Source organism: Watersipora subatra, chromosome 9 (genome assembly GCF_963576615.1).
Source record: "Watersipora subatra chromosome 9, tzWatSuba1.1, whole genome shotgun sequence".
Lineage (NCBI taxonomy): Eukaryota > Metazoa > Bryozoa > Gymnolaemata > Cheilostomatida > Watersiporidae > Watersipora > Watersipora subatra.
The window spans coordinates 21,803,837-21,875,925 of NC_088716.1; the positions used below are offsets into that span (position 1 = coordinate 21,803,837).

General features: G+C 36.7%; 1 protein-coding gene across 1 annotated transcript; it reads right to left on the reverse strand.

Annotated features, from left to right (window-relative positions):
• Positions 1-18,885: 18,885 nt before the first annotated feature.
• LOC137404895 (fibroleukin-like) lies at positions 18,886-39,780 on the reverse strand. The gene is made up of 5 exons (XM_068091121.1): positions 39,498-39,780; positions 32,990-33,223; positions 30,621-30,757; positions 28,441-28,567; positions 18,886-19,116 (listed from the first exon to the last, which is right to left on the reverse strand). The coding sequence occupies exons 1-5, from the start codon at positions 39,778-39,780 to the stop codon at positions 19,004-19,006; spliced, it is 894 nt and encodes a 297-aa protein (XP_067947222.1). The 3' UTR covers positions 18,886-19,003.
• Between the last annotated feature and the right edge of the window lie 32,309 nt (positions 39,781-72,089).

The window sequence follows — 72,089 nt, forward strand, 5'->3', positions numbered from 1 at the left end:
ATTTTCCTCATTCTTCTTCTACCAGGCTACTAGCTTGAAAGGTACAGTTGTTTGACAAAGTTTTAAAACCTTTACAGTTGTTTTTATTTTTTTCCTAATTTATTTCAACTACGCGACACATTCCTTCCATGATATATAGTTTGAAAGTTAAAATGGCAAATGTTGTTATATGTTAAATACAACTCCGTTTTTTGTCCAAAGACTCTTCTATTACACGGGCAATGCCGGGTGGAACAGCTATTGTTTGTATATTTGACACATATTTGGCCAAGACATTGGAGAAGGGGAGAAGAGGGGAAAGGGTGAGAGAGGGAAAGAAAGGAGTGACGGGGAGACAGAGAGAGAGAAAGAGAGGAGAAGAGTAGGGAGAGCGAAAGGGAGGGGAAGGAAAGAGAGAAAACGAGAAATAAGATGAAGGCAGAGAGAGTGAGAGAATGTGTGAACAAGGTTGAAGAGAGTGAGAGAGAAAGTGAGGGAAAGAGCGCGCACGAGAGAAAGAGGGAGGGAGAAAAGGAGAGAGTGAGAGAGAGAGAGGAGGAAGAGAGAAATAGGGAAGGGGAGGATACAGAGCACTAGCTTAAAGCTATCCCAGGTGTCCTCGTGACCTTTCGCGACCTTCAGCTGTCAGTGTCCAGTAGGCATGAGTTATGATTGGCAGCTGCAGTAAGGTCTCTCAATTGCTCCCATGACCTTTATGAATGTGAAAGTGAACCCACGTCTGCGGAGTATCAAACTTCAAACATATTCTCGAATAAGTTATATTTTGGAGCTATTCTGAAAAGGAGTTTTCATTATTAAACACATCTGTGAATGATTTTCTCTGTACTGGCTCAGAGACTTGACAGCAGAATTTTCTTGAAAATGATGATACGGTAGCACTATCTGAAATCTGTCAAATTTCAGTTGGCATCCGTTACAACTCACCAATTTAAGATTTGAAAATAAGTCTAATAAAATGGACAATTTTAAAAGGAAGCAAATCAAGAATGTTTAGCTTTAGTTTATATCAAGCAATAAAACAACCACAACATCTCTCTCCCAATATTACAACCCTCCTTCTCACTATCCCAACACCTCTATCCCAACATAACAACCCTCCTTCTCACTATCCCAACACCTCTCTCCCAACATAACAACCCTCCTTCTCACTATCTCCACACCTCTCTCCCAACATAACAACCCTTTTTCTCACTACCCCAACATCTCTCTCCCAACATACCAACTCTTATCTCACTATCCCAACATCTCTCTCCCAACATAACAACCCTCTTTCTCACTACCCCAACATCTCTCTCCCAATATAACAACCCTCCTTCTCACTATCCCAACACCTCTCTCCCAACATAACAACCCTCCTTCTCACTATCCCAACACCTCTCTCCCAACATAAGAACCCTCCTTCTTACTATCCCAACACCTCTCTCCCAACATAACAACCCTCCTTCTCACTATCCCAACACCTCTCTCCCAACATAACCACCCTCCTTCTCACTATCCCAACACCTCTCTCCCAACATAACAACCCTCCTTCTCACTATCCCAACACCTCTCTCCCAACATAACAACCCTCCTTCTCACTATCCCAACACCTCTCTCCCAATATAACAACCCTCCTTCTCACTATCCCAACACCTCTCTCCCAACATAACAACCCTTTTTCTCACTACCCCAACATCTCTCTCCCAACATACCAACTCTTATCTCACTATCCCAACATCTCTCTCCCAACATAACAGCCCTCTTTCTCACTACCCCAACATCTCTCTACCAACATAACAATCCTCCTTCTCACTATTCCCACACCTCTTTCCCAACATAACAATCCTCCTTCTCACTATCCCCACACCTCTCTCCCAACATAAGAACCCTCCTTCTCACTATCTCAACATCTCTCTCCCAACATAACAACTCTCCTTCTCACTATCTCCACACCTCTCTCCCAACATAACAACCCTCCTTCGCACTACCTCAACATCTCTCTCCCAATATAACAACCCTCCTTTTCACTATCCCAACACCTCTCTCTCAACATAACAACCCTCCTTCTCACTATCCCCACACCTCTCTCCTAACATAACAACCCTCCTTCTCACTACCTCAACATCTCTCTCCCAATATAACAACCCTCCTTCTCACTATCCCAACATCTCTCTCCCAACATAACAACCCTCCTTTTCACTATCCCAACACCTCTCTCCCAACATAACAACCCTCCTTTTCACTATCCCAACACCTCTCTCTCAACATAACAACCCTCCTTCTCACTATCCCCACACCTCTCTCCTAACATAACAACCCTCCTTCTCACTACCTCAACATCTCTCTCCCAATATAACAACCCTCCTTTTCACTATCCCAACACCTCTCTCTCAACATAACAACCCTCCTTCTCACTATCCCCACACCTCTCTCCTAACATAACAACCCTCCTTCTCACTACCTCAACATCTCTCTCCCAATATAACAACCCTCCTTCTCACTATCCCAACACCTCTCTCCCAACATAACAACCCTTTTTCTCACTACCCCAACATCTCTCTACCAACATAACAACCCTCCTTCTCACTATCCCCACACCTCTCTCCTAACATAACAACCCTCCTTCTCACTACCTCAACATCTCTCTCCCAATATAACAACCCTCCTTCTCACTATCCCAACACCTCTCTCCCAACATAACAACCCTTTTTCTCACTACCCCAACATCTCTCTCCCAACATACCAACCCTCTTATCTCACTATCCCAACACCTCTCTCCCAACATAACAACCCTCTTTCTCACTACCCCAACATCTCTCTACCAACATAACAATCCTCCTTCTCACTATCTCAACACCTATATATATATATATATATATATATATGTATATATATATATATATATATATATATATATATATATATATATATATATATATATATATATATATATATATATAGATACACCCATACGGGGTATCGGGGTGAGGAAACAATTTATATATATACATATATTTATAAATATATATATATAAATATATATACATATATATATACATATATATATATATAAATTGTTTCCTCACCCCGATACCCCGTATGGGTGGTAAATTCTGCTCTAACTCAGGTCTCCTATACCAGAGACCTGAGAGTTTGAGCACTCGCCTCAAGATCTTAGCTGTTCCCAGTAGCGCACTTTTCGGCAACTCACCTGAGTTGATTGCTGTTGGTATTTGGGCAAGCCACATTTTATGCGCCGGTGTTATTGCGCCCAGTGCCCCAATGACTACTGGGATTACAGTTGTTCTTACATTCTAGCATTTTTCAATTTCTTCTTTAAGAGGGAGATATTTCTCTACCTTTTCTTTTTCTTTGCTGGCTATATTGTAGTCATTGGGTACTGCTATATCTATTATAGTAGCCCTCTTGTTCTCCTTGTCTACCACCACTATATCTGGTTGGTTTGCTAGGACATGCTTGTCAGTTCGGATGTAGAAGTCCCAGAGGATCTTAGCCCGGTCATTTTCATTCTTCTTACCAAGAGCTTCCCACCAGTGTTGTGGTTTATTAAGGCCATACTCATCACATAGACTTCTATACACAACACCTGCGACATGATTATGCCGCTCAGTGTATGCGTTCCCTGCTAGCTGCCTGCATCCACTGATGATGTGTTGGATGGTCTCAGGTGCATCTTTGCACAGTCTGCATCTAGGATCGTCTCTAGTGTGATAGATTTTCGTTTGGAGTTGCCTTGTTGGGAGCACTTGCTCCTGGGCTGCCATGATTAGCGACTCTGTATTGGCCGTTAGGTTTCCTTTGTTCAGCTACATATATGTCTGGTGAAGATCGCCAACCTTAGATATTTGTTGGTGGTAAGCACCATGAAGAGGTTTCGTGAGCCAGTCAATTTCCTCATCATCAGGGCGTAGGTCCGTTGTAAGAGCAGCGATTGAAATTCAGCTAGCAACTTATCTGAGATGGCCATGGAGGCTGCATATGCTTTAATGCTTTGCTCCTCTTTCACTGTCTGCTGTACACTTTTGAGTCCCCTACCGCCATCTTTCCTATCAAGATACAATCTAGTAGTATCAGATTTTGGGTGGAGTGCTCCATGCATGGTCAGCAGTTTACGAGTTGCTATATCTGTTTCTTTGATGGCTTCCTCAGTCCACTTTATTATGCCTGCTGGATATCTTATTACTGGCAGTGCATAGGTATTTATTGCCATGACTTGGTTCTTGGCATTGAGCTGGCTCCGTAAGACCTGCCGAAGGCGTTTCTTGTATTCGGTAATCGCTTTGTGACGCACCTCGGCTTCGTGGTTGATGTTGCTTTGCATAATCCCCAAGTACTTGTACCCTTCTTCTATATCTTTGATGGTACCATTTGGCATTCTTAGGCCATCTGTGAGCATAGAATGGCTTTTCTTAAGAATTAGCCTTCCACATTTCTCAATACCGAAGGTCATTCCGATGTCCTTGCTGTATACCTGAGTGAGGTGTATTAGCGAATCAATGTCCCTTTCTTTGTTAGAAGTGGTGGTCCCACCTCTTGTGTACCCACCAATGTCCCACCTCTTTGTAGAAGAGGTGGTTTATCTTGGTGGCACTCTTAAACTGGTACCCATATTGAGTCTCCTCCAGCATATTGCTTAGAGGGTTTAGGCATATGCAGAAGAGCAGCGGTGATAAGGAGTCACCTTGATAGATGCCTTGCTTAATTTGTACACTCACCAGCTTTTTGCCATTAGCCTCCAGTTCTGTCTTCCATTTGGTCATTGACATCTTGATGAATGCCACAAGAGCAGGGTGAACATTGTACATACTGAGGCACTCAAGTATCCAACTATGGGGAATTGAGTCATAGGCCTTTTTGTAGTCAATCCAATCCATGGCAAGATTGGTTTGCCTTCTCCTGCTGTCTTGACAGACCGTCTGATCCACCAGTAACTGATGTTTAGCTCCTCAGGTGTTGCGCCCAATTCCTTTCTGAGCACTGGTCATATAGTGACTCATGTGCTCTTCCAGTTTGTCTGCAACTATTCCTGAGAGCAGTTTCCAAGTGGTGGGCAAGCACGCTATTGGTCGATAGTTTTTGGGAATCGGCCCCTGCTTTGGATCTTTTATTAGAAGTACAGTTCGTCCTTTGGTTAGCCATTCTGGATGGTCACCTTGTTCTATTAGGCATTCCATCTGCTTAGCCATTCTAGTGTGAAGTGATGTCAATTTCTTTAACCAGAAGCCTTGAATCATGTCATGGCCAGGTGCTGCCCAGTTCTTCATGCGCTGCACTCTGCACTTGATGTCCTCTTCGCTGATGGTGAGTCCTTGCTGAGCCACAGTGTGTTGATGGCTCTCTTTAAGCTTCTTCAGCCAATTTGCAGTGGTGTTATGAGTAGTCTCTTTCTCCCAGATGTCTTTCCAGAACTTTGAAGTGCTAGATCGAGGAGGCTCAGACATTGGCCTCTGCAGTTCACCTTTGAACTGGGAATACACTCTAGATGGATTATTGATGAACAGTTTGTTCATTCTCTTGTTGTCCCGCTCTTTGGTGTACCGCTTCAGTCGTGCTGAGAGTGCTACTAGCTGCTGTTTGGCGGATTATAGAGCTTCTATTGTGGCTTCCCTTTTTGGATGCTCCAAACTGTGGTTAGATCTCTCACTGAGCCTACTAACTTTCTTGCGCAAGTCCTTGATCTTATTTTGTAGCCTCAGCTGCCAGGATAGAATGGCTTGAAGCCTTGTTAGCATTTGCTTAATATCCATCTCCTCCAAGACGACGGTTGCTGTACTGTAGATTAAGGCATTAGTCTCACTGATTGATCCAGTTGAGATCGACTCCAGTGCCATGTTAATGTCTTCTAACAGCTTCTTAGGTATGGCATTGCTAACTCTTCGTAGTGGTACCCTGCTTCCATAATCATTAGCAGCTGACATCTTGTTGATGATATTTTCCGCAAGCTCTCTCACCCTTGGGTCAAGGTCCAAGTGCATGTCTTCTTCAACCCGTGAGTCAACACATGATCGTGTATGCGTGACAGTGTGATATGCGCTCCTCGTTGGTTGAGGTTACTTGGGTGAACTGTTCCCTAATTTTATCTACCTCAAGTTCCGATATGAGGTGCCGCTTGATTATGTTACTCCTCTGAGCAACAAGTTGATTAGCGGTTAGTGGCAATTCAGGGTGCATGTTTATTCACAGTTGCCGCATCCTTCCCATATAGCCCCACTTTTGAGGTTCACTCATAAAGTAGCAATGCATGAGGTCCGTGTTATCAGTCCGAGTCCATTTCATCCGTTTTGAACCTATATATATATATATATATATATATATAGACAGATATAGCAACTCGTAAACTGCTGACCATGCATGGAGCACTTCACCCAAAATCTGATACTACTAGATTGTATCTTGATAGGAAAGATGGCGGTAGGGGACTCAAACGTGTACATCAGACAGTGAAAGAGGAGGAGCAAAGCATCAAAGCATACGCAGCCTCCATGGCCATATCAGATAAGTTGCTAGCTGAATTTCAATCGGCTGCTCTTACAACGGACCTACGCCCTGATGATGAGGAAATTGACTGGCACACGAAACCTCTTCATGGTGCTTACCACCAACAAATATCTAAGGTTGGCGATCTTCACCGGACATATATGTGGCTGAACAAAGGAAACCTAACGGCTAATACAGAGTCGCTAATCAGGGCAGCCCAGGAGCAAGTGCTCCCAACAAGGCAACTCCAAACGAAAATCTATCACACTAGAGACGATCCTAGATGCAGACTGTGCAAAGATGCACCTGAGACCATCCAACACATCATCAGTGGATGCAGGCAGCTAGCAGGGAACGCATACACTGAGCGACATAATCATGTCGCAGGTGTTGTGTATAGAAGTCTATGTGATGAGTATGGCCTTAATAAACCACAACACTGGTGGGAAGCTCCTGGTAAGGTGAATGAAAATGACCGCGCTAAGATCCTCTGGGACTTCTACATCCGAACTGACAAGCATGTCCTAGCAAACCAACCAGATATAGTGGTGGTAGACAAGGAGAACAAGAGGGCTACTATAATAGATATAGCAGTACCCAATGACTACAATATAGCCAGCAAAGAAAAAGAAAAGGTAGAGAAATATCTTCCTCTTGGAGAAGAAATTGAAAAATGCTAGAATGTAAGAACAACTGTAATCCCAGTAGTCATTGGGGCACTGGGCGCAATAACACCGGCGCATAAAATGTGGCTTGTCCAAATACCAACAACAATCAACTCAGGTGAGTTGCAGAAAAGTGCGCTATTGGGAACAGCTAAGATCTTGAGGCGAGTGCTCAAACTCCCAGGTCTCTGGTAGGAGACCCAAGTTAGAGCAGAATTTACCACCCATACGGGGTATCGGGGTGAGGAAACAATTTATATATATATATATATATATATATATTTATATATATATTTATATATATATATATATATTATACTGTATATAATAAGAGTGGATGTAATAAAGATGGCTGAGCCTTGTGGTTACGCTCGCTTGTTTGCAAGCTTGCAGTTGCAATCTTCGTGAGTTCAAATTTTCGCCATAGCTGGACAGATGAACGACAGACAAACTTTGTGAGTTATATATATATATATATATATATATATATATATATATATATATATATATATATATATATATATATATATACAGTCAAACATGGATAACTCGAACTTCAAGGGACCGAGCAAAAGTGTTCGAATTATCAGAGCGTTCAAGTTATCAGAGCACTGTCACAAGTCCATATATTTACTTATTTATTAGTAGATACATGTACATATACAAACTATAATATAAATCAAAAGCACAAATGGCTTGTTTCAAATTAAATGCTTCTAATGTAAAGTTTAAAACGTTTTCATGAAAAAGTATAGAGATTTTTCTATCACTTGAGATTGGTTTGTTGTTTGAGGTGATGTTATTGCCAGGACGTTTTTCAGATTGACATTGGTAAAACTTGATCGTTGTTGAAATGCTCAAAAGAAAAGACATTCTTTTCTTTTGGGGTTTTACCCACGATCAATTTTGCCGTTTTTTCTTGAAATTTATGCAGATTAACTTACTTTACCTGGGATTCGTTAAGAGCAACACTCCGAGGCAGTTCAATTAGAAGTTTTACGGTACATTCTATATCACTCACGCTTTTTTAATAGATACTTATTGAATGTACACACGTATTCTGTGTTTAGGTCAAACAATGAATAGTTTTTTTGTAGCTCAGACAACGTATACGTTTAATTACACCAATTTTAAGACGTTTTAAACATTCAACATTCCGACGTTGATTCAACACGGAATCAACGTCGGAAAACTATTCATCACGGGCTAGCCGGGTCACGCACTCAAGGATTTTTGCCACGCACATACAAAACAACATGCGATTTTTGTTTTGTATGTGCGTGGCGAAAATCCTTGCGCGCGTTACCCTGCTAGCCCGTGCTATTCATCGTATCGCAGTATAAATCAATTGTCACCAAACTTTTAGAAAAGTCGTTGACAAAAATATTTTGCCGATGGTGGTAATAACGACGCTTATGAATTACGAAAAGATGAAGTTTACCTCTATGGCTTTGAATAAAGTGATTTTCTAAAGCGATTTTCGGTAGCCGTTGGGCAAAAAAACAGTTCGAATTAACAGTGTTGAGTTCGAGTTATCTATAGCAATTTATCATTACGTGGGAACGGACCAAAGGAAATGTTCGAATTAACCATTAATTGCTTGACTATATATATATATACATGTATATATATATATATATATATATATATATATATATATATATATATATATATATATATATATATATATATATATATATATATATATATATATATATATATATATATATACATGTATATATATATATACATGTATATATATATATATATATATATATATATATATATATATATATATATATGGAATGATTTCCTCATCATACACTGTTTAAACAATGTGCGTATATGCTTGAATGCACCAGTAATGCTGTCAGTGCTATTTCTATAAGCAATGTATTATAAATTTTGTATTATTTATTAAAAATGAAATGCTAGCATTTTAATGTTTTCCAAATAATATTTTTCTGGCAAGTGATGGGCATGCCAAACATTTATGTTGTCTGTCTTATGCTTGATGGCATGTAAGCCTAAATTTAAAACCTCAGTTTATCTTCATTTAATATTTTTAATAGAGCATAAATATAATAAATAATAAAAAAAATGATATATTAAATCTTGAAGCATGATAATAGAATAATGGAAAGTTCTTGACTATCTTTAAAGGACAAAAGACTTGCTTGTTCTTGACAAGAAATATGACACCTGAGAATCATAATGACTTGCAGAACTTGATCATCCAATCTTTACTATAATAAAAGCTGTCTGTCTGTCCAAACCTGCGTTTGGAACGTTATGAAAAAATATTGCTGTGTAATGGAATTGAACTTGAAAGTACTAGCAATGCAGACAGGCACTCTGACCACTAAGTCACGCAATCAACATGCCTTACAATGGAATTGTAGTGCACCTACTTATTACACATGACAATTTCACTTGGCACACAAAACTGGCAGCATACTAACCATCAATAACTCATAACACTGGCAGACTAGTGCATCGGGAGAGATGAGTAGTTGTGTCCATAAAGTGCAGAGAATAAGAATGCGCAGAATTATTCTGATATGCTAGAAGGTACATGATTAGCCAAGTGTAGGAATGTCATGCCGCTAAACCTACTGTAGGAGCTCAAACCCTCTACGATGGAAACACTTTTCCCAACCCTCTAACTGTGGCTTCAGGCACACAGACAGAACTCTTGTTATTGCAAAATTATTATTAAATATACCAAATGACATTTAGACAAAATTATAGCAAATTAAGAATTGTGGTTCTGCAAGAAAATAGTTTGTATTTTAAAGAGTTTTATAAAACCATGCAGGGCTTGCACTAGCTGATTACATCTGACAAACTGAAAACTGTGAGGGCTATATAATATATATATATAATATATATATTATATATATATTATATATATTAGACTATAAATAGACTTTTTTAAACATGAACTTCCACAAATCGTTAATAGATTTGATCAGAAAGTATTTTCCATGTTCTATCATTTGCTGTAGAAGCCTCTTGCAGGAAGTTAAAATCCTGTAAAACGGAAACCTTTTTCTCAACCCTCTAACCATGGCTTCAGGTGCACAGACACGGCTTTTGTTATTGTAAAAATATTTATTAAATATACCAAATGACATTTAGACAAAAATTATAGCAATTAAGTGTTGTAGTTCTGCAATGTAATAGTTTGTATTTCAAATAGTTTTATAAAATCATGCAGGGCTTGTACTAGCTGATCACATCTGACAAACTGAAAGCTGTGAGGGCTACATTAGACTATAAATAGACTTTTTTAAAGATGAAAATGTACAGAGCTTTAGTAGATTTTATCAGAAAATTTTCTATCATCGGCGATTGTTGTTTGTTTGAGGAGATCTGACTGCAAAGATGCTCTAAGATTGAAATCGAAAAAACTTTATACTGGTTAAAACGCTCGGAAGAAAAATATGTGTGGAAAGATGTCACTAGTTGCTATCATAGCTATAATCGATATCAGCTATTACGTTTAAGTTGCAGCATTACGCTTCTCTATTCTGTTCGTCTCTTTGCAACTATAGATGTCATAATCACACTTTCACTCGATCTGAACATTTTAATCACGATCAAGTTTGGTCAATTTTAATCTTGACACATCCTGACAGTCAAATCACCTCAAACATCAAAATCAATTGTAAATAATAAAAATACCGACACTTTCTGATAAAATCTACTAAATCTTTGTGTAAGTTCATCATACAGACCTTAGATATTGAGTTCATGATTTAACTTTATAGGAGAGCAGAATATTCTACATTACTCTATATATTACATGATTTGTCATGATTTACATCTATGGGTTGTGCAGCAGAGCAGAATATCCTGTGTTACTCTATATATTACTTTCAATTATTAAATAGCGACAAACATTGCACCATTGTATATCTTGAGGTAGCGTGAAACATTGTAAATTGTGTATGCACTGTGGAGCATGTGAGGACAACTTCCTTTAGACTTTAATTCTGCTTGGCCAACCATCTTTGATGAAGTCGTTTTATGTTCAGTTAATCACGCCTGCCAGATTACCTAGACTGGAAGGCCGTAAAATCTTAATTAAACAATCAATAAATAGTCTATTGTCAGGATTTGAAACATTGATGACAGACACGTTGAAAAAACAGCAAATTGTGAGATCATAAAATACCACAACTGCTCCAAAACAGCTTAGCAAACAATAAAATACATTAACACGCAGCCATGGAAAGCTAGGGCAATTGTTATGCTATTGAAAATATTAAGCACGAGAGTTGTCCAACCATCGCAGCTGATAAGATGTGAATTTATCCTTAATTTATAATTATACAGCGATAGGATTGGGAGTTGTCTCACCATTACAATGAAGAATATAAATTTAAAACAGCATAAAATCTAACTAAATCATATGGAGTGCCATTTGTAAAACTTTGTGATATCCACAATATAAAAACTTTTTTAGTATATAAGTTCACATGTTTAATATGTGAAGATTCATGTTTAGTATGCTAACTTACATATTTAGTATGCCAACTTACATGTTTAGTACAGTCAAACATGGATAACTCGAACTTCACGGGACCGAGCAAAAGTGTTCGAATTATCAGAGCGTTCAAGTTATCAGAGCACTGTCACAAGTCCATGTATTTACTTATTTATTAGTAGATACATGTACATATGCAAACTATAATATAAATCAAAAGCACAAATGGCTTGTTTCAAATTAAATGCTTCTAATGTAAAGTTTAAAATGTTTTTATCAAAAAGTATAGAGATTTTTCTATCACTTGAGATTGGTTTGTTGTTTGAGGTGATGTTATTGCCAGGACGTTTTTTAGATTGACATTGGCAAAACTTGATCGTTGTTGAAATGCTCAAAAGAAAAGACATCTGTTTCTTTTGAGCGTTTTACCCACGATCAATTTTGCCGATTTTTCTTGAAGTTTATGCAACTTCAAGAAAAAGTTACCAAAGAAAAATCCCTTACTTTACCTGGGATTCGTTAAGAGCAACACTCCGAGGCAGTTCAATTAAACGTTTTACGAGGTTTAACGGTACATTGTATATCACTCACGCTTTTTGAATGGATACTTATTGAATGTACACACGTATTCTGTGTTTAGGTCAAACGATGAATAGTTTTTTTTAGCTAAGACAACGTATACGTTTAATAAAAACAATTCTTAAGACGTTTTAAACATTCAACATTCCGACGTTGATTCAACACGGAATCAACGTCGGAAAACTATTCGTCACGGGCTAGCTGGGTCACGCACTCAAGCATTTTCGCCAGGCACATACAAAACAACATGCTGTTTTTGTTTTGTATGTGCGTGGCGAAAATCCTTGCGCGCGTGACCCGGCAAGCCCGTGCTATTAATCGTATAGCAGTATAAATCAAATTTGACCAAACCTTTAGAAAAGTCGTTGACAAAATTATTTTGCCGATGGTGGTAATAACAACGCTCATGAATTACGAAAAGATGAGGTTTACCTCTATGGCTTTGAATAAAGTGATTTTCTAAAGCGATAACAACCGTTTCGGTAGCCGTTGGGCAAAAAAACAGTTCGAATTAACAGTGTTGAGTTCGAGTTATCTATAGCAATTTATCATTACGTGGGAACGGACCAAAGAAACCGTTCGAATTAACCATGTGTTCGAGCTATCCGTGGACGAGTTATCCATGTTTGACTGTATGTGAAAATTCGTGTTTAGTATGTCAGTTCACATGTTTTATATGGCAAGATTCATGTTTAGTATGCTAATTTTCATGTTTAGTATGTGAAGATTGGTGTTTAGTATGTCAAAATTCATGTTTGGTATGCTAACTTTAATGTTTTGTATTGCGAAACGCGCATGTTCGCTATTCCGCTGCGATCCTGTTTGATATGCCAATACGCATTTTTGTTATTCAACTTTTATTTTATATGCGATCTCCTTTTTATTACATTTCAAAGAAATGCTCCTAAGTCAATCGCGCCCTGTTTTACACGTAGCCCGCGGCCCATCGATAAATAGTTGGCAAACGTGGAGAATTTCGATCAATAACCCTGGGGAGCGAAGACACTATAGCGAAATTTCCTCACTTGCGTACATCCGAAGCTAGCTTTGCCACACTCGTTCAATAGAAAATTCTTTCAAATTCAAAAGTTGCTTGACTTTGAAAAAAGGTAAGAGTCAAGATTCTATTAAGACTCAACTTTCTATATGTGATTTTTTATCACAGCAAGTGAGTATTGTAGGTTACTGTTCTGTTTTGTAGTAACAACGACGTAGATTTCTTCAACGACCTTTTTTATAATATATTGAGGAAGTTAGTTATTAGATGTTATTAAAAGTTAGATAGTTATTGAGGAATTCTCTAAGTTTGCCAACTATTTGTCGATGGGCCACAGGCTACATGTAAAAAGGGGCGCGATTGACTTAGGAACATTTCTTCGAAATGTAATAAAAAGGAGATCGCAAATAAAATAAAAGTTGAATAACAAACATGCGTATTGACATATCAAACAGGATCGCAGCGGAATAGCGAACATGCGCGTTTCGCAATACAAAACATTAAAGTTAGCATACCAAACATGAATTTTGACACACTAAACACCAATCTTCACATACTAAACATGTAAATTAGCATACTAAACATGAACCTTGCCATATAAAACATGTGAACTGACACACTAAACACGAATATTCACATACTAAACATGTAAGTTGGCATACTAAATATGTAAGTTAGCATACTAAACATGAATCTTCACATATTAAACATGTAAACTGATATACTAAAAATGTTTTTATAGTGTGGATATCACAAAATTTTACAAATGGCACTCCATAAAATCATGATTATAATTGATCATCAATATTTCATGAGAAAGAGAATAACACACTACAGCAAGTACCAATGAATGTTCAGCAAAGCGAAATTCTGTACAAAGTGACACAAGCAGAGGCACAAATGTTAAATATCACCATGTGAGAAGCTAGCCAAATTTACATTTTGTTGAAGTACTGTAACAGTTGCATACGCTAGATCAGCAACTAGTCATCATCAAGAGAAGTATTTACAAAACTTTATACAGTATATTATAGATATAGCTTACAACATCGTTTCGTTATTGACAAGATTGTATTCTATTTTGCGGCAGTAAGATAAAACATAATTATTCATGCACTCAGATATTGTATTTCACGTGAAGAAATTGATGAAATGGCTGTGAAAAAAATGGCATGGAGTAAAAATATTTTACTCGCTTTATGTAAGTTAGCTAACTCGTTGCTGCTTAGAATGAAGATTACTGCAAAATTATCTCCACAGTTTTACTAGTAATCGTGAAAACGGTGTGCGTGTACAGTGAACAACATGCAGAGAAACTTTCCCGGAAACAGGTCTTTCCCTACCTATTCTTTCCTCTTTTTATATGCACGCCAATTATCAGGCACTCCCCAATATCATATTAGTACGTCGGCTCTTTGTTGGCTCTACGTGGCTCTTTGTTGGCTCTACGTGGCTCTTTGTTGGCTGGACTCGGTAGGCAGAGTCTCCTCACCTATGACCAAGTCTCCTGCTGTGCCTAGACTCGGCCCAATTGTAATGTCAGTCGCGAGGTCGGCTGAGCAGCCAGCCCTGTTCTTGGCTTTCTGCTGCCACACTTTCCCCTCCATTGAAGGCTCCAAGGGCTGTCCACTCAGCACTGTGAGGCATAAGTAGCTAAGACCAGAACCGGTGCTGTTGCACCCTAACTCCAGATACCGTACGTCTGACGCGCCGAAGACTAGGTCGTCTCCTCTCAGTCTCCGGATTCATACCAGGCTGGCAGTGCGGAAAATCAGAGCCTGATAGTGACAACTGTTGGTTGGTTGCAAGCAGTGTGCAATCAAGTGTGACTCAACAGGAGCGCATCCGTGTAAAACAGATTTGTCCATGGAGACAGAATGGCCAGAGCACTCTCCTTCTCGATCCATGGGAGGTCTCACTGACTCGTTCGAGCTAGTTGAGCCCGTGTTCCTACACACAGATGCGAACTCTTCGTCAACGCCACCTCTGTCTCCATAGACTCAGTGTGTGAGTGAGAGAGTTAACTGTCTCATCTGGTTGAGCCATGTTGACAGGTTCATTACTGTATTTAGGAGTCTACTGTATTTAGACCTCTAAATACAGTAGACCCTCGTATTGAGTAAATCTCTAAGTTTGTTGGAAGGTATATCAGTAGCTGTGGCTGTAATGCCGAAATTGCTGGGTCTCCGGAAGAGAACTTGCTCGAACTTAAAGAAGCAAATGGCACTGACTCATTAATCTCTGGAAATTGCCACTTCCTCGGCCATCTTCTCGGCCCCTGCACCTTTCCACCACCTTTCCACATCTAGGAATAATTGTGCACGTACTTACTACATTTGACAATCTCTTACAGCGCTTGGGAATGCAAGCGTAATAATGTTACTAATTTTGTTTAGAGTAACATATCACCATGAAAGTTATAAAACAAAACACGCATACTCGAGCGTATTTTAGGCTATGGGTCGAGCAGGCAAAAGAGCTCTAGAAATGATATTCCGTGAGCACCTTCTTTCAGTGGCAATTTCTGCAGTGATTCAGACTAATTTTGGTATGGAGAATTCAAAAATGAAAAGTTGTTGCAGCTGCCATTCTATGAGAAATTTGATAAAAAGGATATTTTAGGATTTATTTCCACTGTAAATAAGGTTCCTTCCATAAAAGCATCAGATTTGCAACTTTTTATCATAATTATTATGCAGTGATTTAGGATGTCAGTGGTGAAGTCAAAATTCATCTTCTACCTATTTTCGAACTTTCCACATCCTACGATTGTTACACGCACATGTAAACTATATACAGTGGAACGTCGGTTCTCGAACACAATCCGTTCCAGAGGTTTGTTCGAAAAACGAATTATTCAAGATCCAAAACAATTATTCCCATTAGAATTAATGTATGTATATTTTAATCCGCTCCAAGTTGAGAAAACAACTCCGGTAAAGTATTATTTTAACATTTTATACCATAAACTGTACTGTATACTACACACTATAAATAAAAACGGGTAGATATACATCGTGTTTAATTTTAATAAAACATTTTCTACCTTTGAAAATAAAAATGAAAATAACAAGTAAACATTTTGTATGCTTTGCTCTCAAAACATCAAAAACATTAAAGGTTAAGATACAATACCAAAAATTGCAGAAACTTATAATGAAACAGCAAAAAGTGAAACAGATCAGTTACATCAAAAATCGTCTGAAAAAGGAAATATAAACAGCAATGGCACGTTTACTTCACATATTCGAAGGAGAATCCTCCTCCAAAACAATTTAGGGTAACTCAACCAGAGGAGTTGTCTTCCTGGTTCTAACCAGGGAAAAGCTTAGTCAATGTTTGATAAATATTGACTAAGCACACGTCAAACACTTAGTCACTGTTTAGAAAGCTAGCAAAACACTTTTTAAAGAGCCGGAAAGGTCTGTTTCTTATGGCATACATGCCTTCAATTCATCTGCAAGGGCTTCAAAATTCATGGAACATGCTATCAGAGTCTGACTAACTACAGCAAAATTGATCCTACCAAGAGAAAATACTGAGGTGAGTGAGTATTTTTTTAGACTTGTAATACTTTACCACTCAAACATTTAAGGTGAGATAACGGGATGTATAATTATTCTATAAAAAAATTATTATGGTATTTAATTACGCAATTAATAATTATTATTAAGATGGAAGAAATGCTGACATTGTAGTCTGTACAAACCAGTGGTGGTGGCTACTGATCAAGATGTTTGTATTCAGTTTGAAAAAATAACTAAATTTCAATCCAGCAAAGCATTAATCATTAGTCTTGCCCTTGTTTCATAACAAGTGTTATGACTAGTATATCTGCGCAATGCTTGAGCACAAATGCGTAAGTGGTGAAAATGTTGATCAATCTTGCTTCAACAGACTCAATTAAGATTGGTCACTACTTACCTATGTTATCTTGGAACTTTTTATGTAAAGGAACAAGCAGAGAGCTGTGCCTCTAACTGCAGTTCGTGGATATTACAGCCCAGATTCTCAGAGGGCAACTGAATTAGAAACACAGAGGACTAGCTCATATCTATAGCAGACATGATCAAACTACCATGAATGCAGTGACTCCAAGCTATTGATGATGTGGGCCATCCTTGTGAATGCCATGGCATTTATCCAAGCCCTGCCTGCCAGTTCCATTCCTTCAACATTCCGTCAACTTGCCGATACCATTCCCGATGTGCTTATTGCTCATGCTAAGAAGTAGAAGACTGCTTGTGTGGATTTTGTGATCGAAAGCTACTGCAAGAATAGAGCTACTAAGGCTACTAAGCTCGGAGATAAACTTCCAATGTGAAAATCTCAAAGGCTTGCACGGTTTCTCTGGCTGTGATGCAGTTTCATCCTTGGCAAGCAAAACGAAAAAGATTCATAGGAAACTCATCAAAACAGAAGCCAACTTTCAGCAGGCAATGAAAAGACACTGAGAATCATTTAAGTTGCGGGGCAACTTTATTCTCTCTGTGAGACATACACATGCAGAGTCTATGGCCAAGAAGATAGCACCCAGGAAAATTGCACAGACTTCAACTGACTAAGGAAGGCTTTTTGTGTCTAGGTCTAGGCCAGTCAGTTCCTCCCTTCAATAGCTGAGAAACATGTACTTTGTGTCAATTATGTAGCAGCTACCTATATACATGTATATGTACATGAAAAGAGGCAACAACAAAACTTGCCAATGCACCATTTTCTTGTTTACATCGGTGGATACTGGGTAAGAAAAATGATGAGTATGCAGTAAAGTGTCATACCAGAACCAACGCCCCACCTGATATTTTACAAGAAGTTCTATGAAAGTGTCAAAAATCCAGGTGCCGAGGGAACTGATGTGCCAGTATCATGGCAGAGCTGCCTTACACAGAGCTTTGCACATGCGTGCACTAAAACAAAACTGAAGCAAGAGTAGCAGAGGATGACGATGGTGAGGAAAATGGCTAAGAACTCAACATATTGTTAGGATATGCGATATTTGGAAATATCCCAGCTCGTTTCGTAAGATGGTTGATATTAGCTACTAGTAATACTACTAATAATAATGCTAATAATAATCACCATGTTCACACTGCTTGCAGCGTTCTAATTATTTTCTATGATTCATCAGTGTCAGGTTATAAAACATAATTATAGTGTTTTGAATTCTTTGTAAAATTAAGCTATTAAACCATACAATTATATATCCATGTACATATTCGTAATACATGTATAATGTTTACATGTAGATTTTCAAAAATAGATAGAAGACAAATTTTGACTTCACCACTGACAACCTAAATTACTGCAAAATGATTATGATAACAAGTTACAAATCTGATGCTTCTATGGAAGGAATCTTATTTACAGGGGAGATAAGTCGTAAAATATCATTTTCATCAAATTTCTTATAGAAGTGGGAATGGCAGCTGTGGCAACTCTTCAGTTTTTAATTTTCTATACCAAAATACATCTGATTAATCTGAATCGCTGCAGAAATTGCCACTGAAAATAGGTGCCAATGGAAATGCAAAAAAAACTGCCTTGACCACGGCCCATTTCTGAGATAACCTCAAACTATTGTCTACAAGTGTAGGCTGGAACACATGTATCAACCAAAGAAAACAAGACTTGTTGACTTTAGCAATTTATTTAAGCAAATTCAAAGTGGTTGCGTTAATAGGTTTGACCAACATATTCTCTTTCCCTCATAGCCCATGTTTATTATAACTGCGACAAATGTACTTTTCATAGCAAAACTTTCCCGTGATGCAGTCTCATCCGTCCGTTTGTCTCCTAATTTCTTGTCACCCTCATGACAGATGAAGTTATGCTAAAAGAGTACTTAGCCCAAGTTCTTCCTGATGCAGTAGGGTGGGCGTATCCACAATCCTCATACCACCAACCTCCTGAAACATGTATCTTTTTACAGAAACATCATTCTACTAAAATACAAAGGAACTATTGATGAAAATCATTGCATAAAAATTGAATCAGTTTGTAGCCAAGTACATAGATGGTTTACCATTGAATACAGTAGACCCTCCTATTGCAATACAGTAGACCCTCCTATTGCAATACAGTAGACCCTCCTATTGCAATACAGTAGACCCTCCTATTGCAAAACAGTAGACCCTCCTATTGCAAAACAGTAGACCTCCTATCGCAATACAGTAGACCCTCTTATTGCAATACAGTAGTCCTCCCTATTGCAATACAGTAGACCCTCCTATTGCAATACAGTAGACCCTCCTATTGCAATACAGTAAACCCTCCTATTGCAATACAGTAGACCCTCTTATTGCAATACAGTAGACCTTCCTATTGCAATACAGTAGACCCTCCTATTGCAATACAGTAGACCCTCCTATTGCAATACAGTAGACCCTCCTATTGCAATACAGTAGACCCTCTTATTGCAATACAGTAGTCCTTCCTATTGCAATACACTAGACCTTCCTATTGCAATACAGTAGACCCTCCTATTGCAATACAGTAGACCCTCTTATTGCAATACAGTAGACCCTCCTATTGCAATACAGTAGACCCTCCTATTGCAATACAGTAGTCCTTCCTATTGCAATACAGTAGTCCTTCCTATTGCAATACAGTAGACCTTCCTATTGCAATACAGTAGAACCTCCTATTGCAATACAGTAGACCCTCTTATTGCAATACAGTAGACCCTCCTATTGCAATACAGTAGACCCTCTGATTGCAATACAGTAGTCCTTCCTATTGCAATACAGTAGACCTTCCTATTGCAATACAGTAGAACCTCCTATTGCAATACAGTAGACCCTCTTTTTGCAATACAGTAGACCCTCCTATTGCAATACAGTAGACCCTCTTATTGCAATACAGTAGACCCTCCTATTGCAATACAGTAGACCCTCCTATTGCAATACAGTAGTCCTTCCTATTGCAATACAGTAGTCCTTCCTATTGCAATACAGTAGACCTTCCTATTGCAATACAGTAGGCCCTCCTATTGCAATACAGTAGACCCTCCTATTGCAATACAGTAGACCCTCCTATTGCAATACAGTAGACCCTCCTATTGCAATACAGTAGACCCTCCTATTGCAATACAGTAGACCCTCCTATCGCAATACAGTAGACCCTCCTATTGCAATACAGTAGACCTTCCTATTGCAATACAGTAGACCAGTTGTTCCCAACCTGGAGGGAGTCCCCCCTAGGGGGGAATTTGGCATTTTAAAGGGTGGAATTTTAGTTTTTATAATTTCTCATTTTGTGAAAGCGCTTTTAAGCCTTAATAAAATCCTAGATGTGTTTTCTGCTCTCATTCCTCTTCTATTACATGTATATTCTGGCTGGGGTAGTAGACCAAGTACCTTTTACTGTACATTCATTGTAATACAGCCTGCATGTAGCTACTGTAAATGTAATAATCTTTGCCAACAATTTGCAAAATTTCCAATAAGCCAACTTAATCTTAATTAGTGACCTTAGTAACTAAGGTCAAACTAAGGCTTGGTTTGACATTGTGCTGCTCACAGTGCACATGTACTTGACACAAGGACACACTCACTTGTCAGCTAATGCATCAAATGTAAAAGAAAAAAATCTGTAAGATTCTTTGTACAAGTATAATTACATCTATGCTCACATTATTGTTTCTTATTATCACTTATGTTGTCTTACTTGCTTTTCTGCAAAGAAGTCACATAATCATGTATCTATTATAGTAGTAAATTAAATAAAAAAGTTTAATACAGTCCAGATGATTATTATTGTACAAACAGATACTAGGTCGTTTATAATAATTTTTAGCCGCCGCTTTATTTTTACGACTACTAATTAGTGCAAGATGTCAAAGGCAAAAAAACGAACCTACACTGAGAGTTACTTGGATTATGGGTTTTCGTATCTTCCGAAAAACAGTCGTCGGCCTCCGCAATGTGTGATATGCCTGAAAACTTTCTCAAATGACTCCATGAAACTCTTTCAGTTGAAGCAAAACTCGCAAAAAATTTACCCCACACTAGCTGAGAACGACCGGAATTACTTTTAGTCCAAAAAGCTGCAAGTAAAGAGAAGTCGACTTGCTGCAAGTGGAGATCTCTATGCTCATAGTAATGCACTTATTACAGCTTCATACGCTGTTTCCTACCGTATTGCTCAGTGTAAAGAGGCACATACAATAGGAGAGACCTTGATAAAGCCATGTCTGTTAGACTGTGCATCAATAGTACTTTGAAAACTAGCTGGGCAAAAATTTCAAGACATCCCACCATCCAACAACACGGTGAAGCGATGCATTGATGATATTGCAGCAAGTATTGAATAGAAATTAGTTGCTAAGATTAAAGCATCCCTATTTTGAGCCATACAACTTGATGAGTCATCTGATGTTGCCAGTCTTTCCCAGCTACTGGTGGATGGTAGATAAGTGCATGACACATCCATTGAAGAGGAGTTTCTGTTTTGTCAGCCCTTGCTTCGAACAGCTTCCAAGAGATGTGTTAAAAATAGTTGAAAATTTCCTTTAAAAGGCCAAGTTAGGTTGGGAGAACTTAATCAGTGTATGCGCTGATGGAGCACCTGCTATGTTAGGATGTAGATCAGGCTTGGTAAAACAAATCAAGCAGAAGAACCCTGATATAGAAAAGGAGTGCATTGCTTCATTCACCGTGAAGCATTGGCATCAAAAACTCTTCCACAAGCGTTGAAATCAAACTTGGATGTGAACATAACAGTTGTGAATTACATCAAAGCATCAGCAGTAAATACCAGATTGTTTTCAGCGCTACGTTCTGAAAGTGATGTCGTGTTTACAACTTTGTTATTTCATACTGAAGTGAGGTGGTTGTCCAAGGGAAACATGTTAGGCAGGCTCTTTGAGCTACATACGGTATGTCCGAGGTTATGAAATTTCTTGAAAATAAAGGCCAGCATGAACTTTTAGCAGCCATGAAAGCTGATAACTATGTATTTGAGACTGCATACCTGGTTGATACATTTGCCTAGCTAAACAAGTTGAACTTGAAGTTACAAGGGAGCAATCATCATTTCTTTGCCTTTCATGACAGCATTGATGCTTTCAAAGCAAAGCTGGTACTGTGGCATACACGAACCTGCATTGGAGACACGGTATCCTTTCCCACACTCACTGAACTATTGGAACACAAAACCTGCTCCTGGTAGTCTAGTGGCAACCATTACTGAACATCTGTTCGATCTCATAACAGAATTTGGATGCTACTTCCCTGAGCTACCTTCGGAAAAAAAGATGCTCAACATCACACGAAATCCATTTCAACGCACTGTTGAAGAAATTCTAGAGGAGCTACAATAGGAGTTTGTTGAGTTGGATAACATTTCTGCAATGAAAGATGATCTCAGATCAATGTCTATCGACCAGTTTTGGCTCTCAGCGAGAAAAAATTCTCTACTCATTGCTTAAAAAGCACTAATGATTCTGATGCCATTTAGCTGCACGTAGAAATCCTTCAGCATTGATGAAAATCCTACACGTAGTAGGATTTTCATCAATGCTGCACCTTAAAAATGAGAAAAGAGATCGACTTGACCTTGAGAGGGACTTGAGATGTGCATTATAAAAACAAAGCCTGATTTGTGAAAACTTGCACAGAGGCATCAGCAGGAGCGGTTTGGTTAAAACTCATAATCTCACCCCACACCCGTTGAGTGTACCGGAATAACAATAATGTTGACGTGATTTATTACTATATATGCTACTCTCAGTTATTTAACAAATAAATATATGTATATATGCTGCTGACCTACATGTATGTACCTGTGTAGCCCTTTCAGTGAATACAATATATAGTAGGCCTATAGGTTCACACTTCACTTTTTCCAGGGGGTAATTTGTATTTGAAAATTTTGCAAAGGGGTAAAAGCAAAAAAAAGGTTGGGAACCACTGCAGTAGACCCTCCTATTGCAATACAGTAGACCCTCCTATTGCAAAAAAGTAGACCTTCTATCGCAATACAGTAGACCCTCTTAGTGCAATACAGTAGTCCTTCCTATTGCAATACAGTAGACACTCCTATTGCAATACATTAGACCCTCCTATTGCAATACAATAGACCCTCCTATTGCAATACAGTAGACCCTCTTATTGCAATACAGTAGACCTTCCTATTGCAATACAGTAGACCCTCCTATTGCAATACAGTATACCCTCTTATTGCAATACAGTAGACCCTCTTATTGCAATACAGTAGACCCTCTTATTGCAATACAGTAGACCCTCCTATTGTGTAAATATCCTTTTACCATAGTTACTATTTTTTTAATTTATTTTAGGCATATACCATAGTTTTTCTTTCAGTATGTCAGCTTTGTTGCATAAAAAAAGATTTAGAATTGCATTGAAGGTGTGTACCCCCTTTAACTTAAAGGTTGACTTGCAACAAAATTCACATCACAGTTATTTGGTATCAAAAGATTCACCATGTCTTACTTTGCTGTAATGTAGATACAAAATATGTGGAAATGTGATTGCAAGTTCTTAAAAGCTAAAAAACAAACAGTTAATCGCAGCCACACGAGACCGCCGTAGTTTGGATTCTCTTTCCAAAACGGCTCAAATATGACGTAGCTGTGGTAGATGGTTTACACTGTTTACACTTTCATGCAACTTTATTCGTCGAAATATTTTCACAAATATACTTCACGCATTCAATAAAACCATGTCTATTGTTCTTACGCGTCTATTTTATCGCCATTGTAATGCTGTCACTTTTACCAGTGATATCTTATAACTTACCGTAAAAATTCATTTAATTTTTTAACTTTACCTTGAAGGAGTACATATCATTGTCTGATAATCATGACGAGCCTGTTGGTCACCTGTGATAATCGAAAAGGGCTGCAAAAATTATTTTCAAAGTATTGGGTCACATGATCAGATTACGACTTGACGATTAGTTCAAGCCGAAACAAAACTGCAAAGTAGCGAGCATCTATATTTGATACGGGGTCTTCGGTAAAACCCGAAGTGTTTGTCATAAACTAATGCTACGAGAAGTTTATATAGAGCTTTTTATTGGCCTTTAAATCCATGTGAGAACATCACGTGACAAGACAATATTCAAACTGTCATGGCTACATCAGAGAAATAAACGGATTCCAATGTACGGCGGCTTTCCGTTTTTGAGCTATTAAGAGCTTGTAATCACATTTCCACATATTTGGCCTCTACAACACAACAGAGTAAGACATGGTGAATCTTTTGATACCAAATAACTATAATGTGAATTTTGTTGCAAGTCAACCTTTAACGTGAAATTACCATAATAATAAACCCTAAACCAAGTGAAAGTGACAAGAATGAAGAGAAAAGTTGTCAATACAAACCAATAATACCACAATTACTGTACAGTCATTAAATAAATTAATTTTTCCTTTTTGAAGGGCCAAAGAGGTGAGTTGGGGATGATATTGGAACAAATTAGGCAATTTAGAAGTATTTTACTGTTCTTATAATGTAAAATCTCTATAACCTAAACATTCTCGCAATGGTTTATTTACATTGTAGAAGCATCTAGCATACAACATCATACCCTTATGGGTGTGCTGGTGGTTCAAACCCTGAAAACCCCAAAAATCTTTTTTCATCAAAATGACCAGTTTAAAAAAAAACGTTTACATGACTTTGAGGTGCATAACTGTAAATTTGTTGTAAAGGTCAGAAGTCAGCTATTCGATATAGGTATGTATAGAATATAAGTATATATAGTACAACCCATAGAGTTATCTCCCCCTAGAGTGATAACTACACGAGCGTTTCCGGTGCCAATAAGGAGCGTTTAGGCCACGCCCCTTTTTTGTGCTAGTCAGTCGTATTGATTGATTAGATCAATAACATCAGCCATGAGGTTTAAACAAGGATCATGAATTTCCAGTTAAGATAGTAATTAATGCTCATATTAAAGAAATGATGATTATAGTTTATTACTCTAATATATGCTTATTATTTAAAGCAATTCAATACCTACCAGGGATCGCTAAACATATTATGGAAATGTTTACTTTTCCATATCCATTTCCATAAACATAAATATTTCCATAATTCTAGGGAAATGGATATGGAAATTTTATTTTAGAAATATGGAAATGGAATGGAAATAATATGGAAATGAATTATGGAAATGATATGGAAATGAAATTAATATGGAAATGAATTATGCAAATTTTATGGTAATGGAAATAATATGGAAATGAATTATGGAAATGTTATGGAAATGGAAATAATATGGAAATGAAGTAGGGAAATGTTATGGAAATGGAAATAATATGAAAATGAATTATAGAAATGTTATGGAAATGTTATGGAAATGGAAATAAAATGGAAATGAATTATGAAAATGGAAATAATATGGAAATGAATTATGAAAATTTTATGGAAATTGAAATAATATGGAAATGAGTTATGGAAATGTTATGGAAATGGAAATAATATGGAAATGAAGTAGGGAAATGTTATGTAAATGGAAATAAAACGGAAATGAATTATGGAAATGGAAATAATATGGAAATGGATTATGCAAATTTTATAGAAATGGAAATAATATGGAAATGAATTATGGAAATGGAAGTTGTGACATACATGTAATCTCTGATACCTACTTGACTTGCAAAGGAACTGAATAGATAGTGTTAAGTAAGTGAGTTAATGCAATCAGTTACTCATAGATAAGATAGATAGTCATACTGGGGTTGTATTACATTAGTGTGATGGGAAGCTAATCGACTGCCATCCACTATGAGCTGTACTACTCGAGTAATAAAAAAGTCTTTGGACAGAAAGACTTATTTTTATATAACATTTACCAATCTAACTTTTGAACATCATATCATGAGAAAATATTTTTCAGCGGTTCAAATTAATTAAGAGAAAAAAGAAAACAACTGTAAAGGTTTTCAAGCTTTTTCAAACAACTACAACTTTTAAATTTCATATCATGAAATAAGTGTTTTGTTGAAATAAATTAGGAAAAAAACGAAACTGTAAATGTGTTTAAATGTAAAATAATTAGCAAGTAATGGCTAAATATAATCTGTTTAGCTATGATTACAATAAAAAAAATTTTAATAAATAAAGTAACAAAAAAGTCTATTTTATTTTTAAATAATTATAATTTAGTATAATTAAGTATAATTTATTTTTATTTAACATATAACAACATTTGCCACACTAACTTTCAAACTTTTTGCTTGCTTACATCAAGCAAAGATGTCCACTAACTAGTGGACATCTTTGCTTCAAGCTAGTCTATGTATTTGATTGATATGTATTGAAATCTAATATTAAATGCAAGGGCTGTTTGCGAACTGTGGTGTCAATGAATCACTTTATCACCATACTATGGAGTGCCATTTGTTTAATTTTGTGATATTCACACTATAAAAACATTTTCAGTATATCAGTTTACATGTTTAATATGTGAAGATTCAAGTTTAGTATGCTAACTTACATATTTAGTATGCCAATTTACATGTTTAGTATTTGAAGACTCGTGTTTAGTATGTCAGTTCACATGTTTTATATGGCAAGGTTCATGTTTAGTATGCTAATTTACATGTTTAGTATGTGAAGATTGTTGTTTAGTATGTCAAAATTCATGTTTGGTATGCTAACTTTAATGTTTTGTATTGCGAAACGCGCATGTTCGCTATTCCGTTGCGATCCTGTTTGATATGCCAATACACATGTTTGTTATTCAACTTTTATTTTATATGCGATCTCCTTTTTATTACATTTCGATAAAATGTTCCTAAGTCAATCGCGCTCTTTTTTACACGTAACCCGCGGCCCATCGCTAAATAGTTGGCAAACTTGGAGAATTTCGATCGATGACCCTGGAGAGCGAAGACTAGCGAGATTTCCTCACCGCGTGCATCCGAAGCTAGCTTTGCCACATTCGTTCGTTTAATAGAAAATTCTTTCAAATTCAAGTTACTTGGACTTTGAAAAAAAGGTAAGGCAAGATTCTATTAAGACTCAACTTTCTATATCTGATTTTCTTTACCTCAGCAAGTGAGTATTGTAGGTTGCTGTTCTGTTTTGTAGTAACAACGACGTGGATTTCTTCATCGGCCTTTTTATTTCTAATATATTGAGGAAGTTATCCGTCGACTTACTGAGTTACGACTACTGACTACATACGCTAAATAGTTTGCCAACTATTTAGCGATGGGCCGCGGGCTACGTGTAAAAAGGGCGCGATTGACTTAGGAGCATTTCTTCGAAATGTAGTAAAAAGGAGATCGCATATAAAATAAAAGTTGAATAACAAACATGTGTATTGGCATATCAAACAGGATCGCAACGGAATAGCGAACATGCGCGTTTCGCAATACAAAACATTAAAGTTAGCATACCAAAGATGAATTTTGACATACTAAACAACAATTTTCACATACTAAACATGTAAATTAGCAAACTAAACATGAACCTTGCCATATAAAACATGTGAACTGACATACTAAACACGAATCTTCAAATACTAAACATGTAAGTTGGCATACTAAATATGTAAGTTAGCATACTAAACACGAATCTTCACATATTAAACATGTAAACTGATATACTAAAAATGTTTTTATAGTGTGAATATCACAAAATTTTACAAATGGCACTCCATACAATGTCAATACCTTCAGTTGATGGCAGTCGATTAGCTTCCCATCACACCAATGTAATACAACCCCACTATGACTATCTACATGTATCTTATCTATGAGTAACCAATGATATACAGCCCCCCCATGTGTGGGGGCTGTATATCGTTGGAGTAACTTATTGCATTTACTCACTTACTTAACACTATCTATTCAGTGCCTTTGCAAGGCATGTAGGTATTGAATTGCTTTAAATAATAATTTATTACTCTAATATATAAGAGTAATAAACTATAATCATCATTTCTTTAATATGAGCAATGATTACTATCTTAACTGTGGAAATTCATGATCATTCTCATGGCTGATGTTATTGTTCTGTCAATCACTACGATTGACTAGCAGTAAAAAGAGGCGTGGCCTAAACGCTCCTTGTTGGCACAGGAAACGCTCGTGTTGTTGAAGGCACAGTTATCACTCTAGGGGGGGAGATAACTCTATGGTACAACCTATAGACCACAGGTTTTACTCGTATGAAGGACTAGCTATCAATAATCATAAACACAGTAAGTCAATCAATATGTTGTTGTTTATTAAGGGCCTAAGGCTATACCTTTACTCGTAGCAGCGCAGTTAATTGCAGACCAAATATTATTATCCCGATCTTTGGTGGAGAAATATGCTCCGTCATGATATGAGAAATCATCAAATAAGGTGCCTTTGTATCCTGTACCATTAACCTGTAAATGTTATTGTTACATTCATACTTCTACATGAAGTGATGTAAAAACTAAATTTAGGTTTGATGATTGATGGACTTTTGGAAGTTCCAAAACCTATTTTTCTAGCATGACCCTAGCAATCTAGTTTTCATTGTAACTGGCCATCATGTATCCACGACAACTAGTTGGCTAGCGTCTAGTAGGTTGAGTTGACACCTGTCAGAATTAAAAGTTGATGATTATTACAGACAGGTGCTTTCTTGTGATTAATTAAAAATGACCTTGGTAAAAGTTTTAGTAGATTTGATCAAAAAATATCAGTATTTTTTATCATTTACGACTATTTTTGTTGTTTTTATTGTTTTAAACGATTTGATTTCAGGACGTTTATAGATTAATATCGACAATACTTGATTGCAGTTCAAACACTCAGATCAAGCAGAAGTATGATTATGATTATATAATTATTATATATATCATTATATATTATATATATTATTAATAATTATATAATTATTATAATTATAATGTCAATAGTTGCACTTCGGTAAACAGGCCGTCCAAATGAACAGTAACAGAAAACAGTGTAAAGATTATTAACATATAAGTTATCTACTTGCAATAATTTAAAAAGACATAAATTTAAAATCGGCAATTAAATACCAAAAACAAAAGCATAAAACCAAAGATTCTAAGAAAGTTCCAAAGTTGCAACTCAGACTAACAGAGAGATTCCTGTTAAACATCTATGAGCTGATTCCGATGCAGCATTCCTATACCAAAACATCACACAGCAAACCATTGTTTCCAAAAATTTCTATACCAAAGGAAATCTTTTCCATGGCTACTAGGTGATAAATTCTCATTAATACTGATAGCGTTAAATACAATTCAAGGAAACTTCTTTATCAGTAAAATTCAGGATAGACTATAAGTCAGATGAGATATTAAAATATACAGCATAGTCAAAGTGTATAACCTAGCTAGGACGTTGGGAGCTGCTTTACATGCCAACCATATAGCATATTTGTCTGATAAATTAGACATAAATACACTATTTTATGGTTACTCCAGATTCATTCCTCTTGCCACAATTTTTATAGTTTTTTGCATTTGCTTATAGAGCAACATATGAGCTCAATTTCAAATCAAAGTTTAGTAAATGACTGTCTAACATTGTCTAACATTTTCTTTGGTTGATAAATGCCATATGACACAATAGATCAGTTCAAGGTGTGAAGGAACATTGGGAAGGAAACATAAGTACACCTTAAAAAATTACCACAAGTTTTCAAAATCAAGTTCGGTAAAACAACCATCTCTAGTTTTTTCAATTTATATGTATTATATTGACTTCCTGATATGATATTTAATTAGGTATTTTTCCATTTTTTCATATAACATATACTGCTTTATGTGTATATCTCAAACTTTGTCATCGTCTATCATCGTTTGGTCTGTTCGGCTATTAGAATCTAGCAGTGAAGAATCCGTGTCGCAGAAGATTTGATCTCGGAACCTCCTGTTCACCAGGCGATAAACTAACCCATTGAGCTATGCAAGATGCAACAGAGTTATTGAGTGAGACGAGTTGTTATCTTGGATAAAATACGCATAGCACTCTGCGTTACGCAATGTCACTAAAGCTTGCTCTCACAGCTCATATTAGTAACTTGGCTTACTAGCTTACTCAAATTAGCCATAGGCAATGTGCCAGGATAAGGGCAAGTGGCAGGCAACTACATTACCTGCCATTGTTTATAGGCTGTTTTTTAATACTCGCACAGCGCCAGGCATTCGGCTGGTATGTAAATATTAATAATATTTAATAATAATTCATTAAACATATACATGAATGTGAAATTTAATAAATATAAATGCTTAATAGCAATACACCCTAAAACAATTTTTTAACCGTCATGGCGCTGTATTTTCTCAATCCTTCCCTTATAATGGCATTCCATAAAAGGTGGGGTTCGAATAAAGGTGGCGCTCAAAGAGAGGTTTTACGGTAAATACCTAACTATAAATCTAGATTTCTTATCATGTAACACTTATCATCATAACTTACATTTAGTCTGTACTTGGAGGACTCGTCACTTATGTAGAACCTCTGCCACGTACCGAATGCTGGTTTCTTTCCGTCCGCTTCAAGGTGTATATTTAATATCTGGCTAGTCTTTGTGATCTCGTGGATTTTGTCATTTCCTACAACATAATTTAGTAAACATCAGCATGCACTAACCAATCAGAACCAACTAACACCCTAGTTTATTAGTTTATATTATATCAACCGGCAGATAAGGTATATGATAACCAAATTTTACGATTCAAATCATGTAGGAATGTTAACTTATTTCAGTATTTTTGAGCAAAAAACACTATTTTTTGCTCAAAAATGCTGAAAGGAATACCTGTATATATATAAGATGATATATTTATCATCTCTTATATATATATATATATACATGTACAAATGTATATATATACATGTATATATATATATATATATATATATATATATATATATATATATATATATATATATATATATATATATATATATATATATATATATATATATATATATATATATATATATATATATGCTATTGGGAACAGCTAAGATCTTGAGACGAGTGCTCAAACTCCCAGGTCTCTGGTAGGAGACCCGAGTTAGAGCAGAATTTACCACCCATACGGGGTATCCGGGGTGAGGAAACAATTTTTATATATATATATATATACATGTATATATATATAAATTTGGTAAGAATCAGCAATCTACAATGTAGATAAATTAGACCATATAGGAGGCTTACCCATATATATTTGCGTTAACTCCTAATCCCTTATATTCCGGAACCTCCTAACTGGTATATATTTATTCAACTCCTAACTCTGAAATATGGGTATATATATATATATATATATATATATATATATATATATATATATATATATATATATATACATGTATATATATATACATGTGTATATATATATATGTATATATATATACATCCCATGCTTTGGCAAGGGATTTGTGTCCCTTGCCAAAGCTCTGAGCTGCACTGATGAGGCTTCAATAGCCGAAACAGTACTGTCTGTAGCATGAGTATATGCTCCCTTACTTCGGTTTGGTTGAGCACTCTGTGAGAGGTGCGGCACTATTAGCCTTTGTGCAAAGCTCATCACTTTTGTGATTTGAGCACTCTGGTGCCAGCACATTTACTTTCTTAAAGTCTGTGAGGCAACCTAGTTGTTTCATGGCAGGAAGTCAACTCTCATTGGTAATGGGATTTGTGTCCCTTGCCAAAGCTCTGAGCTGCACTGATGAGGCTTCAATAGCCGAAACAGTACTGTCTGTAGCATGAGTATATGCTCCCTTACTTCGGTTTGGTTGAGCACTCTGTGAGAGGTGCGGCACTATTAGCCTTTGTGCAAAGCTCATCACTTTTGTGATTTGAGCACTCTGGTGCCAGCACATTTACTTTCTTAAAGTCTGTGAGGCAACTTAGTTGTTTCATGGCAGGAAGTCAACTCTCATTGGTAATGGGATTTGTGTCCCTTGCCAAAGCTCTGAGCTGCACTGATGAGGCTTCAATAGCCGAAACAGTACTGTCTGTAGCATGAGTATATATATATATATATATATATATATATATATATATATATATATATATATATATATATATATATATATATATATATATATATATATATATATATATATATATATATATATATATATATATATATATATATATATATATATATACATATATATGTATATATATCATAATATGCTATTGATATGATATTCAATATATAATATTTAATTTATATATTATATATATCATCTTATATATAATAATATATATATTTATATACAAGATGATATATATATAAGATGATATATATATTACTGTCGAAATTACTTTATTGGCAATAATTTTATTTCAAATAGAAACGTTTTTTAAGTAATGCCATACAACAGTCATAAAACAAAAAAGGACATTTGTTAGCCACAAAAATCAAATAAATGGTTTGACATGTATTGTTTAAAATACCTTTCAATTAGTTCAAATCACGTAAGTTGAAATGAGCTGAAAACCTGTAACTGTTTTGTAAAAAACGAGGAGACAATTCATGAAATACCTTGAAACCTTAAATCATCATGAAATCCTACATGTAACAATGCTCTGAATACCACACAGCCTCTACTTGGGGTAAGTTAAGCAAATATCCTACTCGATTGTTGAGGGATTGTTCACCCACCATGTGTTTCCTGTCCTTGACTTAGTCTTTATATCTATTTTTAAAAATTTTGAGATTTAAAAATTCTTCATTTAGAAATTACATGATTAACCGTATTTTAATACAGTTTATCAAAATTAAACAAACTAAAATTAAAGTTTTATCTCACTATAAGCGCACCTAACCAATGTTCGTCTCTGATATCACCAAAGCCATTTTTGTAATCATTCCAAGATCTATCGAAAGATATAGAAGAGTTATCTCTCCTTTGAAATACCGTCCATCCATGTCCTCTGACAAAGTCACACCAAACGTCGAACTCTATAAATGTGCTATTTTCGGGACGTATAGTGAACACTCCCGAATCTCTCTCTCCTAGCATGTAGTAGTCTTGGCAATCTCTTACTAGCGGATCTAAAGCAAAAATATTTACACTATAATACATATAATTTTATGGTGATATTTGTTTAAAAACAGCCAAAGTGTAGAAGTGGATTTGCTCACTCCTGTATACAAAAGGGAGACAACTCTCAACTAAAGTGTTATGCGCCATGTGATTCACAACACTTACGGTTCCATTGAACTTTATAGCTGTAAAACACTCCGTTACCACCATGTTACGGCACAAAATTATTAAATCATATCGCAAAATTTCATGACTTTTGAAGCAATAATTTCTTGCCATTTGATCAAATGTACATGAAATTTCACCACTAACTTGAGAAACTAGTCTCAGCAAATTAGTTAATGACTAATGTGTACTTCTGCATGTAAATTTTTGTCACCGATGTATGATAAAATCCTGTTGGGTGATACACATTATCCTTTCACTTGGCTAATGAAAAGTGTTTTGTAGAAACAGAGGAGATAATCCCAACCCGCTCTAGTTAGGAACTAGACCATCAGCCAATTAGAATCGTCTAATTCTTATGTGTTTGACTCATCTTTATTCCTTTTATGTTAATAAAAAAACAATCACAAAGCTACTATAAATGCAAACAAGATGAAGTAGTCTAGCAAATTATGTAAGCATTTTTTGCTCTTCATCGAGTACCCTGATGTATACGAACTGTACGGAGACCAACAATACACTCTCTATAATTTTCACCAACACCTTGTTCGCGTCAAGCAAGTATTTTGCTAAGTCTGTACAAACAGAAATTGTTTGCATATAAATTCCGCGACTTGCTTTAAAGACCATTTTGATTTCTTATTTAAACGGTTAGTCATATCAAATTCTAGTAGATTTGATCAGAAAGTAAAAAGATTTTTTTATCTTTGAAATTTTATTTGTTGTTTCAAAGGATCTGACTGACTGGGTGCTTCAAGATTAAAATCAATAAAACTTGATTGCAATTAAAATGCTCCGATAAAAAAGACTTTCTCAAAAATATTGGCGATTCCTGTTTGTCCCTCTCGTTATGACATCAGTTATTGTGTTCAAGTTACGGGTCTCTATTGACATATATCCCTACAGGATGAAAATATTCGTTGGTCATAAAAATTCGCGATTTCGCGAACAGTCAATCCCGCGAATTATTAAATTCAGTGAATAATTAGTTCTATTTTTAATCACAAGAGAGAATAACTCTTGCATCAAATTGAAAACTAGTCGCTAGCCTAGTTTTTAATGTAAATACTAAACGTAATTGAGTTCCAAAACATTTTTAAAATCATTGCCTGAGCTTTGAGCTAACACCATTGGCAATGCATCACATTTATTTACAAAATTATTTGAGGTTGTCACAAGATATGCAGAATGGCGTCATCGCGAAAATAGCCGCGAGGCAGAAGTACTAAACGTAGCCGAGTTCCAAAACTTCTTTAAAATCATCGCCAGGCTTCGAGCTTTATTGCCATTGCGTCAAACTTTACAAAATTATTCAAAGTTTTTACAAGTTATTCGGCATGGCTTCAGCATAGCAAAAAAGCTCTCCTAGTCTCTCTACATTAGAATCAACTTTAAACAGACTCGATGGTGAGCCGATAAACAGACTCGATGGTGAGCCGATAAACAGACTCGATGGTGAGCCGATAAACAGACTCGATGGTGAGCCGATAAACAGACTCGATGGTGAGCCGACAAACAGACTCGATGGTGAGCCGATAAACAGACTCGATGGTGAGCCGATAAACAGACTCGATGGTGAGCCGATAAACAGACTCGATGGTGAGCCGATAAACAGACTCGGTGGTGAGCCGATAAACAGACTCGAGAGTGAGCCGATAAACAGACTCGAGAGTGAGCCGATAAACAGACTCGTGGGTGAGCTGATGAACAGACTCGATGGTGTCTTTTCTCAACTATTACACCCTAGCAAGCCAAGCGCAATAATTCTTGATGTTCGGTCAATAGCACTTATAGTGAATGCTGGCTAATATCACAATGCTAAAGTCAGAAACAGTGACAAGAATGTTATACCTATTTGCTTTTCAAACTCAAGCAGAGCTTGTTTGTAAAGAACGCAGTATCTTTATTGGTGTTATATCTCTCAGTACCAAGCAGTAACACACCAACAATGATCAAACCGGCAGGTTATATAGCAATCCCAAGAAAAATCCACAATTGATTGGCTGCACAGTAATCAGGTCAACCAATTCCACAATAACATATTTCGAATACAAAAACGATAAAATTTGTCACTAACTAATCACACAATTCGAGTATTAATAATTTTTTTAGTGTTTGTATAGTAACATGCAAATCTTAGAACAATATGGTAATAAATGGTTAACATAAAAAAATTTCTAGTATCACACATACATACACTCTACATTGAACAAGTGTTAAGCGTGCGCCTTATAAATGACTATTCAAATTTGTCTGAATTGCGATGAACGTAATATAGATCCGTTGAGTTAGCAATTTGAAGCTGCCGGATTATAGGCTTAGAAAAGACGTCATCAACTCTTACGCATTCTGACGTCTACAAATACGGGTACACACTGATTGACAGCTCATTCGCTTTTACAAGCATGAAGTGGGGTCCAAGACCATTCGCCCATCGGTAGATCCTATCGGGGATGACAGTGACCCTCTCGGGCTACTGAACTCACCAGTCAAAATCGATTTTTGAGTGCCAGTAGTCTCACCAACCACCTCAGCCCTTTTCAGGGCTATCATTTCCGTTTAAGGGTTTTGTTCTGCGACGACAATGGTGGAAACTCGGTGTCGTACTTGTCGTCCACTTTTTTTATTACACTGGTACTCTTGATATGTGAATACTAGCGTGTAATGGTGCTTTCTGACTAGTTATTTTACTAAAAGCAGATCTGTCTTGGGTAGGTGTTGAAGGCGATCCTCTCGCTACTACATGGCTGGTAAGGAAGTTATCATCAGAACTCTCCTCGTGGCTTACTATTGCAAAGTTCTGCCGGTTGGCCAAAGATTTGTGCTCGTAAAGGCGTTTTTGTTCCTTTTTTAAAAACAGATATATTCTTCTCGTAAGTAGCTGCGGTCACTTCAACCTCAATTTCCAGACCTCCCTGAATGATTGGTGTTCTTCTAAGAATGACATCTACCACCCTTGCAATCATTGTTCTTCGGTGTATGATGAAAAATCTTTCTCTCACACTAAAACAAATAATGAAGCAGTAGGGATGGACAAAAATACGGTAGTATTGCGTTTTACCGAAGAACCAAAGTAAAATTCAACTAATTTAGTAAATGTAAAAACTCATTACTCACCACAAGTTGTTGGCTTATCAAAGGCCTCCAAAGCGATGAATATTCGTGAAAACCTCTGAACGCAGCAAAAATTGTTTACCGTAGAATAGCACGATAGCCTCGCCGTTGTAAGCTAAATATAAACCGGAACACGCGGTGTGCGCATGCGTAGTAATAACTATTACTAGCCGCAATAGAGTTAACTTTTTCTAGAGAGCGGCAGTTTTCAGCCGCGAATAAATTCATCCGCGAATATGCATGAAAAGACAATTTTCGCGAAATATAACTCCGCGAATAGATTCATCCTGTAGGGTATATTTCATTTTTTATTCGTCCATGATTGTTGGAATAAAATTTGAAAAATAGATTCAGATACATGTACATTGCTATAGATAGTTCAATTGGTTTAAAGAGAGGAAGAGAGGTTGGTTAGCTTTTGTCCCCAACTGTTTTCTCTATATCCTGTAAACATATGAGCACCCACTGATGATGATACGATGTGCTTATCATGTATAAACAAGAAGAACGACTATTGACATTTTTTTTGAAAAATTTGAGGTCTGTCTTTTTCTTCGGAGTGTTCTGACTGCGATCAAGTTTTGTTGATTTTAATCTTAAAAATTCCTGGCAGTCAGATTGACTGAACCAACAACAAAATCTGACTTAACGGTTCAATAGTTTCAAAATATGGTAATTGAATTGTTTGGTGGCGAATTTCAGAAGAAAAATATCTACACTTTCTAAGAGAATCTACTAAAGTTTGGTGTGACTAACCCTTTAACTGCATTCAAAACCAACATTATCTGGCTCATTTCTCAATACAATCAAGCTTTTGTGCAGCGAATCATCCTTTGACAGTTGAAAGAGGGAGTACTCATCTTTACCTCTTCAACTAGAGCACACAACTCCATATTAACCAAAAAACTTTTAGATTGCAACCTGACTGCATTTTTTTACTGCTATAGATAAAAGATTGAGTCAATGAGTAAGAGTTTTCTTCTCTTTGCAACATAAAGTGGTCCTAGACTAAATGAAACATAGAAGTGTTGAAGAAATAGTACTTGCTCAGTAAGTACTATTTCTTTAGTACTTACTATAGTACTTTACTTTACTTTAGTACTATTTCTTTAGTTATTTATTAGTAAGGGACTTTTTGGTGCAGAATTTTTTGGTGCAAGTTACAAGTGCAGAATTTATTCATATTTTGATGTGATTTATTGCTCAACAGATTTTAAGTTAAAGTAGAAAAAAACTGTACATGATGACTACATTTATGTATTTGACAGATGTAATTCACGAGATCCTTCTGTCAAATTATGGCAATGTGAACAAAAAATTTATTTTTTTATGTATTTGGAAGAAAAAGGTACTAAACGTGAAATTTCATGAATAAAATAATGATTTTTGCATTTTTTTGTTATTGTCATTAGACAATTTATTTACAGTATATAAACATAAATAATTTCTTTGGCTTAAAAATAGCAGTGCTAAAAAGTCTGTGCCGAAAAATCTGTGCCAGAAAGTTCTAGTCAGTATATCTCTCCTTATGATACACCACTCACATGTAAATTTACTTAAGTAACGCCCTTTCTTCTACTCTTTTTACATATTTACAACTCAATTTATAGATATCTGGTTTTATAGATTTTTCATTGGTTGATCAATGTAATTATTGAACAAGGTAGCCAATCAGCATCGCCACAACCAAAATATTCTTCATGCATATGAAAGTTGATTCTGTTGGTACATGAAGGTGCTATGACTTTTTGTGTCATATTTTAGTTTATTTTACATATTATATATTTATAAAAAATAAATATATATTGCATTGCTTGAGCTGATCCCTGGATTCATAAATCAGTTAGCCCTGCTGGGCTCAACCTACAGCTTTACGACCACACCCGGTCCATAAGGCTGCCTTGGCTGGTCCGCTCTTCTGAAGTTTATTGAAACGACAAATTATAGTTATTATGTAAAATTAATTTTAAAAAAGGAGACAAGGTACCGTAATGTTGCCTGAAATCTTCCTCTCCTTGATATTTTCGAAAAACCGGATATAAATTTTTTATTTGCTTTTCTATCTCTTGTGCTAATAGACCCTTTTATGTTTTGTTTTATTCACATCGATCCTGAACAATTTGAAGTTAGTAATAATGAAAAAAAGAATAAAATACGTATGTGAATATATTATTAATTATTAGCCATGAAAGTAGTGATGCAATAACATGGCTAATTAAGATGCTGGACCTGAGAGTCAGCAAGGAAGCCCCAGAATGGGCTATCCCAGGTTATCTAACACATATTGTTTTAGCACCACTCTAAATTTAGCAATACATCTTATCTCTCTGAGATAAACAGGAAGACTGGCCCAGGCCTCAGACATCTGGCATGACATCTGCCTCTGGTCACAAGTTGACATATTGGCAGGCTTAGGTAAAGAGAGTTTAGACTGTCGAGGAAGGTTATATGATGCAGGTCAACACACTCTGCTGCCTTTCACTAAGCATCTCTGAGTCAGATGCCTCCGGATAAGATGAGTCAAAGTTTAAGTAGCCATTAAAACTTTGTCCAGTTATTCGGGTGACTTCATGAACCAGGTTATGGCCCGGGCTTATATTAAAAGAATTTGCTTAAAGCCTGCATGTGTTTTGGTTCGACTAATTTGTTCGAAAGTCAAGCTCAGTTCCTGTTTAACAGTGTGGGTGAGTTCTGAATTAGCAAGTTGTGAAGTCGTTTCTTGTAACAATCACAATAGTTCCTAGTAAGCCACGACCACCTTCCAATAATTCTGTCTTACAATTAATTTGAATTTGGCAAAATACAGGCAGACAGCCATGATAATTACCATAATTCATTTTAAAGCTTCAATCATGACACTTGATTTATGAGAAAACGTTTTCAAGTTATCCGTAAAGATAGGAGGCTTTTTATATATTTTTACATTTAACTTTAGTTGTGGTTGGCTCTTAGTTGGTGTTAGTAAAAGTGTGAACTTACCAATTGCTTCATTACAAAACTTACCTCTGTTTATCGTATCTACGGGTATCTTTTTGCACTCGCTGTATTTCTCTGCCAGCTTGTGGTAAAGTGCCTTAGCTACCGTGATGTCTACCTGATTTGTTGGTTTATTAATAGATCGTTTAACGACGTATGTAGGACATTGCGAGCGAATAAAGTCGTACAGAACGCTTATTTTTTGATTCAGAACGTAGATTTCTTGCTGAAGGCTGTCACTACCTATGACTGCACCCTGGCTAGGTTGTCCCCATAAAGCAAGGACAAATAACGCAACGATCAACCGCATGATTCAACTAAAGGTTGAGCAGTGGTGTGACTGACAAGAGGAAGGGCTAGCAGGCATGTTACCGAACAGATGGGGGATGATGCACCAACAATGTCTTCATTTCTGTCAGACTTCCCACGACTAAAAATAATACTTTTATCTCTACCAGACTTTCCAGCAATAGCTTTGTTATCTCTGTCAGACTTGTCAACGCCGGCAATGGTATGTTTGTCAGACCTGCCAACAGTAAAAGTAATATCTTTTTCAGACCTGCCAACATTGACGATAGTATCTTTGTCAGATCTGTCAACATTAACAATAATATCTTCGTCAGACCTGCCAGCACTAATAATAATATCTTTGCCAGACTTGCTAACACTAACAAAACTATCATTGTCAGACTTGCCAACATTAACAATAATAGCTTTATCTTTGCCAGATCTGCCAACACTAACAATAATATCTTTGCCAGATCTGCCAACACTAACAATAATATTACTAGAAACTCCCCTGTCATACAGCCCACGACCAAAGTGATATTGGAAAAAAGAAAGAGTACTGATGGTTGAGAAATGCAATATTAGCAGTCAAATGGCACTGCAGTGCAATAGGATAACTGCAATGGTAGCTGTAATGTACTGGGTGTGGGTATTACTATGTACAACAAACAGCAATAATGAAAGGAAAAGATTATATGTTTATATCTCTCCTCCTGCAATAGGAGAAATGCAATATTAGAAGTAAAATGCACTGCTATTATTATAATAACCAATATTATTAATATAGTAATAAAGTAATAATAGAAAACCAATGTACAATTTTGTTTACATTTCAAAACGTCATAGCTAACAGTATCAAGAAGTTGTGATATTTATATAGATTTGTAGAAAATCTATTTAACAAAACTATTTAGAAAAAATAATAACAGTAACATATTGCCCATCATCGATGTTGTTAGAGTGACAATAACACTTCAATAGTCATCCAAACTTATAAATAAATATTGTAATAATCTCATAAGAATCGTTAGAAAAAAATATTATCATCATTTCCTTTACTTTCACTGCTTTGGACATCAGTTAGAATACCAAAGTACTCAGAAGTTTCCAAAATGTCAGTTACTTTGAAATCAGCAAAAAAGAAACGATTATATTTCAGTACTTCTACATTAATTACAGAAACCTTCGGCAATTCAACAATGCTATAGACTGGTGAAATGTGCACGCTCTTTTTTCGTGAAATGCGCACGACTTAATGGTTCTATTCTCTGTCGCTCGGCGTTTCGTTTGCCGGTCTTAATTTTGATAAAAATAAGGCTTGGCAAGTTTTAATAACGATTTTCGGCCAAATTAATCTGTCTATTTGTGTATAATCCGATCAGATGGGTAAGTTTTAAGATATTTTCAACAATTTACAAAGACTTGGTAACATATTTAAATAGGCTTATATGTGTTTTGGATCGTTATTATACTTAAACGACTCCATTGAAACATGGTTAAATTTGTTGATGAGATTTCGGTACAAGGGTTTGCAACGTTGTTGATGAATAATTCTCGTGAGTTGTGTGCACATGCATTTGTCATAAAACTCTCAAACATTCGCTGCGCTCGTGTTTGGTCGTAGGAATATCACTGTCAGACTTGTCAAAACTAACAATAATATCTTTGCCAGACCTTCCAACAGTAACAACGCCATATTTACCTCAATTTGTTTATCACACAATTTAAACTTAGGCAAAACTTTCTATCATGTTTAGGTGCTTTTCATATCCCTAAAAGTGTCCTTGAGGGGTCGGCCTAACATATTATCGATGAAATATCCATCATGAAATGGGTATGTGTAACGTTACAAAATATGGCAATTGAATTGTTTGGTGGGGAATTTTAAGGATGACAATTTAGAAAGCGCTACCATTTAAAGAGATATTGCCAATCGTATAAATGATATAATCGTGGAATGGCAATTTACCTCACACCTGACGATTTTCGGAGTGAGTGATGGTGGATCTATGATGCATGGGCCTTCTATTCCTATAATAAGCTCATTCCATTCCCTACATACAGCCATTCATAAATTAAATGTGTTTAATTATCACAAACACAAAACGGTTTCTTTTTATTAATTTAAAATATACAAAAGTTTTGTATATAACAATATTGCGATATTTCAAACCAAACATAAATTGATTATTCCTATATTGTAAACTGGGTACTTTTACATTTCCCTTTTTATTTAGTAACATGCCTGCAAAAAGAGGTTTTTTTCTTATTTTGTCATTAACAACATAAAAGATTACTAAACCAAAATATCGCGATATATCACAAATCACCAATTTAAAATAGTGAGGCGAATTGCCTAGTTTTTTTGGAAATCGTGAGGCCTTAGGTATGTGAAAAATATTCGTTTAGCACCACGATTATTCATGGCATTGGAGTTATTTTTTACATGGCACTGTCATAAAAAGTGATTGACACGGTTCAGCAGGCGGAAAATAAAACTTTTACTTCTCTTTCCGACTCTACATTTCTGGTACTGAACTAAACAATAATAAGCAATTATTTTTATTCCTCAAATAACTGATCAAGGCCATGTTTATCATTCAACGTTTTGCTAATTATGCCGAGTACATTTACAAAAAAGTTGATGCTTTGAATGACCTAAAATTTGCTAATTGTTCTTAAATATGCACTTATGCAAAATGTTAATATATTTTATTAGAGATTATCGGTATTTTTTAATCATTTTTAATTGCTTTTGAAGTTTGCGGTTGTATGATTGTCAGGATGTTTCAAAATTAAAATTGATACAACTTGATTACGGTGAAAATTCTCAGATCAAGCGAAATTGCGAGTATGCTGTCTATAGTTGCAAAGAGACCAACAGAATAGAGACTTGTGACGTTGCAACTTGAACACAATATCTGATATCAACAATAGCAACTAGCAACTATAACAACTAACTACTAGCAACGACATTGTTCTTTGGAGTAATTAACTGCGATCATATTTTGTCAATTTTAATTTTGAGACACCCCAGCAGTCAGATCGTCTCAAACACCTAAAAAAATCGCAAATGATAAAAAAATACAGATACTTTATGCTAAAATCTACTAAAATTTTGTGTGAATTCATCTTTAAATGATACATGGTGTTCATTTATCTACAGCCAGCAGGCTACTCCAATCAGTTTGCATTTCCCCTTGCTTACTGCAACCAAAGCAATAACTACCATAATTCCCCTAAAAATGTGTAGGGTGTGTGATTAATTGCATTTTCCTTATTGTGTGCTTATATCTGGGACCTCTGAAGGTGTTACACTCCCTTAATTTTAGTAATACATTTAAAAGATGATGAGCTGTTTTTGGCAGCCTGTAGTGAGAATTGAACCACTGTTCTGCAGCTTACTAGCACAAAGTGTTTACCACCACACCACAGTGCACTTAATAGTTCCAGTCTTTTAATTATATTTTAGTTTGGTTTGGATGGCTTACAGGTTTTGTGTTTCAAACATTAAAGATTTTTGTTCAATACGCTTCAACTTGTTTCCCACTTTTGGTATTGCTATAGTTTATTATATTTATTATTATTATTATTTTATATTACTATTATTATTTGCAATATTATATAAGAAACACTGATTGTAATCTAAAGCTGGAGAATCTAAAATTTACATGCTAGAAAAAAAACATTGAAAGCATTTTATGCAGAATATACTGTAAAAAAGGCTATATTGTTTCCAGCTGCTGCTACATGAATGTTACGCGTGGTTGATCTAATGATAAATTGAACACCTACCTATGTTGTTTTCCTATTCGGTACATATCAACTGGTTGCATTAGCCTAATATTCTCATCTGTTACTTACAAACTTACATGCAGCGAACTTAGCTCAAGGGCGTTATAGAAGCAGATAAAGCTCACAAGATAAGGAACTGTACGCACATTCAAAGAGCTGCGAAAGCATTGCTCAAGGGCGTTATAGAAGCAGATGAAGCTCGCAAGGTAAAGTACAGTACGCGCGTTCAAAGAAACTCTTGGAGTAAAACCATATCTTTTTGTACAGATTAGTTTCTATTGTGATTCAGTTTTGCTGTTTGGAAGTGAAACACTCTTGCGACGCACCATCTTTGTGTCATGAAAATGTCCTTAGTGACCAATGGCGTTGCGGGTGTACGTGTGCATAGGTAATGCATTCCTGTTGCTTCATATAATGTAAGGTAGAGGTTGAATTTAATCTCATAGCACTCTATTTTCTCTATCTTCCGACAGTCAAACTGTTTATAAAAAAAGCCTTGAATCATTTCTGAGATCCGGTTGGCTGTTACCATATGATGGATACATTGGAGACATTTAGTTAGACTGTCACCACATAATTGACACAATGAAGATATATTTTGCTAATGGTACAAAAACATAATATGGCATAATGGTTTAAGAGTCAACAGAAGAAGTCAACAATATTTTGTTCTCCGTATTGTTACAATCAAGTCAGTTATCTTGACATTTGATTCCGGTTCGACATCTCTCTGACTCATTCAGTGTTTTTGTGTCTTACATCCTGTGTAAACATAAATGTTTTTCTATTTCATTAACTATTACAGTAGCAATCAACGCTGGTTTTGAGATTCCAACAGTTTTTATGACTAGTATATGAGACTGCTTTAAAGTCAGGAGAGAGCAAGAAATTAGTAAGCATCGAGTAAGCAGAGAGCAAGAAATTAGTAAGTCATCGAAAGTATAATAAAGTTTGATATAATCTGCGAGCTCATCACTTAATTGATTCAAAGATAGTAGTTTAACTACACCAGCTATCACAATAAGGTGCCAGTATAACAAACGGCTAACGAATAAGACTTCAGTATAACAAACAATAAGACGCAAACATTGCTCTATAGTGCTTTATTGAAATAGGACCTGCTTGTTGGCCCAGCATAGAGTTTCTGCACTGTCGGCGCTCCGGTCTCACTAGACTATTGTTGTTGGAGACTTACTATGTAATAGTTAAATGTAGAACGATGAGTTCAGACTCAGTGCATTAAGGATATCGGGTTATAATGTCAACTCGATGTGATGAATGCATATTAGTTGGCAAGTGATAGCTTTTTATTGGCATCGTGATTGGTGGGTGACAAAGGCTTGCTAGTAAAAGCATAATTGTTCATTCATTGCAGTTGCCTCTTTGACAACTGATGAATTAATTTAACCCAGCAAAATTATATAGTCGGGGTGCTGGCTGCGAGTTTAAAAAAAGTTGGAAACAAAGGCCTCAGTTGTGTTGCTATTATAAATTAAAAACTCTGCCATTTTCAACTGCTTGTAGTAATAAGACTTCACTTTAAAAATACTCAACGGAATTCTATAGTCGCTGAAGGGTACTTGCCTTGAGTTGAACGTATATTTATGTACACTCCTACATGCAGGAAAACTATCTCAAGGTAGTTATAAAAAGCACTGTCGTGTTTGTCAAGTAAATCAACTGCTTGGTTCTTCAGTTCAAAAACTAGTCTAATGCATCTCCTTATGCATTAGACTAGCAATAAGGTGACGAAGCATTGCATAGTCTTATGTGCTCTGTGAATACATTAGATTGTATCGGATTTTGCAATCACAGTTTGTTAAAGATTTGTAATACATGTGTGGCTATAGGTGAATCGAGAATGGCGCTCCATAATATGCACTTTACTCACAAAATGTTCAATTGCTCAAAAACTGATGCTGCTCCCATTGCTTTGACTGTACCGATGGGTTGCTGACATTCATATCAATTGTCGTATCAATTAGGCCACACGACCTAGTTAGTCGTTGAAGCTAAGAGATTGACAGACAATAAGAAAATTACTGTCATCCAGCTGGTGGAAAGATTGTACATAAAAAAGACTTGATTTTTTATGAGCTTATCAACCTGTTATAGGCTGGTACTATCAAAGTAATAAAGATATGAGAATAGCCTGTGATTCTAGAAGAAACTGGTATATCGTGGCAAAGTGTTATTTAGCTTTATAGGTGCTGGAGCTTCTCGATTTTAACCTCATCATTCCTTTTCAAAGGCTTATGTTACTTTTAAATAGAGCTTCATGATTTGTAAAATCACCAGACGATTCAATGTTGCTAATTTGCAATATTCAATCACACTAAACCGCGAATCGTTTCTTTAAAAACTCTTCGTGATATAACGCTATATTATCATTATGTAGGCTAATAAAAAACTTTAAATTTTCGTTAAAATTTATTGGTATATGTTAAGTTAAAAAGTAAACGTTTGTGCTCTTGATAACTAGAAACACTTATTTCGTGAATGACCGTGTACGTGAAAGGCCATGGGTTGAGCTTATTATAAGACAAAAAAAACCGTGCGTTCGGGTTTCAGTACCGCTCCCTCTGAAAATCATCAGATGTGAAATAAATCCCCATAACATGATTAGATGGTTATATGATTTGCGATATCTCTTTAAATGATGGTGATTTTCAAATCGCCTACCTTCAAAATTGCCACCAACAATTAAGTTGCCATATCGCAAAGCTCTGCTTTGTAAGTCATCTAACATGAGAGGGTAAGCGATTGAGGTAGATTTGAGTAGGCTAGATTGAAATTGTCTATCTCCCATGACCTTAGAAGAATGAAAGTACTTTTTGACTTGATTGGGGTTATAAATGAACAGGGAAAGGTTCCCTGAGCTCTTGCGAGCCAATGCGGCACTAAAGGTCATTAAATGTCATTAAAGGTCATTAAAGGTCATGCCTCATTAAAAGTAAACTTATACCACTGAAGTGATGCAAATGAAAATGCAGTAGACGCTCCGTAAATTCCAGATAATGTAAAAAACTTATGCAAAGTTTATGCTTCGTACTACGCAAAAAAATTCCATATAGCGGAAATGTCAAGTCAGGACAACTTCTTAAATTCGATTTAAATGGTAACATATCTTGCCACACTTGTGAGATAAAAAACAACATACGTAAAAAATTCCATATAGCAGCAATGTCAAGTCGAGGCAATTTTTTAAATTCGATTTAAATGGTAACACATCTCGCCACACTTGTGAGAGAAAACGACGTACGTATAGTGTTTTATCTATTATACAAACAACTTACCAGGCTTTTTAGTTCATCGTGATAGATTGACAAATGTGTCGACAAAACAAAGAATATGGTAGGCCTAGCTGCGCAGTTGTTTATAAATACTTAAAGGAGATCTATTAGGGCAGGTGTTACAGCACCGATGCGCAACCTGAATGTCATGAGTTGGAGTACGGCCAAAGCTTATCTTTTATCCTAACCATGACCTTAGGTACAGATAGACGATGAACAGGTAAACACCACTCTTTTTATAGTGGAAATATTTTTCGCCTTGCTTTATTGTCGACATAAAATAATTGTTATTAATTTAAATTTTCATAATAGATTTTCTGTCTAGAAAAAAATGAATCATTGTAAATGGATGTCGGAGATATGAATTTCCCATCAACTCGTTGTAAAATTGCTGCTATCATAGTCTATAAAACCAGAGAAATTGATCAGAAAAAGGAGAAAGGTTGTCGAGCAAACCAATAACACTGCAGTTACAATACAGCCGACAAATTGAAAAGTTAAGTCTAGTTTTTTTATTTTTGTATGGCCCAAATGGGTGAGTTTGGAAAGATCTTGGAACAGATTAAAGAATTTACATGTACTTTACTGTTAGTATAGCGTAAATGTTCCTGGAACGGATTACTTACGTTGTAGAAGCACCTACTGCAATATCAATATAAAGCAAAAACATCAAGCTTCAGTTTGACATAATTTTTGTCTTGGTGGACCTACACAGTCCAGAGAAACAATAGTTTGAGTGAGATTTTTCCTTGGAACACTCAGATTCAAGCAGAAGTGCTATTATGAAGTTTATAGTTGCACTTCAGCAAAGACACCAACAGAATAGCGACACGTAACGCTGCAACTGAATGGGATTGCCGATATCAATAACCAGAGAGACAGGCTGTTCCGCAACTAACGATGTCATTTTAGTACGTGTTTTTCTTTTAAGCGTTTTAATCGTGATAAAGTTTTGTCGATCTTAGTTTTGAAAACATCCTGACAGTCAGTGCATCTCAAACATCAAAAACAATCTGATAGAAAAATACTGATATTTTCTCATAAAATTTACTAAAGTTTTGTCCAAGTTTGTCCTTAGCAGCTGTCAAACTGTTTTACTATCACAATGTTTCTATGATGTGAATGATGCGGATTTGGAATTGTGTGCACTTTGAGTTACCATGTGATAAGTGTTTGGCGTTGTGTGCACTTTGAGTTACCGTGTGATAAGTGTTTGGAGTTGTGTGCACTTTGAGTTACCGTGTGATAAGTGTTTGGAGTTGTGTGCACTTTGAGTTACCGTGTGATAAGTGTTTGGAGTTGTGTGCACTTTGAGTTACCGTGTGATAAGTGTTTGGAGTTGTGTGCACTTTGAGTTACCGTGTGATAAGTGTTTCAATAGACATTCATATGATGTCGATTAATGCAGGCTCTTTGTTGAAATTAAGGAGCTCTACACCAGAGATAATCCGGTGCTTCCAAAACTGCTCAAATTAAAATAAGAATGAAACAAGTGTGAAAACTGTTCGAAACAGCATCGCTTGCGTGGCATTTTTTTACGCATTAGATTAGATTCAGCGTATTAGATATATAGACATACTAGTTGAATGCTCGGCGTTGCTCAGGTACGGTAATAGAAGTCTTCGCACAAAAAATTATTTTATTTAACATATAACAACAGTTACCATTCTCACTTTCAAACTACATATCATGGGAGAAGTGTTTTATGCAGTTTAAATGAATTAAGAGAAAGAATAAAACAACTGTAAAGGTTTTCAAACTTTTTCAAATAACTGTAATTTTCAAACTTCATATCGGGAGTTTGTGCAGGTCAAATAAATTAGGAAACAAAATAAAACAACTATAAAAGTGTTTAAATGTAAATGTGAAATAATTAGCGAGTAATTAAGTCTGTTTTGCTATGACTACAATAAAAGATGATTCAGATGATTAATATGTTAATTAATATTAACATATTAATATTAATTAACATATTAACATTAATATTAATGATGTTAATACGAACTGGGAAAACAAAATAAAAACCCTAAATACAGTAGGTTGAATTAATATTAACAATTCATTGCATAGAAGTGTGTATATAAAAAAAGGTTACTGTTCCAACAGAAGATATTCATCAAAACTTTAAATACGACGATTCTGGTACCCCTCGATACTAGTACAAATGTAAAAATGAGATATGGGACTGTCTTTGTCTGACCGAATGGAGAGAGAATGTAAAGGCTATTCTTATTCAAGATAATACAATTGTCCGTGTAAGAACTTGGCCTTTACCGATTTTTCAGTTGAACGTTACAAAAAACTGAAAATAGAAGTTCACGGAAAGCCAAAAAAGCATCGTGTTTCATAGAGTTAATAGAGTTTTGATTATTACGTCATTTAGCTATAGATTCGAGGATAGATTCGTGGATAGAGGCTTGCAAACCTGCAGTTGTAATCTTTGTAAGTTTCCATATCCAAGATTTTAATAGCTATAGCCGGACAGGCCAACAGATATCTGAACGGACAATCTTTGCGAAATATATATCTACTAGCTGGGCTACCTGCTGTTGCCCGGGTATTAAAAATCAGCTTATTAGTAATGAGAGGTAATGAAAGTTGCCTGCCACTTGCTATTAGTCTGGCACACTTCCAATGGATAATTTGAGTAAGCTTACTAATAAGAGCTATCCCCTGACTTTGCTTTGTGATTTGTAGTGTAGTGTATTTGATTCCATATAGTGACATGTATCGCCTGGCTAATTCATCAAGCTGAATTGATAAGGCATTGAACTGACGAACGGGAGGATCCAAGATCAAATCTCCTGCGGTACGAATTCTTAATTCCAAGATCTTAATAGTTATAGATGGACATATACAATGACGACCAACTCTGAGAAATATAAATAACTGTATATTATATTTCTCAGTGTTGGTGTGTAGGTACGTCCAGCTATAACTATTAAAAGCTTGGAATAAAGAATCTATATCACAGAAGATTCAATCTTGTACCATCTGATTCGCTAAAATCCGATGCCTTACCAATTCAGCCACACCTGATACACATCAAGGCGATATATGTCGCTATCCAGGGGCAAATACCCAACGACTTTCTGTTACTACGCTGGGTGATAGCATAATGCTACTAGAAGCTGGTAGCTCATAATTATTACTAAATTTACTTAAATTATCAATTGGCAATGTGCCAGGCTAATAACAAGTGACAGGCAACTCTCATTACCTCTCATTGTTTATAAGGTGATTTTAATACGCGGGCAACGCCGACTAGCAAAACTAATATATTTACATAAATAAATAGATCTATGTATATATACATTTCTCAAAGTTGGTCGTATGCGTATTTGTGTATTCGTGTACTCGCTGCTGTGATGGTCCAGCAATAGCCATTATTTTAGCATTGCGGCCATGCATTACAATGATTCTGTTAAAAATCTTTTGGGATCTAAGTATATGCAAAACGATGCTTTTTTGTCTTTTTTTCATTAGGGCAAACTATTTCCGCCCCCCCCCCCCCCCCCCGATATCAACAATAATTTATCTCGAACTTAAAATTTGGTGATTAGTGTACCTATTATTTACATTATTAAAATATATACGTCACTTAACTCGCCATGGCGAGTTATCATGGCAAGTTTTCTGTATTCCTTATCCAGTATATCCAGTATCCGCTATAATAAAATCGATTCGTAAACGGATAAATGATAAAATTTCTGTTAAAAATTTGAAATTTGCTAAAATGATTACTAAAACTTCCTTCAAATATGTGTTTCGTAAACTAAATTCATTTAAGTTAGATTCAGTGTTTATGTTACATGTCTGTCTCGAAGGTTGGAACTCTCCAGGTGGTACATTGTAATGTTACATTATCTTACCAATCATAACCACAAAATTGTAGATACCTACATGTATAATAGTTACTAAGGTTACCAAACATGTAGTATTTTAGTACTATTTTTAATAATGATGATTCTTACCAGAAGGTGATTGCATTAGGTAATGACTATATGTTTCTATACCCCTAAATATGGGAGCAGAAGCCTATTAAAGGCTCCGACAGGACTTGCCTGGCGAGAAGCAACGAGCTCCTACCGGAAGAACTTCCTACAGGAAGAAACCCGGAAAGGAGCTGAAGGCCACGAACACAGTAGAGGCACTGCTCTAGGAAGAGAGCACAAACCTACTGAAAGCCAGACATGGCCAATAGGAGAGCAAGAAGTGCTGTTCCGTGACTCGACCGACTAGTCGAGGCACTAGAACGAGTACTACTGATGCCAAGGGTTCAGGAACCAGCACCAGGTTTTATGACTTCCCAGTACACTGGAAAGGGAGATGTGGAGTACTTCATTGCTTGCTTCACGGAGGTAGCCGACGCCAACCAGCGAACGGAAGGAGCAACCCTATTGCACCTCCGGGAAGGCTTGGGCGAACAGGCTGAGAACTGCGGACGGGCCGAGGACATATAGGCCATTTTCAATGCCCTCCGGGCAAGATTCGGGCTGTCCGCCAGGCAGCCGTTAAGCCAGCTCAACGCTCTTAGGCGAGAGGAAAGGACGACACTTCAGGAGCATGCTATGGAAGTCGAGAGGTTGGTACACATTGCGTATAGGAACCTGCCGAATCGACACCAAAATAGTATGGCTATGGAGACCTTCTGCAGCTCACTAAGGGACCCTGCCCTGCAGCGACATCTGTTGGCCGTATATACGTCCACGCTGGCTGACGCTGTACGGACCAGGAATGACTACCTCCAGATCCAAGGAGGCGAGCGCAAATCCCCGGATCTTTGGTATGAACCCTGGAGGGAGGAACCGCCGACTAGGTGAACTGAGCCGAAACTGATGTTATAGGACGACTAGCCCGACTGGTTCAAACTCTCATGGACAAAGTGGAACAGCCCTAGGAGCAGGTTCGCACTCCAACTGAGAAGAGGAGCCAGCCAGCTACCCTTTGCTGGGGCTGGGGCTGTGGCAACCGGGGCACGTACGGAAGAATTGCCTTCACTATACCAAACCGGCTTCGGGAAACGAAAAACGGACACAGCAGTAGCACACGGCTTGGTGGTCGCAAACGCACTGGATGAGCGGGTCTTCTGCTTCCTGGAGTTACCTGAGCAGATCCACATGGACCAGGAGGTGCAGTTTGAGAGCAGACTGATGGCCGAACTGTGCCAACTCTGGAACGTGGGGAAAACCCATACGACTCCTTATCACTCACAGGCTAATGGAATCGTTGAATGGAACAATCGGGAACTCAGAGACTCCTTGAGGGCACTACTCCTGGCCCATGGACAGGACGAGTGAGACTTGCTGCTTCTCCAGCTGATGAGGGCATACCGAGGCACCCCCCCACTCCGCAATCGGAAAGGCAGCCAACATGTTGATGTTGGGACGGGAGCTGAGGTTGCCGGACCAGCTGGAAAGCCACCCACCACCGACCGAGTTTTTTCTTGCCCACGAGCACGTCCTTAAGGTGCAGCAGAGGCGGCAGACGGTGCACGAGGCGCTACGACAAAGTCTGATGGGAGTGAGACGGGAGGACCGAGAGGAGCCACCGCTGTACACCCCAAGCGACTGGGTATGGCTCACAAATAAACGCTGGAGAGGGGGAGAAAATCCTAAGCTGCAGGCAAAGTTCGTGGGACCATACCAGGTCCTGAAGGCTTGGGGGAACCACACATATCTGGTGGAACAATAAGGCCAGTCTTCCAATCAAAGTGAAGGAAGGCTGAAACTTTATCATGCTTGCCCAGAAAGGTTGAGGCAAGCCCCAGCCACTCTGGAGCCAAGGAGGGGTTCTAACATGAAAGGAGCTCAATCCTGCAGGTCGGAGAGGAGGCAAGAAGAGGTCAGGATAGACCCTGTACTCATAATCCCACCCCCAGCTGGGAAAAGTTGCTACTAGAGGCTGCAGAAAAAAAAGGCAGGAGATAACTCTGCAAAAAAATTTGGCCTGATTGGAGGAAGGAGAAAGCCAAAGACACCTTCCAAGTTCTGAGAAAATCAATCCAGCCACACAGGAAAAAGCTACGGGAAAACCTGAAGCAAACTCCGTGGAGACCAAAGAGACCACAACACTAGATCCCATTAACCCCGCAATCCAATCAACTTGGCCTGGCACAGTCTGAGACCAGCCTGGACTACTAGGAAGCTGGAACGGTACGGAGATGGTGTATGTTATTCTATGGAATTGCCGGAAAACGGTCCTGAGGTCGCACGGGAAAGTTGTAAAAGGTTCTCACGGACGCAACCAAGGCTTTCCTTTTAAAGCACTCGTTTTCTCTGAACGACATCAGAGCGCTGGAAAAGATGGATAGCGAAGGCAACACATCATTACATGACTTACTAACTTCGGTCACAATTATCCTGAAAGAAGCTGGAGAAGAAATGGAGAAGCTATCACCGGCAAACGTGGTGACCTATAAGGAGGATGACACAGAGCTGGATATGACACGACAACCGGACTCTGTCGTATTAGAAACTACCGAAGAAGGAGCAGAGGCGTTGTTAGTTGCAACCCTAACCGAGGAGAGAGTGGAGGATCTGCTCAACGAGGCTATGGCAGAAGAGGTGGAAGAAGAGTGCCGGGTTGGTGGTGTGCGCACCAAGAGGAGACGAGTCAGCCTTCCCTCACCGAAGTTGTTCTCTTCTCCACCGGCGGTTACCATTAGAGAAAGCATGCCTGTAATAGAGCCGGAGCCAGAAGAAACCAGGCCGCGGAAGAAGATGATAGTAAGGACTATCAAATACCTGTATTCCCGGGCTGTCTCACAAACAAAGGAACAGGTGAAGGACAGGAGGTGCCAAATCTGCCAGTTTACAACCAACACCCGGCCGGTCCACTTTCATGTCCTACAACACTACGCCGTGTTTCTGTGCCCCTGTGACTGGCATCACATGTCGAAAACCCAAATGCTATTACACCATGGTACTCACCAACAGGGAGAAGTAGAGCCAGTGGTGTATCTGGTCGACCAGGATTCCTGGGAGCAGTTCTGTCAGGAAAACATTCAGGCATTTCTGACAATGGCTGCCTGCACTTCCACTACTAGAGGAAGAAGACGCCGTAGCCCTCGAAGAGGAGTCCAGCAGGCCAGGACTCAGCTGTGCCCCTCAGTCCGGGCTCGCTCGGCCTCGACCAGGAAGAGCTGGACGGCCGTGGATCCCGCCGGGTCACGCATGCTGGCTGAGATGGTGGGACAGACACCAGCTAGCCAGACCTTCCGGCAGACGCACCGCAGCCGGGCCCGGTTATTGACACAAAACGCCCAGGAGTGGACGAGGGCTGCCGAGATGATGCAGATGATCTTACGGCAAGAAAACTTGGAGGGCCAAGAGCGCCAGCTACTGCTGAAGGAGAAGAAGCGCCTCCGCTATGGAGCCCACCAACATGAAGCCCTGGCCCAACTGGTGCTCCCTCAGGACATAAATTGAAGACCTTAGTCGCCAATGGAGGGGAGTGTGTGGTGGATGGTGTCCCCTTACATTTAGCCAAGCCCAGCCAAGCCCGAAGCCAAGCCAGAGCCATGCCGAGTCAAGACCAAGCCGTGTCGGGTCCAGCCAAATAGAACGGAGGCGGGGCTTACTAGCTATATAAGCTCGAACATATGTGTAGAAGAACAGAGCTGTTCTGGGCCTGTTCATTGCCTGTTACTTGAACATTCTTGCACAACTTATGAACTAAGCAGAAAATATACGTATAAACTCATGCACCGAGTCTTGTACTAGTGGAGGAAAGTGAAGGTCGCACAAGTTTTTTACAGTAATAGCAAAGCTAATAACATTATGGGTATATCTGATGATTTTTCCCTACATTGCTAGGGTATTAGTATGCCAACAGACTGCTAGGCATAAATAAACCTACTTGGGCTGCTCAGTTTCATACAAGGCATTGATATTTTAATTTGTTAGGAGGAAGGATGAGCGACTACTAAAGTACTAACCAGTTATTCACCACAATCATACACTGCCTCAGTAAGATGGCATCAAGAAATGCGGTAATGCACCAGTTTACATTATTATATAGATACTTTTAGTTGGCAGTCCATAATCATTTTTATTAAAAGATCTTTTACATAATGTCACAAGAAAACATTTCCGTATTACTAAGTTGAATGCTTTTTTTGTCAGACTTTGAATATCCACTTTTTTAGTTTGAAAATATATTTTATATATATCTAACTTTACTTGAAGGGACTTTATGTAAAACAGCTGAGCGCTACAACTTCTGAAGATGACCTGAAAACGATATTCGGCAAAGCTGGAAATGTAAGAAACGCTAAAAAACTTTCTCCCAGAACTGCTCTAGTTTTTTTCTACAGTACTGAGCATGCCCAAAAGGTAAGGCGAAATGCTACATTAAACTATTTCTATTTTAAAGTGTATTATATAAATATTATATCATGATATATACACTATGTTTCCATGATGAGCAAGTTTGAGTCAATCTGCAAGAGATCATAGAAACGGCAAAGATGTGCAAGTTAAGCGAGTTGTGCTATTTGCAAATCTTTATCAAATGTTTCATGCTTTCTAATGATGGAAACGGCAATCGAAAATGACGCACAAGACAATACCGTACAGGCTATTCCATTCTAAACATTTTCACACTTCAGTCGTTTTTATTTCGATTTAAGCAGTTTCAATTGGCAAATGTTCCAAACGATTGCTGCTAAGCTTAGCGTGACAAAACTGCATAGCTGTTTATGGGGTCATTAATAAGGTTGATACTTGACCTATGGGGTCAATACTTGACCTATGGGGTCAATACTTGGCCTATGGGTTCAAGTGCTGACGTTTAATGTGCATCCTGTGGATGCACATTGAAACACTCCATTGCACAGTAACTCAACGTGTGCACAACTCCAAATACGTATCATGGGCGGCATGGAAATATAGTGTTAAAAAAAGCTGATGAAGTTATATTACTCACTTATGTAATTGTCATGCTGACTGCTATTGCAGGCTATTGATCTCTTCGACGGTTGCAGAATGGATGATAGCATCATCTATGTAGAATACAAAACCAACAAAAAGAAAAGACAATCCCATTCTCTAGAAACTTCAAGTGCTCTTGATAAAAAATCCCAAAGCCCGAGCAGAGACCACATCCATAATCCTACAAGCTTATCCGAACAAACCCAAAAGCTTCCATGTGGTTGCATACCGCCTGTATCCAACGAGGAATCTTTTGTTCATGAAGATTCTGTCAGCCGTTCAACGAACAACAGTAAGGGTCAAGGTCAAAGTAGAAGAGCAGGGAGTAGGAGAAGATCGAGAACCCAATATGGAAGACAGACTAGACGAAAGAACCCGAAGTCTTATGAGTGCAATGAGCCAGAAGAACTACTTACACCAACCCAAAAAAAGACAAACGATGGTGGCAGAGTATTTCTTTCTCAAAAATACAGGCAAAATAGAAACAGCCAAACAAGACCACCTTCACGAGATGATACATTCTCTGAAACAGAAATTGACAGCGATGCTCAACGCTCACGACCAAATCAATCAAATAACAGCCATTCACAAACATCAAAAGCGAAGTCGAACCTGAAAATCGAAGTCGTCTCAGTCCACAGATTGTCTGATGATGCCAGTAGCGATGAAGAGACTTTATGTACCGAAAGTCGACCAATAGTTATTGAGAAATTAAGGTACATGATTGCTGGTCGACTAACATCGCTACTAACAAAAGGGCACGATGTCTCTATTCAAATTGATCTCATAGCGTCTGCTGTTGTAGTGAAAGGCAAAAGTATAAACATTCAAAAAGCGCTTTCGAGAATCAACTTATTGGTAGAGCAGTTCACTAACATTGCATCACCAGTCTCCAATGTGTTTGCACAATCTTTCGCTATTATCCAAGCGAGTGAGATTATTACTGAGTTTAAAAAGAGCAGGGTACGTGCAGGGTGGAGTCTTCGCAATGGCAGCCTTCACATTTGCAGTGATAATGTAGTAAGCGCGGATCTAGCTCTGAAGTTGGTTCGCAAGATGGTGGTTGAGTGTGAATATCCTGCGACTGGTTGCTTGTCAGATATGGAAGTCCGTTGCATTGCAAAACAATCTGACTGGAACAATCTTTTAGGAAAGTTGTGCAGTGAATATGCATGGTGTGGCCTTCGCGTTTTTTATGATGCCTGTTTGTTGAGCATTCAATTCGCTTTACATGCTAAAGGAAACCAGTCTACTGTACTGAGAGAGTTTGAAAACTTTTTCGAGCCTTTCAACGTTATCCAAAAGCGTTACAAATTTGATCCACAAATGTCACTACTAATTATGAGAAACAAGGAATACTATGAAAAGTCTTTTAACCACGATGGGGTGACAGCAAACCTTGATTCAATGTCATCTGGGTACTGCCTCGTGCAGGCGAAATCATCTGACTCAATTCAGCTTGGTGCGCAAACGTTGACCAAATGGGTAAAAAACGTGGTCACAAAATTTCAGCTGTACCAAAAACCAAGTGAGGTCGCATGGCTAAAGTCGACTATCGGACAAACAAAGTTACAAGATATTAGTGCATTATCTTGTACGACTGTAGAGAAAGCTAACCGTGACCTCAAAATGCGACCCGTTGCAAAACCAAATCCTCAGCTACTTTATGAACGAACTAGAACTCCAAGTCCCCCTTCACATCCACCCTCTACAACTGTTTCACAAACATCGTCTAAGAGTTCTGAAAATGTAAACCACCAGGGACCTAAAATAATATCCACTCTGAAATCATTGTTTTCAAAAAAACAAACTCCATCTTCTGTGCAACTACCAGCTTATAAATTTACAGCATCATCACCATCAGTTCCTTCATGGGCATTGAATAGGATTAACATCATCAACGGAGACATATCCATGATAGAGGTATGATATGTTTATACTAACAGAGTAATTATGCTGATTTACGGTAGTTGTGAACAAATTTTTAGTTTTAGTACCTTGAACTTTATCTGTCATATTGTAGGTTTAACAATAATTACTCTTATACAGAGCATCCCAAAATAATATGCATTTATACTCTGACATATGAGTGTCCCAACATATGAAAATATGAGACACAAAGAAAATCCTGAGCAAAATTTTGCCTCGAGCTAGGAGACAAATTTGAAAAGAACACATCTTGGCCAATCTCATATGATTAGTTTACGAAAGTTTTAAAAGGGCTGGCAAAGAGTGAAGCAGAAATGCCAAGTGTTACAAAGAAGAAAGTGTTAAAAGTGTTACAAAGAAGAAACGTAAAAAGCTGAAAATGAAAACAAAACTAGAATTAAGATTGGTGTGGAGAAAAATTAACTTTTAATTTTCAAGTGTGTGTGTGTGAGCGCGCATGTGAGTGAACTTGTAAATGCATGCAATTGGGGACTCACACCAGAATTTAACAGACAAATTGGGGACGTTCGGAAATTGGGGACGTCCCCAATCTTTTAAACCCTTTTTTCTTATAAAAAACTAAAAAATATATAGTTTAATCCAACTCCCGACAAAATCTGAGCACTGTCCCCAATTGCCTGCATTTGTACGAGAACATCTGTGAGTGTGGGTGTGTGAAAAAATATGTAAGTCCCCATAAAGTTTGCTAAATTCTCACACACATTTGACCTGTTTCCAAATTAGCAACAACATAGCACAATGGCATTGAGATGCTATATCACTCAAACTGCTTTTGTAATAATTGCTCAATATCCCCGAGCAAATGGTTAAAAAATCATACAAGCTTTGTGGAGATAATGAAGCGAGCATTAGGGACATTTTATTACAGATACTTTAAGCTGTTGTACGACTGTGAGCGGAGTTGCATATTGGCCAACTTCCCAGAATAGTTACATAATTATAAACACTGGTGATGGTATTTTAGCATCTATTTGGGGGCATTTTGTCACAATAGCTATGAGATGCTTGATCACTGCGTGTAGATTGGTAATAATTGATCAATGTTTCAAACTAATGGAAGCAATATCATTCACAGTTGCAATAATAGTTTTAGCACAAAATTGGTCAAGTCTTCTCACACATTCGCTTTAAGATTGTTAGCGAATAAGTGTGCACTTACAATTATAGATCAATTTTTTCAAGCTAATGGTTCAAATATAACTAAAACTTGCTGTGATATTTGTGCCATTAAATTAAAGAGATTTTCCCACAGCCCAGATGCTTTGAAATGATTAGTGACTGTAAGTGAACTTACAAAAATTTGTAAAGTCATATGGATATGTGATAATAGTTCTGTGATCAAATTGAGACATCTTGGCATGATGAATTTACATGGCTTAAAACTGCACATTATTTTATCATAATTGGTTAATGCGACCATACAAATGTTTAAAATAGCGTAAACATGTCTGAGATATTTGGCTGTCAAATAACGGCCATCTTACAGCAACGGTTTTTAGATTGTTCATGACTGTGATTTCACACATAATAATTGTTCTATGTCCCCAAATATATGGTTAAAATATCATACACACCTGTGAGAATAATTTTACCATCAAATTGGGGACATATTGTTGCAATGGTGTTGACATTGTCTATGATTGACTGTGTTCTTTTGTTCTAATTGGTCAATGTGCTCAGAAAACTGCTTAAAAAGCATATTCATTGGAGTTGATATTTTGGCATTAAATTTGGAACATCGAGCAGCAATGGTATTATGAATGATGATGACTGTGATTTCAAATAAAATAATCAGTCAATGTCCCCAAATTAATGGTTAAAATATCATACACACCTGTGAGAATAATTTTATCATCAAATTGGGGACATATGGTTGCAATGGTGTTGACATATTCTATGACTGACTGTGTTCTTTTGTTATAATTGATCAATGTGCTCAGGAAACTGCTTAAGAAGCATAATTATTGGGATTGATATTTTGGCATTAAATTTGGAACATCAAGCAGCAATGGTATTAGGAATGATGATGACTGTGATTTCAAATAAAATAATCAGTCAATGTCCCCAAATCAATGGTTAAAATGTCATACACACCTGTGAGAATAATTTTACCATCAAATTGGGGACATATCGTTGCAATGGTGTTGACATATTCTATGATTGACTGAGTTATTTTGTTGTAATTGGTCAATGTGCTCAGGAAACTGCTTTAGAAGCATATTTATTGGGATTGATATTTTAGCATTAAATTTGGAACATCGAGCAGCAATGGTATTAGGAATGATGAGGACTGTGATTTCAAACAAAATAATCAGTCAATGTCCCCAAAATAATGGTTAAAATATCATACACACCTGTGAGAATAATTTTACCATCAAATTGGGGACATATGGTTGCAATGCTGTTGACATATTCTATGACTGACTGTGTTCTTTTGTTATAATTGGTCAATGTGCTCAGGAAACTCCTTAAGAAGCATATTTATTGGGGTTGGTATTTTGGCATTAAATTTGGAACATCTAGCAGCAATGGTATTAGGAATATTCATGACTGTGATATCAAATAAGATAATCAGTCAATGTCCCCAAATCAATGGTTAAAATATCATGCACATCTGTGAGAATAATTTTACCATCAAATTGGGGACATATTGTTGCAATGGAGTTGACATATTCTATGACTGACTGAGTTATTTTGTTATAATTGTTCAATGTGCTCAGGAAACTGCTTAAGAAGCATATTCATCGAGGTTGATATTTTGGCATTAAATTTGGAACATCTTGCAGCAATGGTATTAGGAATAATCATGACTGTGATCTCAAATAAGATAATCAGTCAATGTCTCCAAATCAATGGTAAAAATATCATACACACCTGTGAGAATAATTTTACAATCAAATTGGGGACATATTGTTGCAATGGTGTTGACATACTCTATGAATGACTGTGCTCTTTTGTTATAATTGGTCAATGTGCTCAGGAAACTGCTTAAGAAGTATATTCATTAGGGTTAATATTTTGGCATTAAATTTGGAACATCGAGCAGCAATGGTATTAGGAATGATGATGACTGTGATATCAAATAAAATAATCAGTAAGTGTCCCCAAATCAATGGTAAAAATATCATACACACCTGCGATAATTTTTCTACAACCAATATTGGGATATATTTTCATGATAATATTTCTACTAATTTGTTAAACTAATGGTTACAAACTTGCTGATTAAAATACCAAACATTCTCTTGTGTTCATATTGACCTCTAAATAGTTGATGGTGAAAAGTACAGACTCCCTATTAGACTAGCATTGAGCTAATTTATCGTGTGCATTGAGCTAATCGTGTGCACTTGTAATAGTTTGTCAATTGTACCTAAATAACTAATATACCTGTATACTAATACAAACACACTTTTCTTTTATGTTTACATCATACATCAGAAAAATTGTATGACAACATATTTGAGACTATTTTTGACGGTTTGCAGTTACAATAACTGGCCAATTACTTCAAAAAACATTGACTGTAGTATCATACATAATTTGGATGACGTACACACCTTCAAATGGAACAAAGTTTATTTCAATAGTACAAAGACAGGTCAAATCAGTGTGTGCAGTGATAGTATTTATTTAACACTCCCAAGCTAATGGTTAAAATATTTTGCATACTTTTGGTCATATCTGCACTAAAAGTTGAGTCAATCTTGTTATTAAATATTTGAATAGATTACAATTAAATGTATGGTTTTTGCAAAGATGGGCGACTCAATATATTTTTAAGAAAATGTAATAGAAGGCAAATTTTTGGTACGGATAACACGTTTTATTAAAATGTTTTTGTTAAAACGTTATTGGGCTTACATTAGGCATATTGGAGATACCAATGCTTCATTTCCAAAGCTTGATTCTAATATGTCTCCGCCTATGCTTGGCTTTTCATGCATGGCTTACAAACAAAGGAATTGCACAAAAGTTTAAATTAAAAGTGGTAATCATCGTGTGCAACCAAACAGAAAAGTATGACTAAAATTAACTGTATCCAAATTTATTTGGCTTCCTGATTTAAAAAAAATTACTCACATTTGCTTGCCTGGTTATTTTTACTTTTGTTTAAAAAAGTTAACTCATGATCACGCAATGTAAATTTTTTGATAGCTGCTTTTGGTAGTGATAAAATGAGATGTAGCAAAATACTTTATCGATTATAGTAATTAAATTTGTTGCCTATTTAGGGCTTAAGAGTTCTATGAAAACTATGTTAAAATGTTTACCTTGAACATACTCGCGTTAAATGTTGAAAAGTCTTAAATCTAGATAGACATCAGCCTGCAACCCAGGCCTGGCTGTTTGCAATTCAAAACCTTAACTTGAACAGATCACCGTAAATTCTGTGAAGCAATTGATTACACTGAATTTATTACTAAACATAAAAGTCTAAGGTCGATTCAACCTTTGCGCACCATACATGTGTAGAATTAGTACTTTAAATAGGTTTAATAAAGAACTATTAAACTTCTAAGTTGACATTTGGGGAAAAATTAAGTGATGGATAACTTTTACAAGCACATTTACGAAAGTGTGGGAAAAGTATCACATACCGACAACTCCAAAATGGTTGAAAAAAACAAAAATAAGCCAGAGTTATCTTCTCTACGCAAAAGTCCCCGTTTATTAGATAAAAAATTCATACATGTGTGTGATGTGATGTCCCCAAAGTTAGTGTTAAATTCTCATGAGCTATAACTGAAAAACGGATAAGATGACAGCTCCAAAAATCAGTGCATTTGTAAACCCAACAAAAAATGTTTTAATATGTTATTTTTTAAAGCTCTTAATGATAGATGAGAATTGTCCTCAAAGTGATGGTAAAAATATCGCGTCCCCAATTGCATGCGTTTACAAGACCGTGTGGAGGGGGGGTGTGTGTGTTTGTGTGTGTGAGTTTGAGTGAATGCGTGTGTGCGTGTGTGAGTGAGTGTGAGTGAGTGTGTGTGTGGGGTGTGTTTAGTAAGCTAAGATCATTAAGTGAAATTTGAAGGTTTACTTGAAACAAAATTCACATTACAGTTATTTGGTATCAAAAAGATTCACCATGTCTTGCTCTGTTGTGTTGTAGGTGCAAAATATGTGGAAATGTGATTACAAGCTTTTAAAAGCTCAACATCGAACAGTTAATCGCAGCCATCATGAAAACGCCGCAGGTTGGAATCCCTTTCCGAAACGGCTTAAATGGGACGTAGTTGAACATGATGGGCTTCTGTTTACACTTTTATGCAACCTCAATCGTCAAAATATTTTTACAAATATACTTCACGCATTCAATAAAACCATGTCTATTGCCCTTACGCATATGTTTCATTATCATTGTAAGGCTGTCACTTTGAGAACTGATATCTCAAAACCTAGCCTTGAAAACAGTTTAATTTTTTAACCTTAGCTCAAAGGTGTGCTTCTAATAGGAGTGCTCCTGCATCCTCTGCTCTGATAAACATGAGGAGCCTATTGGTCAGCTGTGGTGGTCAAAAAATGCTGCAAAAATTGTCTGCGCTATTTGGCCGAAAGTATGGCTCACATAGTCAGATTATGACTAGACGATTAGACCAACCTGAAACGAAACTCTAATATAATAGCGAGCACCTATATTTGATTCATGCTTCCCAATAGAACCCCAAGTGTTGGTCATAAACTAGTGCTACGAGTTCTTTTATACTGAGCCTTATACTGGCCTTTAATTTCACGTGATAACTTCGCATGTCAACAAAAAAATCACAATGGTTGAGCACATCATCAAAATAAAGGGATTCCAACCTAAGGCGTTTTCGTGATGACTGTGATTAATTGTTCATTTTTAAGCTTTTAAGAGCTTGTAATCACATTTCCACATATTTTGAACTTACAACACATCAGAGTAAGACATGGTGAATCCTTCGATATCAAATAACTGTAATGTGAATTTTGTTGCTAGTCAACATTCATCAGTCTCCAAGGTAGGAACTAGTGCAGTACTAAACATAGTAATGTTACATTTTCTTGCAGATCATAACTACTAAATAGGTGTTTGTTACTTTGTGAGCGTAGTTACTGAATTACAACAATTGAAATGCTTTTTTTTCATTGTAGTATCTTGTTTTTTTGTGTGTGGTTTTTCAAAGGAAAAACCTATCAATTCTACCTGTTTATCGGTTAATTCTTACTACAAAATTTAACCTAAAAAATGACGTTATCAGCTATTTAAAGTTCAAGAGTGTATACGTTTATACCTTGACATGCATAATGCGTTTAAAGACCGAACTGGTATTTCAATTCTCGCGTATCTTAAATCATTTTTCCTATATAAAATACATAAATACAAGTTAATTCCTTTTTAATCCTTTAAAGAAACGGTGGCCATAGACGGGTTGCCTATCGTGTGTCATCAGCATGGAATTCCTTGCCAATTTGGTTAAGGGAAATTGATAGTCATGTTGGTTTTAGGGGTGCTTTGAAGCAGTACTTGCTGGACTCTCTGGAATAGATTTGTTCTGATTTCTTTTGTTTAGACAACTATGTTTTCTTCATTAACAATCTCATCTGTTAATTTAGGCTCTGTGCTTCGAATAGCCATGCTACTGCGCATATGGACCCTCACCTTAATTTTCTATCATCTTGTTATATTATGATTTAATGTCAATAAAATAAACAAACAAAAATAAATAAAGGTCTCAGCCAACTATGTTGTGTCAGCAGCGGCTCAGCTTTAGCCTACCATAAGTCCCTTTTAATGAAACAATTTGACCAGAACCAGACCAAGGGAATCTGTTTTGGTTGATTCGCATCTTTCTCACTTTTTGAACAGCAAAGCTTGTAAGCTGGTTGCTATTGAATGTCTGCCTTCTTTACATAAGCTAGTCTTAGTTCAAGTACCTGGTGGCTGACACGAGCTTTTTGTTAAAAACGAGCATGAAAACAATATTTTTGCTTTAAATGATGAGAAGACCACATAAATGATGAAAAGCTTAAAAAACTATCTAACAATTTTTAAAGCAAAATTTTGTCAGAAACAAGCTTACAGATAAAAGAAATTGTATTTTACACTTTATACTGGTTAAAAATTTAAAATATTATATTATAATGTGGTTCTTCAGCAATAGTAGAAAATATTATGATATTTATATTAATATTTTATTATTATTAAATATTGTGATATTATGATTTACCCATGCTGAACATTGGATACATTGCCTTGGTGTAACAGAACAATGTAACTTTTAGAAATGAGGTTCTAAAAGAAAATTCTACTGCCGCGGTTTGATTATTGTATTGATTATTATTATTGAATATTGTTTGATGTATTTAGGCAGACGGTCTTATAAGTAGCCAAGGTGAAATCGAAACAAGCATTTGTTTCCGATCTCAATCAACTAAGTCTTTGATGCCAGGTCTTCAGTCAGTGCAGCTAGCCAACCCGCTACAAGTGTTCCATTTCATAACCAACTCTTGGGATGGAACTGCTACAAGAGTTGATGTAAGTGTAATAACTAATTCTTGTGTTCTTGGTTTGCATTTACTGTATTCGCTGATGACAAAGACAAGCTAGCGTATAAAGAATTGCTTGGATTCAGTGTAAAGCCTTTACACGCAGTTGTTTGCACCAATCTTATAACAGTTTAATCAAAGTTGTATTGAAGTACGAAGACTGGAAAAGGTCTCCCTGTTGAAGACATTCATCCTTGCTGTGTTCAATGCTGCAGCATAATAAGAGATACTCAAGTCTGGTAAAACAGATGCTAACACATTTTCACAGAATTGTAAAGTTTGACGCGATCGTATCTATAGTTTAAAATTTTAAAAATTATTAGCATTCATATCACAATTAATATCCAAAATATAAGATTTAAAACTCTTTTTTATGGCAAAACAAAAAAAGAGCGATTCTAAAAATTTTTACAAATATGTGCATGGCCATATTTTTTATTTTCATCATTTTTAAATAGTCCAACTATGAAAAGAATTTTGAAAAAAAGCAATTGAAAATTATTGACCAATGTTGTTCATTGAAATATATTTTCAACGAAATTTTTTGAGAATTTTGATGAATTTGAAATTTTAGGAACTACAAAGCAACATTAGACAGGCATATATTGCATTGATTTCTTGCAAAAGGATCGCTATACCAGCTATTGGCACGGGACGTCTCGGCTATCCTCCAAACGTCGTGGCAGCAACAATGATTGCTACACTGCTAGACTGCTTGAATACCTTTGGCAATATTGATAAATCTGTGACTATAGTGATTCACCGAACAGCTTTCACCCTTCAGAAGGTAAGCATAAATATGACGGTTACTAGGTCTCTATTCAGGTGGTTAGTATGATTATCACTACTACTAGGTCTCTATTCAGGTGGTTAGTATGAATATCACTACTACTAGATCTCTATTCAGGTGGTTAGTATGAATATCACTAGTACTAGGTCTCTATTCAGGTGGTTAGTATGAATATCACTAGTACTAGGTCTCTATCCAGGTGGTTAGTATGAATATCACTACTACTAGGTCTCTATTCATGTGGTTAGTATGAATATCACTACTACTAGGTCTCTATTCAGGTGGTTAGTATGATTATCACTACTACTAGGTCTCTATTCAGGTGGTTAGTATGAATATCACTACTACTAGATCTCTATTCAGGTGGTTAGTATGAATATCACTAGTACTAGGTCTCTATTCAGGTGGTTAGTATGAATATCACTAGTACTAGGTCTCTATCCAGGTGGTTAGTATGAATATCACTACTACTAGGTCTCTATTCATGTGGTTAGTATGAATATCACTACTACTAGGTCTCTATTCAAGTGGTTAGTATGAATATCACTACTACTAGGTCTCTATTCAAGTGGTTAGTATGATTAACACTACTACTAGGTCTCTATTCAGGTGGTTAGTATGAATATCACTACTACTAGATCTCTATTCAGGTGGTTAGTATGAATATCACTAGTACTAGGTCTCTATTCAGGTGGTTAGTATGAATATCACTAGTACTAGGTCTCTATTCAGGTGGTTAGTATGAATATCACTAGTACTAGGTCTCTATTCAGGTGGTTAGTATGATTATCACTACTACTAGGTCTCTATTCAGGTGGTTAGTATGAATATCACTAGTACTAGGTCTCTATTCAGGTGGTTAGTATGATTATCACTACTACTAGGTCTCTATTCAGGTGGTTAGTATGAATATCACTACTACTAGATCTCTATTCAGGTGGTTAGTATGAATATCACTAGTACTAGGTCTCTATTCAGGTGGTTAGTATGAATATCACTAGTACTAGGTCTCTATTCAGGTGGTTAGTATGAATATCACTACTACTAGGTCTCTATTCAGGTGGTTAGTATGAATATCACTACTACTAGGTCTCTATTCAGGTGGTTAGTATGATTATCACTACTACTAGGTCTCTATTCAGGTGGTTAGTATGAATATCACTACTACTAGATCTCTATTCAGGTGGTTAGTATGAATATCACTAGTACTAGGTCTCTATTCAGGTGGTTAGTATGAATATCACTAGTACTAGGTCTCTATTCAGGTGGTTAGTATGAATATCACTACTACTAGGTCTCTATTCAGGTGGTTAGTATGAATATCACTACTACTAGGTCTCTATTCAGGTGGTTAGTATGATTATCACTACTACTAGGTCTCTATTCAGGTGGTTAGTATGAATATCACTACTACTAGATCTCTATTCAGGTGGTTAGTATGAATATCACTAGTACTAGGTCTCTATTCAGGTGGTTAGTATGAATATCACTAGTACTAGGTCTCTATTCAGGTGGTTAGTATGAATATCACTACTACTAGGTCTCTATTCAGGTGGTTAGTATGAATATCACTACTACTAGATCTCTATTCAGGAGGTTAGTATGAATATCACTACTAGTAGGTCTCTATTCAGGTGGTTAGTATGAATATCACTACTACTAGGTTTCTATTCAGGTGGTTAGTATGAATATCACTACTACTAGGTCTCTATTCAGGTGGTTAGTATGAATATCACTAGTACTAGGTCTCTATTCAGGAGGTTAGTATGAATATACCTACTACTAGGTCTCTATTCAGGTGGTTAGTATGAGTAGCACTACTACTAGGTCTCTATTCATGTGGTTAGTATGAATATCACTACTACTAGGTCTCTATTCAAGTGGTTAGTATGAATATCACTACTACTAGGTCTCTATTCAGGTGGTTAGTATGAATATTACTACTACAAGGTGCTGTTCACCAGTATTTTTAGGTCATGGTTTAATGGTACACTGATCATAGTTTTAACAATGAGTCATGCTTTTTTTCGAAAAGAGTAAGTAATAATATAGTAATAATATAAAACCAATGCACAATTTTGTTTACATTTCAAAACGTCATAGCTAACAATATTTAGAAATGGTGATATTTATATAGATCTTTAGAAAATCTGTACTACGTATTCATTGTTCTGTAGTCATCCAAACTTATAATTAATTATTGTAATAATCTCATTAGAACCGTTAGAAAAAAATATCATCGAAATTTCCTTTACTTACATTGCGTTAGATCTTTAGAAAATCTGTACTACGTATTCATTGTTCTGTAGTCATTCAAACTTATAATTAATTATTGTAATAATCTCATAAGAACCGTTAAAAATATTATCGTCATTTCCTTTACTTATACTGCGTTGGACATGAGTTAGAATAGGAAGTACTCAAAGGTGTCTGCAAATGAAAAAAATTGAAATCGGCAATAATGAAACGATTTCTGTACTCCTATGTTAATTGCCGAAACTTTCGGCAATTCGACAATGCTATAGACTGGTGAAAAGTGCACGTTTGTTTTCGTGAAATGCGCAAGACTTTATCGTTCTATTCTCTGTTGCTCGACGTTTCAATTTCCGGTCTTATCTTTTATTAAACCAAGTTTTTCAAGTGTTTTGTGGTGATTTTCGTTCAAATTAATCTGTCTATTTGTGTATAATCCGATCAGATAGGTTAGTTTTAGGAATTTGAGGTAACCTTTCAAAGGCTTGGTAGCATATTTAAATAGGTTTATATGCGTTTTGTATCATTATTATACTTAAATGACTTTACTGAAAAATAGTTAAATTTGTTGATAGGATTTCGTTGCAAGGATTTGGTGACGGCCGTTAATGGATAATTCTTCAGGAGTTGTGTGCACATGTGCATTTATCATAAATCTCCCAATCAATCGCTTCACTCTTGTTTGGTCGTGGGATAAATTCAGAACTACGCAAATTTTAAGCGAAGCTGGTAGTTCCCTTGCGTTACCTTCATAGATTACGCATATCAGCTGAAATTATGAAATTAAACTATTAAATAACCTATATGTATAAATCTAGGTTAAATTTGTAGATCTATAAAATTAAGTTACTCAAATCGATTACATAATTAAACTTCGCCAATGACAACTACTTTACCTGCCACTGTTTATAAGCTGTTTTAAATCATCAATGTATGTGTAGTATAAGAAGTAAGAAATGTATTTTATTAATCTGTTTTAGCGATGCTCCAAGTGCTCAAATATTTGAATTATGCATTGGATGAGCACCCACAGAAATAAACAAACCCTTTCATTTAAAAGTTAGAATAGTTTATGTTGTATATGTTGAATAAAAATAAATTTTCTTGACAATTTTTTTTATTATCCACGCAACAACGGACATTCAGCTACCAAAATTGTTTAATCAGATAATTATGACAAATTCAAATACTTGCTGGTTCATGTATTGCTAGTTCATCTCAATGCTATCTTTTACAATATCTAATATATATATATATATATTAGATATTGAATATAATATACAATATCTAATTATTTTAGCTGTTTCAATCAAGCTTTTCCATTGCCTTCTAGACTATCTCTTCAAGTATTCTTCTAGTTTCACCTTCAAGTTGTTTTTGTAGACATTTCTGAGAGAGAAGTCTCGATACCTGCCCGCGCCGCTCGGCCCTATTGCTCCAGTCTTCCAACGATCTGAAGCTGTTTATGTAACTTTCAAAGGGATCAACATGGCCAATGTAGATAATGCTTTTGATAGATTGGATACAGAACTCAAGCATAGCATAAGCTCAACGAACTGGCGCAAGTATCCACAGAAAAGTGCTATTGGGAAGCTCACACAAGAAGAGGTTTGTCTGGCTTTGTATTCTATATGTTAATACGATACCAGGGGTCATTTCATAGTTGCGTTTGAAGCGTTAGCTTGTTTACCACGCTTTTTAGCCATGGTCGCAGTTTGAGATAAAAGATTGGTATAAGCGGTGTTTGAACTCTTGATGTTTTGTTACGAGTTGTTGAGAGTTGTAGTGACAACTTGTAGACACACAGTCTATTACCACCACCACCGTATTCAAGTGTATTTGCATTACTGTATTACAGTACAAATGTGCTGATAGCCAACTGCTATTCTTTTAAGTCCTATTGACTCTATTTGTCATCGTAGTTGGCAGCATTTTTTGCTATAATAAAAGTCATATCCATCCAGCCATCTGAAGCTACAATTCAAGGTTTGGAAATATCTTGCAATTAACAGAATTTGAACTCCTGATATTCAGCATAGCATCCCAAAACTCTAACACTTATTCCAACTGACCACATTTTGGAATAATTGTGCACATACTTATTCCCTGTGCTTTATCAGCACTCCTGAGGACCACTCACTGCACACTAAACAGCCCCCATGGTACTAGTTAGTTACTTGTAGTTAGAGAAGCCTCATAACACTCACTGGTGTTCAGTTTGTAATGATGCGCATGTGTCTCGTAAATAATTTTTTAAATGGACCTTAGTCATTTGTGGAAAACAAACAGCTGCTTAAAAACTCACACTTGGCAAGTTCAGGTCGATGTTTGCTCTTGCATCAGGACAAATAGACAGATTTCGCAAATGCTCTTTTGAATCGGGGCAAATAGAAAGGCTATGTCGGCGCTCGCTTGGATCAGAGCAAATAGACAAGCTATGACGGTGCTTGTTTGGGTCAGGGCAAACAGACAGGCTAAGTTGGCGATCTCTTAAATTAGGGCTTGTAGACTTTCTGTCTGAGTTTCTTGGTCTTAACAAGATATAACACAAGTTTTGAAAACAAAAAATTTTGTTTTTTCTTATTTCCAATAAAACAAAGTTTGAATTTCTCATTTTGGTGAAATATGATACATTACGGCGCTTTCAAGCCAATCTTGCGTAGGCTGCCCATGAGACTTTGAATATTTCATTTCACTTTCTAGTATAGAGGTATAGTAAAATCTGAAGCAATAAAACTTTTGCTTGGATGTTTAGTTTGTTTATAATACCAACACATTTATTGTCTGATCTCTGTAATCCTATGATATATGTAATGATATATACTCAAAAGTTGTTGGTTGTTATGGCATATACTATATAATTACATGGTACAGGTAGATGATATATACAAGCAGGCAGTCAACAAGAACTTAGAGATTGAGTTTCAAATTGAAAAGACAGACATTTGGCTGGAAGGCTTAAAAGATGATGTAATCAGCATGAAAGAGGAGATAAACCTCATCCTTCAAAAGAAGTCTGTTTCTAGTAAGATTATATTGACTTCCCTCATCATATGTCATGTAGCTTTTTTTAGAACATGTGGCTATATTGCCTATAACAGTACGTAACACCTGTTGATAGCTGTCATGTTAATATGTAGACAATCAGCATGTGATTTGTGTTGAGTAGCGTTAGCAGATGACAGGAATGTCACCTGCTGGCAAGGAATGTCATGAAAGCAGTGTAAACAGTAGTTTGATACCATAACACTTGGTTGCAGGTAGCCTGTCTTGACAAACTGTTGTTTTTGCGGAGTTGTCCCCGGCAAGCGCGGCGAGCAAAACAACAGCTTGTCACAAGACGTACTGCACCTGATGCATCAGCTGCACTGAAAAGGAGTTGTTCTCTGCCGTCTATGCGGCTTGGCTGCGATGTTATGTCGGTCGCTCCATTGGTAATCATAACGGATTTTGCGCAAAAATTTATGTAGAAAAATTAGGATAAGAACGTTTAACCAGAGACCAGTCTCTGCGGTGAACTTTAGTAGAACTTGAGAACTTAGGCAACAACAGCGACTAAACATGTTGTTATTCGTGCGCTCAGTCAGTTTTATTTCTATTTTTGTATCAGCAATGATATACAGCCCCCACATAGGGGGGGGGGGCTGTATATCATTGGTATCAGTCAGTTTTATTTGTTCTTATTGATTTTATTTTTAACTTATTTTATTCTTTTGTTCTACTAAAGTTTACCGCAAAGACTGGTCTTTGGTTAAACGTTTTAATCTTATTTTTTTCAACATAAATTTTTGCGCGAAAT

Coding starts and splice junctions, on each gene's coding strand:
- LOC137404895 (XM_068091121.1), bottom strand. CDS start 39,780: ATGCGGTTGATCGTTGCGTTATTTGTCCTTGCTTTATGGGGACAACCT. Junction 30,758..32,989: donor CAGAGACGAACATTGGTTAG/GTGCGCTTATAG, acceptor ATTATGTTGTAG/GAAATGACAAAATCCACGAG. Junction 28,568..30,620: donor CCTCCAAGTACAGACTAAAT/GTAAGTTATGAT, acceptor TAACATTTACAG/GTTAATGGTACAGGATACAA.